The sequence below is a fragment of the Elephantulus edwardii genome, unplaced genomic scaffold, assembly GCF_000299155.1.
Source record: "Elephantulus edwardii isolate Elephantulus edwardi_28Jun2011 unplaced genomic scaffold, EleEdw1.0 scaffold00049, whole genome shotgun sequence".
Lineage (NCBI taxonomy): Eukaryota > Metazoa > Chordata > Mammalia > Macroscelidea > Macroscelididae > Elephantulus > Elephantulus edwardii.
Window position 1 is genome coordinate 13,923,913 of NW_006399799.1, and position 68,725 is coordinate 13,992,637.

The following is a 68,725-nucleotide window of genomic DNA, read 5'->3' on the forward strand; positions in this document are numbered from 1 at the left end:
GTCTTTGCAATCACTTGCTATACATCAGAGATCTGGACAATGATTAGGGATAATAGAAGGAGAATTGATGCCTTTGAGCTGTGGTGCTGGAGAAGAGTATTGAGGGTACCATGGACTGCTAGGAAAACAAACAGGTTTGTCCTGAAGAGGGTGAAGCCGGGCTGCTCCTTAGAGGCAAGGATTCTGAAGCTTCGTCTGACATAATTTGGACATGTTGTAAAGAGGGACCAGTCCTTGGGGAGGGACATCATGCTTGGAAGGGTGGAGGGACAGCGCAGGAGAGGAAGACCCTCGATGAGATGGATTGATTCAGTGACTGGGGTAATGGGAGGAGGTGTCTCAGAGATGGTGAGACTGGCACAGGATAGGGCAGAGTTTAGGGCTGTTGTATATATGGTCATTATGAGTCACAGACAACTCTATGGCACAAACAACAACAATGGAATATTCAGTGTTCTTCTCCAACACCACAATTCAATGGCATCAATTCTTCTGTGAATCCACCATGAGCAGTATAGATAGAAATACATAGAAATTATATATATAAAATGTGTGTGTGTATATATATGTACACATATACATACACACATATATATGTGTGTCTGAATATATACACATAATTTTTATTTGTATGTAAATATATATATTATCAACATTCATGTATGTGTGTGTATGTGGTTTGTTTTTAGTGTTATCTACTGTCAAGTTGGAACTGACTCATAGTTGATCCTCCAGGAGGTTTTCAAAGGTAGAAAATTGTATAGAAAGAACAGTTAGTGGATTCAAATTGTGTGCACTTGGTTTGGCACTGCAATTCCTTATCTTATTGGGTCACCAGAGAGATGCAGAGAGACAGACAGACGGAAAGAAAGAAAGAAACCAACAGACAGACAGAGACAGACACAGAGACAGACTGAGAGTGCTCTGTTTTGGTGGTATATAGTCTATAGAAAGTTGTCCTCTAAACCCAAACAGCAGAGCTGCAGCCCCTCTCCCTACCCCTAGGAGACACCAAAGTCCTACAAACCCCAAATTTCTATTATGCAGTTTTAGCTAGTAAAATTCCCTAACAGGCTAAGATCAAGCCATCTTCTGTGATGGAAGGACTACACAGGCTCACAGTACCAAAAATAAATGGTTGATGTTCAGCCATTTCAGGGGGTGGCATATAACCCAGAACAGATAGTACTCAATCAAGAAGTCAAAGTGGCACTGAGAACATTGAGGAAATACAAAGGCTCTAGGAATTGATGGAATATCATTGAGATGCTTTGAAAAATAGCTATACTACTGGAGGTGCACCTATCTCTACCAAGAAGTTTAGAAGACAGCTACTTGGCAAATTGATTGAAAGAGATCTGTATTTGTATTCATTCCAAAGGAAAGTGATTCATCACAATGCAGATATTAACTAGCAATACCATTACTATCACACGAAAGTAAAATTTTGTTGAAGATAATGGTCGCAGCATTCCATCAACAAGGAGCTACCAGAAATTCAACCCAAGATTCAAAAGAGGGCAGGGGAGATAAAGGATATTTATTACAGATGTCACATGGATCTTAGCTGAAAAAGAATGTAAGAAAGATGTTTGTGTTTTATTGATTATGTAGGAGCCTTTGACTGTTTGGATTATAACCAACTGTGAAGTACGGTGCTCTGTGCTCTAGTCTGTAGGGTATTGCAGGGCTAACTCAAAGCTGGCACCTCTCCGCATGAAAAAGATGAGCAGCACTCTCTGACGTGATTTGCAGCTTCTCAAAATCTGCTGGAAGGTTGTTGCCTGTTAGTTGGGTCAGGCCTGACAGTAAAGAGTTTGAAGGTTATTTTTTTTTGTTATGAAGAAGGAGAATTCAAAAATCTTCACTGTGTTCTTGCAGAACCGGTACTCAGGCTAATAGGCAGTTATTTGAATAGAACAAAGGGATATTGTGTGTTTTAAAATCAGAAAATATATGTGTCAAGGTTCAGCATACTTATGCACTCTGTATGCTGAGCAAATACCCCAAGAAACTGTATTACATGATTGGAGGACTGCTCATTAATAACCTGTGATATGCACTTGGTACACCTTGCTTGCTGAAAGTAAAGAGAAATTAAAGAACTTACTGAGGACAATTAAAGACACAGCTTTCAGTTTGGATTGCATCTCAGTAAGAATGAAGTTGTAAAGGATTTACTTCTATTTGTATCTACAGTCAAAGTGCATGGAAGCAGAAGTTAAGAAAATGATGTGTTGAATAAATCTGCTACAAAAGACCTCTTTAAAATGGTTTGTGGGGGTTTTTTTGTGTGTTTTTTTTTAAGTCAAAGATGTTACGTTGATAACTAAGGTATGCCTGATCCAATCTAGTATTTTCAATTGCCTCATATGCATGCAAACAGGTGGACAGTTAATAGGAAAGACCAAAGAAGAATTGATGTCTTTGAATTATGGTGTTAGATGATAGTATTGAACATACCCTGGTCTGTCAGAAGAATGGAAGAAAAAGAAATCTGTGCTGAGATGTACAGCCAGAATTTCCTTTTCTCCTGTGCTTGGGTCATGTTATCAAAGGAACCAGTCTTTGGAGAAGGACGTCATACTTAGTAAAGTAGAAAGTCAGAGAAAAGACCTCAGCGAGACAGTTGGCACAACAGCTGTCACAATGGGCTCAAACATGGCAATGGCAGCTGAGGGTACAGGACCGGGAGGTGTTTCATTCTGATATACAAGTTCAACAGCAGCTGCAAGAATAGGCTGCGTAAATTGTTGAAAAATCACAACCTAAATCTTAAAAGAAATATGCTTTATCTTTTTTTAAAAAATTATTCTTTAAAGCATTTTGTTGCATTTTAGACAAACATTTTTATGGAGAGGTGGTTTTCCCAGTCAATAGTGCACACGTAATTTTTTTTTTTTAAATTTTCTGTGACATTGATTGTAGTCCCTACAAGTGTCCAGCTACTCCCTGTTTCTTCTCTGGAGTTCTTATTTCCTTTCTTTTATTTATTTATTTTTTTAAATTTTCTACTAGTTTATTTACAAAATTCAAATACATTGTTTTCAAGAACAAATTCTTTCAATTTCCCTCACATCCCCACCCATCAAATTGTAAAACCCGATGATTAATGTCCCCCTTCCCCTGCACATCCTCATCCATCTGCTTCTAACCTCTCCCACTGCACTTGGATACTTATACTCATTCTACAATAATGGTGTTATACAGTATTTGTCCTTGTGGGACTGAGTTAGTTCACTCAACATAATGCTCTCCAGTTCCTCCCAAGTTAGATTATCATTTACAAAATCATTGCTCCTGCGTGCTGCATAGTATTCCATTGTGTGAGTATACCTTAATTTCTCAATCCATTAGTTTGTTGTTGGACATTTGGGCTTATTTCCTTTCATCTGATTTTCCTGTTCCTCTCACTCTTCTCATCTTTGGTTTCTCATCAAATGTTGTCCTTTTGATCTCATAGAGTTGATGGTTCTGAGGAGCTCATTCCTCACAGATGGTGGTGTTTGTCTTTGTAGTCCCATCATTCATGCAACTAGAAGGTGGCCTCTGAGAGTGTCTTCAGTTTCAAGTTGGAAAATTTTCTCAGAGCAATACCAGTAATTCTAGTTTCCTCCCTTTTAATTTTGTTCTATGCTTTTTGCAAAACCAAATGCGTGACCATTCCAATCAAGACCTTGTATTGTGATCTTGTTCAAAGCCATTGTTAATAATGTTAAGTGGGCACCATCTAGTTCTTCTGGTCTCCGGTTAGAGGAGGCTATTCTTCACATGTTCCATTAATCTTCTGAACAAATTGCTTCTTTGAGTTTTCATTTTCCTTTGTCCTCCTATGATCTAGGCAGAAAGAAATCAATAGTTGCTTCTTAGATGACTTTTACAAGCTTTTTAGACCACAAATGTTCTCAACAGACTAAGGCATTATCTTTGTTAACCTATTTTTGCCAACTGGCCAAGATGTGCCCTGACGTTATAGCCCTTAGCCTTCATATCCAGTAGTTGTTTCCCAGCCTTCTTGAGTCATTTTTGTTAAGTGGTTAAATTGCATATTTGCCAGCTGAGTGACAATAAACACCTAGGAACTGCTAGATGTCCGGAATTACTTTTTAATATAAAATGTTTTCCCCATTACAAATGTAATTTATGCTTAATCTAAAAATTCAACACTACAGAAAAATAAAACATAAGAAGTGAGAGCTCTACCTTTTAAATTCTTTTCCCTATAAGTGATCACCATTAACAATTTAGAAGTTCATCTTCAAGATTTCTGTATGAATGCAATGGTGGATAGTTTCTTTGAACTATAGTAATGCATATTTACTCTTTTACCATCTTTGTATGAGCTTTTCCTCTTATCTATAGACATCCATTTGCTTTAAGGGAGGACTAGAAGTAATAGAACAGTAATAGCAAGAAGAATAAAGGATTATGCTTAGCTTTTGACTTCTAAAATAGGACCTCAAAGTGATAGCAAGAGCTGTGATGCAGGAGAAGAGTATTGAACATACCATGGACTGCCAAGAGAATAAATAGATCTGTATTGGAGAAGGTGAAACCAAATTTTCCCTTGGAGGCCAGGATTTTGAAGCTCCATCTCACATACTTCGGGCACATGGTCAAGAGGGACTGGTTCTTGGAGAAGAGCATCATGCTTGGAAGGATGGGGGGACAGCACAGGAAAGGAGGACCCCAGATGAGACAGCTTGACATAGGTAACTAGGGTAGTGGGAGTAGGTATGTCAGGGTCAGTAAGACTGGTTCAGGATATGGCAGGGTTCAGAGTTACTGTACGCATAGGGTTGCTATGAGTCAAAGGTGTCTTATTGACACATAACAACAATTGTCTTAAAGACTTGTTTTATGGAGTGACATACTGGTTAGAATGATTTGACCTACATGTATCATGTAAATACATGTAAGTACAACAAAAAATAGACATATTGGCTCAGGTAACTAGATGTGTAGAGGTCATATGATGGGGTTCAGGCAGATGTAATTCAGCAACTGTAGTCGCATCTTTTTGTAAATCAATTGGCTTTGCTCTAATCTGTAAGACAGTTTTACCAATGACCTGGCATCTCCCAAACCTCCAAATGGCTATATTACATATTTGCTATCATGACACTTGAATGAAGGAAAAGAGCAACTCTTTTAAAGCAAGGAAGCACCTTTTACAGAAGCTCTCAGCAAGTCTCTCTTTTGCATCTTGGCTTGGTCACCTGCCCAGTCCTGTAACAAGGGATGTGTCCTGTACTGATACTTTAACTTGAGATCCCAGACCAATTACCAGGATGGGATTCTAAAGCAGGGTGGGATTCCATTACATTGCCCCTGGGCTTGAGATTTGGGTCACTTTTTCTTGATATGGGTTATGTGAAGGCAGATTGAATTCAATGATTAAAACGATTGTATTTTCAGGAGGCAGAAACAGAGAATAATAAAATGGATGGCAGATCATGCCTTTTCCTACAAGCAGGGGTGGGAATGGGGTGGGGAGTGGGGGTGGGGGTGGAGGGGACAACAAATTACCCCACCAGATTTCTCTTTTTCTCAGGCTTTCCTATAGCTATCAAGAACAAATTTTGGATGACTTTGCAGAGTTTATTTTATGTTGCAGGCAGAGAGCATTTAAGGTGTGACATAAGGGAAGCTACTTAGAAAGCTGGATAATGACTAAGGGTGATAGAAGAACTGATGCTTTTGAGTTGTAGTGCTGGAGAAGAGTCTTTAACATACTGTGGACCATCAAGAAAACAAATAGGTCTGTCTTGGAGAGGGTAAAACCAAGTTTCTCCTTGGAGGCTAAGATTTTAAAGCTCTGTCTTACATACTTTGGGCATGTGGCCAGGAGGGACCCCCCAATCCCTGGAGAAAGACATCATGCTCGAAAGGGTAGAGGGACAGTGCAGGAGAGGAAGACCCCAGATGAAATGGATTGATACAGTTACTAGGGCAATGGGGGTGGGTGTGTCAGAGTCACTGAGACTGGCTCAGGACAGGACAGACTTCAGAGCTGCTGTACATAGGGTCGCTGTGAGTCACAGGTGACTTGAGGACACCTAACAAAATCAACAACTACCCAGTTTTGGAGGAATCAGACAGTTCACTTTTCCGAGAAACCACAACGGATTTGGAGAAATAGATTTTATGAAAGGGCAATAGTGTGGCTGTAAAAAGTACAAGGGCCATGTGGGTACAGCCTTATCTGACCTTTACCAACTTCACAAAGGGGAACTGTCCCCATCAACAGTATCAGCAACATGAAGCCAATTCCCATGAGGTCAGACATGTTCCTCACACTTCCACACCTCTTTCTACTGATCAAAACACCAAACTTAAGGCTTTACTGTGTCCAAAATCTGATATCTCAAAGGCCACAGAGATCCATATTGAGGAAGTCAAAGATTCTAATTTAGGTTAATATCAGATACAGTCAGAACAGCTTCTGAAATATACTCATAGGCAACCTAGCCTTGAATTATGTGGGGCTTTAGGCCAGTGTTACAAAGTTCTCAATCCTGCCTATACAGTCTCTCTACCTGCCCCTCTCCCCCCCGTCTTCAATACACTTGAACAAAAGTCTCTTACCTCTGGTCATGTGGTGTATCATCCTAAGGTCTGATCTATCTCATGCCAGGTCTCTTTTTTTTCCATCATGGCTGCTATGGCTCTTGTTCCCATAGACCCTCATCTCACTGGTCCAAGAGTCTCTGGTCCTGAGGGAAGAGTAACATTCCCTTGTTTGCTTATTTCCCGTGGTGTAGTCTCTCCAATTCTACTGATGGATGCTCTCAATTTAATGGAAAGACTAGCCAATCCCCTTGTAGATAGGGTTGTTGTTGTTGATTGTTGTTGAGTTGAGGTTGACTCATAGCGACTCTATGAACAAAAGACCTAATGCCTTTCCATAGCTATCGTTGTTTCTCCAAGTTCATAGAGTTTCCAGAGGATGCCAGTCCTGCTTCCCAACCTGTTTTACAACTGGGAGCTCTACCAAACACTGTCCACAATGGGAAACCATTATGGTATTTGATATCCCCATGGACAAGGTTCAGCATTACAGCAAACCCAGGTTACCTCATACAGTTTGCACATTGACAAAGAGTGATGTGCAAAGTGGAAGAATATTCCTCCAGATATAACAGCACTAGTCTCAGTTAGTAGTGATTAAGTGTTGTCGATTTAAATATGACTCAGAGTAGGCTTTGCACAAAAGTCCTGAATTCTGTTCTATAATTAACATAATTTCTGTAAATTTATAAGAGAGTTTGTAGAGTGTCCAGAGTCATCTAGTTTAGGAAGTGGATGCCACTCCCGCTTCCCAACATTAATCAATCTGGAAGCTCACCCAAACATTGCACATAATGGGTAACCATTATGGTATTCGACACACCCTAGCACATCCTCTTCACATATTCCTGCCCACCCACATGGCCAAGTAAGTTAATGGATAGAGAAGTCCTTTTGAATAAACCCCCCAAACCACAGAGGTGAAGAGCCTGAGCAACTCAGCTCCCTAACCCTTTTTCTGAGCTCTAGTCTATAGAGGGCTTGTGGAGAAAATAGAAATACCAGATGGGAGCTTCTTCCCCACTTTACTACTAGAATTCAGGGAGAAGTTGTCTTCAGGTATGCTCAGTCCTTACCCCTAGTTTAATAGGAAAGAATAGCATGGAGTTGTTACTAGTTTCCTTGGGCTGACATAAAGAAATTTACCACAAACAAAGGACTTTGTAACAACAGAAATTTAGTTTCTCACATTTCTGGAAGCCAGACATCTGAATCAATGAATCTGAGGGGATAAATATCCCCCCCAAAGGCTTGGGGGACAATCCATTCTTTTCCTGATCCAGCTTCTAGTGGCTGTTGGAATTCCTTGTGACTGCATCCTTCCAGTCTCAGAATACATCTTTACTTGGCCTTCTCAATTTCTGGTATTCTTCTTGGTCTCTCTCAACTTTCTGTTTTTCTCTTATAAGGATACTGGCCATTATGTTTCACCCAGATAATCAATAGTGAATTTATCTCAAGATCTTTAACTTCATTATTTATATCTTTAAAGGTTTCTTTTCCAAATTACATTTATATGTCCTTGGGGTTAGGTCATGGAAACACCTTTTGGGAGTTCATTATCAGTTCTCCTTGGAGGCAGGATGGTAAAGTTTCATCTTACATACTTTGGTCATGTTGCTAGGAGAGGCTATTCCTTGAAAAGGGATATCATGCTTGGAAATGTGGAGGGTCAGTGAAGGAAAGGAAGGTCCCCATCCCAATGAGATAGATTGACAGAGTGACTGCAGCAATAGTTTCAAGGGCATTAGGGATGGTGAGGATGGCACATGATAGAACAGGATTCAAATCTGTTGCTCATAAGGTTGTTATGAGTCATACTCCACCCCATGACACCTAACAAAAACAACAATCCTCCTCACTGGAGGTGAGTATAAATAGAGAGAGAATTTGAAATAATGCCCCAGTCCCTCTTATCTCCTGTGTGGTATGAATGGAATGCTATACTTCCTCAGAGCCTCAGTAGTGAGGAGACAGAGAGTTGTGGGCCACTGTCAGTCAGCACCCTGGACAGGGGCACAAGAGCCTGAAGTCCCAGCCAGACTTCAGGGTATTGACCTAGTCTTTCCCTATAGCAGATCATACCTCTCATGTTCCACTTGCTGCAGAGGTAGCCGCAACAAGGAAAGAAAACAGGTTTGAGGACACCTCCACAGGAGAATAATGTGGATCTTGAAGGAACCCTCCACGAAGTCATGAGGGCACCCCAGCTTCCAGCTATTAGATCTCATCTTGACCAGGAGATCCCTTGAAAGGAAGAAATAGTTCTACTAGGGAGTTGAAATTTGCCTAGATTGAATCTTTCCCCTAAAGAGATTGCTTTCATCTGAAAGGAAGTGAGGTGACTTATCTTTGTCACATTAACCTCACCTCCCAAATATGAGTATGCAGATATAAGCCTACTACAAATTATAGGGTAGACAAGTTTTATTTTTTAAAAATGGACATGTGCTGTACACAGTATTCACTTCCATCATTTCATGCACTAGAGACATATTTAACAGTACCATTTAGAGCTACCTTACTTAAAAATTTACATAATTAATGTAAGCAGATTCTTTGATGGACATTTGGGTTGTTTGTTGAAGTTAATTAGATTAGTGAGTGAATGAGCTGAACAATGTACAAGAATGGCCATTCATGCCTGAGCTGAAAATATGCAGCATGTTCTTTTTTCCTCCTTTAAATCTACAGGCTGTGATCCCAGATTTCAGCAAGTGAGAAAGCTATGAAAGGATCCATGGCTTTCAGGTCAGTAAAATGTACCTTAGTCCTCCCCACCTTCAGAACACTGTGGGAGAGTGAAGCAGAGGGCAGTGTGCCAAGATGTGGTCTTTCCAATGTGAATCACTCTCTGATCTCTCGAACAAAGGCTGCTGGCAGTGTTGCTCCACTTCTCATTAGCCAATTGCCACTTTTCAAGGAACGAAAGCAGGAGATCTATCTTTGCCATCATTCTGATTAGTGTCTAGTTGCAGTGGTCCTTTTAAGAGAGATTTCCCCCATATTTCTGGATGTGTCTGGGATAGGAAGATGAAGAATGGACTGGCGGTGTTCTCACCTTAATTAAAAGTGACAGGAACTCTGATCAAATTTAAGCAGTCCAGGAAATGGGCTGGATTGGGTAGACAGGAATTCCTAGGAGCTTTGGATATAGTTGGATCCTGTGTTTTATTTATATTATTAAGAATCTCTCCGTATTTCAGCTACACCTACACATCTTTGGCTTTTTCTTTTTTCAGGAAATTTTTTCCCAAGTGATGCAAGATGACTACCAGCTACTACAATCTCATTCTAGTAGCTCATAATTTCAAAGGGGGGTGTGTGTGTGTGTGTGTGTGTGTGTGTGTGTGTGTGTGTGTGTGTTCCCAGACAATCTAGTAAAAGTCTCAAGGAAGTTTCCTATTGGCCTGGTTTAGGTCATGTGCTTATCTTTGAGCCAATCACTTGCAGTGTTGAGTGCTCCAGCTGGCCAGGTATACTTCAAAAGCATCTTATTCCTGGGTATGTGAGGTGGCTGCCCTCTCTGGACCACGTGGAGAAAGCAGGACTAATGAGGGAGATGTGGCTTGCCAAAGGCAAGTACTCTGGATTGACAAACAAATATCCACTCCGCCTTGGCTCTGCCAGGCTTTCACCTCTGTCTGTAGAGAAGGTGCTTGTTATTTGGATGCAAAATTAGATATGGCCAGATGCCAAGCCAATAGCTTTGCAGAACAGTCTGACCTTGCTCAGACCTGTCTTAGTTCCCACTTCTCAGTTACTCCTCAAACCAAAACAGTAGTGGGGTGGGGTGGGAGCTAGAACTTTGTCTATCCAAACCCATACCCCCAAGTCAGCCTTTTCCTGACCCTCAGCTTTACCACACACGATCTGTGTTCATTCAGTGTAAACAACTTTGTGAGTAGATACTGGAGGAAAGGCACAGTCTGAACTCAGGTGGCATGAAGCAAATACTAAACAATCTCTTCACAGCATTATAGGACATCCTCCGTAAAAATCAGGTCCAGCCCCTTGGATAGCTTGTGACTCCCCTGAATCCTGCATTGAGCCTCTGGAGAGGGGAACAGCAGCTCTGCTACAGTCATTACAGTCCCTTTGTCCAGTCTGAAGGCCTCTCTGTTGAGAGTTGTAGCTGTTTATCCTGTTTATAGGAGGTGCAGTTGGATTTAGTGGTATTCCTGTGTGCTTGGGGGGAGCTCTGGTGGTCTAATCTGTATGGAACCATGCTGTTAAATCAAAGGCTGTGCCACAGCACTGAAAATGTGTTTCTAGAGGCCAGTGTCTGCAATTCTGAGCTAAGCCTTTTCTGGGAGCCTAGGAAGGCTTGCTGCTAAAGTGCCAGGGAGTTAACACTGCCCATCTCACTAGAAGAGCCCTCAACCAATGACTGATGGCAGTTTGTATATAAAAATTCTCAACTTCCATGCTGCTTTGGGAAGGGGGCAATAACCCTGAGGTGTGTGTTTTACACAGTTTCCAGGAGGAAAGGATGCCCAAGGTGGTAGCTTGCTTGCTAACACATCCATTACTGGCCTCTCTGTCTCACTTTCTCACTTCACTGAGTTTCCTCAGATCTCTTGCTAAATGAACTGTTTGTTCTCAGGGTCTGCTCCTAGGGAAACCCAAATTAGAGATGCTCAACTTCATTAGACATTGAGGAAATGTAAATAGAATGGTACACAAAAGAAGTCACGCACAAAAGAGTGCATACCAGTCAATTTATTTTAAAATTCATTAATAAATTTTTTTAGGCACAAGTGGCATTCATTTCCTAAACAACATGCCTCTAGAAACTCTATTAACTTGGTTACATGACAAAAGTTATAGACAAGCTTCAGACCTTTTGTCCATAGGGTCACTATGCATTGTGCTCGACTCCATGGCAATCAACAGCATCGGTATTTTAAGTGCTGTCAAGCAGCCTCTGACTCACAGCTTCCCTATGTACAACAGAGTGAAACCACGCCTGGTCCTGCACTAGCCTCACAGTCTCTTCAGTGTCTATTGTTCCAGTAGTGGTGTCAGTCCAGCTTGCCGAGGGCCTTCCTCTTTTTGCTGACCCTCTGCTCTTCGAAGTACTATGCCCTCCAGAAACTGGCCCCTTCTTACAGCATGCCCAAAGTGAGGTCAAGTTTCACCATCCTTGCTTCTAAGGAGCACCCTGGCTGCAAGGCTTCCACAACAATTTTGTTGTTGTTCTTTTGGCAGTCCTTGGTATATTCCATATTCTTCACCAACAACACAATTCAAAAGCATTGATTCTCCCTTGGTCTTCCTTATTCATGCCTAACTTTCACTTGAAGATAAAGAAATTGAAAAGATCATGGCTTGGGGCAGGTCTTTTCTTTTTTTAATTATTTTTTAAAATATTTTTTCATTTTTATTCATTGTTTACGTTTTCTTCCCCTCTCTCCCCAAACCACACTCTCCCCCACACTCCCACTGCATCCCTTGTTCCAGATTGTTGTTATTCACATAATGCCTAAATCATATATTCCTTTTGGGCAGTTCTTCCTTTCATCTGTTCTACTGCATTGTTGATTATCTGTCCACTATTTACCCCATTGTCTCTCCAGCTCCACCTTCATCTGTCCTGTTTTAAAATGTATTGTTGGGCAACCCTTTTCTGACTGAGAAATGTCACTCAGCATAATGGGCTGTAGCACCTTACTCTTTAAAGTAATATCCTTGCTCCTTAACACCTTAAAGAAGTCCTTGACAGCAGATTTTGTCCACTGCAGTAGACAATTTGATTTCTTGACTGCTGCTATATGGAAGATTATTATGGATCCATGTCAAATTAAATAATTGACAGCTTCAGTCTTATTTATCATGTTGCTTATTGGTGTGTTTTTCTTTTCTTTATGCAATCTACACTGAAGGCTATAACCTTTACTTTTCATCACTAAGTGTTTCAAGTCCTTTACACTTTCAGCAAGTAAAGTAATTCTATTACAAAGTTCAAAAGTATGATAATTGTACAAAGTATCCAAATCATAAATGTGTAGTTTGGTGATTTTTCACAAATAGAAAGTACCCAGGTACTCTCCACCCACAGCAAGAAACAAAATACAATCCTTAACGCCAAAATTCTCCTGCCTGCTTTCAGTCAATATCCCTCAAAAGAGACTGCTGTTCTGCCTTTTAACAACACTGTGGTGTTAGCCGCATTGATTTGGCATTCAACTCATGACGAGTCCATATCCTGCAGATCAAACTGTTGCCCAGTACTACACCATTCCCAGTGCAGATCTGACCCTTATGATCCAGTGATATTTCATTGGCTGATTTTAGAACTACATTACAAGGCTTTTCTTCTTGGTATGTTTTAGTCTGGAAGCAACGTGCAGGTTTCTGCTGACTGATGGGTGATGGCTATACCTGAAGTGTACTGGCTAGCAAGAGATCCTGGTTCTCCTGATGGAGGATTAGAAGTTTACCACTGAATGACCCGTGCTTCCTACCTGCATTAAAACTATATTTTATAACAATGAAAGAATTTTTCTTTTACTTTTATTTTACTTTTACTTTTCAAATTCGAGGGGAGGGGAGGGCAGGGAGAAAAATGCAACAACGAATGAATGGAAATCCAAAATATCTGTAAATTTTCATTAAAATTAATAATAATAAATAATTAAAAACAACTATATTTTAGTGGACTAGTTATTTATAAGAAACATAAAGGGCAACTGTACATACAGATTTTGCCTGATGGTACGCATGGGAATCAGACCAAGTACATATGTGGAAAGAATTGTTGGAGAAGCTCAATATCAGCTGTGAAAACTAGGCCAGGTGCTGATTGTGGCACAGACTATGAACTACTCATATGCAAGTTCAAATGAAAGTTAAAAAAGGTTAAATCCAGAGGAACCAAAATTTGAACTTGAGTCTATACCACCTGAATTTAAAAACTATCCCGGGAACAGGTTTGAGTCCTTGAACACTAATGAACAAAGACCGGATGATCTGTGGAAGGATACCAAGAATATCATCTAGGAAGAATGCAAAAAGGTCATTACAAAAACACAGGAGAAAGAAAAGGTCAAGACGGATGTCAGAAGAGACTCTGAATATTCTACTAGAGCGCTGAGGAACCAAAGCAAAGGGAAGAAAGCAGGAAGTTAAGGAGCTGAACAGAAGATTTCAAAGGGCAGTTCATGGAGATAAAGCAAAGTATTAGAAATATGCAGATAGCTGAAGTCAGAAAATCAAGAGTCAAACTTGCTCAGCATTTCTTAAGCTGAAAGAATTGAAGAAAAAAAAATCAAGCCTTCAGTTGTAATACTTAAAAGATGTTATGGACAGAATATGAAATGATTCAGGAAGCATTAAAAGAAGATGGAAGAAGTACACAAAGTCACCGTACCAAAAAGAATTGGCTGACACAGGAGAATTTCATGAAACAGCATATGATCAAGAAGCAATGGCGGTGAATGAGGAAGTTCAAGCTGCTCTAAAGGAATGGGCAAAAAACAAGGCCCCAAGAATTGATAGAATGCCAATTGACATGTTTTGATAAACAGATGCTGCCCTGGATGTGCTCACTAGGTTGTGCCAAGAAATCTGGAGGAAAACTATCTGGCAACCTGACTGACTGGAAGAGATCTATCTCTATATATTCCCATAAAAAAATGGTGACTCAATAAGACTGTGGAAACTATCACACAGTATCACTGGTATCACACGCAAACAAAACCCTGCTGTCAAATGAATCTCGGCTGAAAGGCAATGTCTGTCTGTATTTCCTTGACTGTGCAAAGACATTTGACTGTGTGGATCACAACAAGTTGTGGCTAACTCTGAGAATGGGAATCCCAGAACTCTTGATTGTGCTCATGTGAAATCTATACTTTGACGGGGAAGCAGTTGTCAGAACAGAGCAAGGAAACAGTGCATGCATGGTTCAAAACCAGAAAAGGAGTATGTGAGAAATGTGTCCTGTCTCCATACCTTTTCAACCTGTATGTGGAACAGATCATTCAAGAAACGGGGCTTTATGAGGAGGAGGAGGATATTTTTTTTAATCAGGATTGAAGAAAGACTCATCAATGACCTGTAACACAGATGACTCAATCTTGTTTGCTGAAACTGAGAAGGACCTGAAGCATTTGCTATAGAAAGTCAAGGACTGTAGTCTTCAATATGGATTGAAGCTCAATATCAAGAAGACAAAGATTGTCACTACTGGGCCAATTGGCAGCACCGTGATAGATAGAGATTGAAATCGTTAACAGTTTCAATTTGCTTAGCTCCACAATCAACACTCTTGGCACCAGCAGTCAATAAATCAAAAGATGAATTTTACTGGGGAAGTCTGCTGTCAGAGACCTCTCCAAAGTGCCAAAGAGTAATGATGTCAGTTTAGGGACTAAGGTGCACCTGATCCAGGCCGTAGTCTTCACAATTACTTGCTATGCATCAGAGAACTGGAAAATGACTAAGGAGGACAGAAGAAGAATTGATGCCTCAGAGTTGTGGTTCTGGAGAAGAGTATTGAACATATCATGAACTGCCAAGAGAACAAACAGGTTGGAGAGGTGAAAACCAAGTGTCTCCTTGGTGACAAGGATTCTGAAGCTCCATCTCATATACTTTGGGCATGTGGCCACAGAGGGACCATTCCCTGAAGAAGGACATCATGCTTAGAAGGGTGGAGGGACAGCATAGGAGATGGATTGACACAGTAACTAGGATAATGTGGGTAGGTGTGTCAAACTCAGTGAAACTGGCTGAGGATAAGGCAGGAGGCTTCAGAGCTATTAAATATAGGGTCACTATGAGTCACAAGTGACTCAATGGCACATAACAGCAACAACCATGTCTTTCTCTGTGCATTTTATCTGTGGAATCTCACATGCTGTTTTGTGTAGTAATTCAGTGTTCATATTCATTTTATTCTTGCTGGGCTCTTTGGGTAGTTTCCAGTTTGGGCCTATCGTAAATAGGAGTGCTGTGAATGCTCTAGTACGTGTCCTTGGTGACCACATCTGAGTGTTCTTCTGGGCACATAATACCTAGATGTGAGAATGTGGGTGCATTGCTTCTTTTGATTCTATTTTTCACCTTATACCTGTTCTCACACTTCCACCCTCTTTACTGTCCTGACCTCCACTTAGGATATCCAGGGAGGCCTCTGATTCCTTTTGCCAACACCCTTTGTAGTAAAGTCTTTAGACCCTCCCCATACAGCACAAATACCTGGAATGCAAGACAAAGCAGCTCTTCTTTTCCCGCTACATCTCGGTGTTCAGCCTGAGAGCATACACGTGAACGGGTGCAAAGATTGCTTATAAGGATGCCCCACCAGAGTGGTACTTATGAGAGGGGATAATTGAATAAGAGAAACCACAGTCGTGTCCTGGAATACTAGGAAGCCAGTTCCAATGATGTGATGTGATTTGAGGCTCTTGTTTTGAATACAGAAATGGATTATAAAGCAATGTAAAGCCATATGATCTAGTAAGTAAAAAAGAAGAGTATAGAACATACTGTTGATTGTGGTTGTATCTGGGAGATGGGACCATGCATGATTTATTTGTGTTTTTCTAAAATATTCTCTTTTCAGTACATATTATCTAATATTTCTGTTGAAAACAAGTACTACTTTTATAATTGTTATTGTTGTGTGCCATCAAGTTGGAACCGACTCATAGCTCACCCTCTGGTGGGTTTTCAGCAGCAGTCAATCTCTTGAAAGATTACCCATCCTCCTCTGATCGAGCAGCTGGTGGATTCAAACCACATGTCTTTGGTATCTGGCGCAGCTTCTTACCACTATGCCACCAGAGCGCCCTACTTTTATAGTAAGAAAAGAAAGGGGGGGGGAGAATAAAGCACAAGGATATTTTAAGTTGTCTGCCTTTCTGGATTTTACACATTGACAGTAAAATCTAAACTCCTTCCCCACTTATGAGGCCCCAGTCACTGCCTGTACTCCCACAGTTTGCCCTCAAACACTGTGTGCTCCAGACATGTGGGCTTTGTATATTTAAATTCAGAGCAAAGGCTCTGCTTATCTTAATCATCGGTATCTCCTCAGTGCTTAGCACATCCACAGCAAGTATGTATGGAAGGATGAAGAACTGGGATGTAGGGGGGGAGACAGAGGGGACGTGAGAGGATGAGTGCACAGAGAACCCTGGATTGGGCTCAGCAGGCCACGTTTCAGCTTTAAAGCCTCAGTTTCCCTTGTGGCTGGTGCATATTTGCCTACTTGCATACCATGGAGCTCCCAGAGCTTCTTGAAGGTGTAGGTTCAAGTCATGGTCTTTCAGCCTCCTGACCCAGCTCCCAGCAATCTTGGCTGAGGCCCAAGGTATCTAAGGCAGGGCTGATATTGCATGCCCGGCTCCAGCTGCCTGATGCACCTAGGGTAGGAATTAAGGCAGTGGGTCAGAGCAGGGGGAAGGGTGGAAGGGACAGGACACGGCCCAAGACAGAGACTGCGACTGAGGGGTCTCTGGGTGGAGACTGGGCAGCATCCTGAGTACCTGGTCCCCTCAGTATCTGTTTTCCTCTGTGCCTACCTGCTCTTTTCCTTACCTCTGCCATCTTGTTCACCCAGGGTCTTTCTTGGCAGGCTTTTATTAGCAGCCAGGGGGACCTTTGCCAGCTCATTTCACAGCTCAGAGAGGGCTTCTCTGAGGTGCTTTTCTGAGTCATAAAGGTTTTGAGTGTGAGCCCATCTGTCTCTGAAGCCTGTGCTCTCTCTACGTTGTGGGGCACCCTGTATGGGGCTGGCACTGTTTGATTTGGGGAGGGGTAAGGAAGGTCAATCCCGAAGTCAAGCGAAGTGCCTGGATTTCCACCATTAGAACTTTACTCCTTTGAGTTAAATAATACATCCTTCTGGACGTATGTAGGTACAAAGAGCAAACCGTCTACCTGTAAATTGCTCTTGGAGCACGCTCCCCACTATCTCTGGGAGGTCCCCAGCAGGGCTGAGCTTTAATTGCCCATTGGTTTGTCCGTAATGACTTCCTTTCTCATCTCATTTCCTCACCCTCTTGCAAGTGGCTTTTGCTGAGATCATTTTACAAATAAGGCCCTTGCTCTCAAAACTTAGTTCAGGTCTGTCCCTGGGGCACTGGCCCAAGAGAGAGGGGCAGCAGGTGTGGGGGGCTACAAATATGTGGAAAGGGCTACCTGGCAGTATCGAGCTTCCTGAGCCCTCCAAGGTGTGTTGAGATCATTCCAATCACCTCCTCATGATTCAGGCCTCATAGACTTTTCCAAATGGGAAACTGAGGGTCAGAGAGGGGCACTTGAGTTGCTCAGATTCACATCCAGGCCCCAGCAGGGTAACCTCCCTGCTCTGCCTGAAAGGACCCAGGCCAGAGGGGTTGAGCAGGGACCAGCTGAGGGGCCTGAGATTTCACTGCAGGGACCTGCCCTGGGACCTGGCAGGTGAAGGTGTCAGAGGAGCACTTCTGCAGGAGGAGGCGGCGTGGTGGGGTCATGGGTCCTGCGATAATCCTCATCTCCCATCAGCTGCCACGCCCTCTCTTTCCCTGATGCACCTGCAGTCTACACCCGCCCAGCTGCTGTGCACAACCCTGAGTCACAGCTGGGCGAGTTCCCCGCCCGACAGGGTTCCCTGGGATTGCCTGGACTTCCATTAATAAGTGGCTTGGGACCCTGAACAAGCAGTAGGGCCTCCCTGAAACAAGACCTTTGGAACAAAGGCACACAGAGCACCCACACCTCCTGCCCCTGTCAGTTGGGGCCCCAGAAACAGTTCTGAACTAGCATTTGAGGGCAAGGAGTTTATTTGCTAGGTGAAGTTTAGCAAGCACCATTGCAAGGAGTCAGCAAGTGAGATGAAGAAGGAAGACAATACACTCCAGTTAATGAGTTACCAGGTAGTTAATGAGGTTCCACTTCTTCGGAAGCTTCTAGAATATATGCAGAACATCCTCCAGAACTGTCATAACTCAGGCATGAAGAAGCTGAGATGTTTATCTTCAGGAGTCAAGGGCTTCTCCAAAAGAAAACAACAATAATAATGAAAACTCAACCCACTTTCCCTTGGGCCAACTCTAGTTCATGGAGACCCTGTGTGTGTTAAACTGTTCTGCGGGGTTTTCAATGACTGATTTTTCAGAAGTAGATCACCAGGCCTTTGTTCTGAGGTGTCTCTGAATAGACATGAACCTCTCACCTTTTGCTTGGTGGCAAAATGCTGTAACCATTTGTGACATGCAGAGGCTGCTCCAGGTGCCCAAACCTCAAGCATTTAAAGCAGCCTGTGGTGCAGTCACAGACATGGAGGGACTGAGGACCGCGGCAGTGTAGGGGGATTCTAGGCTGAGAAGAGAGAGGCAGGAGCTGCCCCCAGAGTCAGAAGTCCCAGGGTGGCTCATATCCTCTCCCAGAATCAGCTTCCATGTCTATAAAATGGGAATAAAATATTGCTTAGCTCTGAAATAAGTGGTGAGGATCAAACACAATAATAGTTTCCTTGGCCTGGGATGGTGCCTGGCACTGGGGCACTGGGTGGAGACTGATAATGGCGCTTTCCCTTCTTCCTCTTGGGCAAAGGTCAAGTTGACTCAGCTGGTCTGGGACACCCAACAACCTGCTATTTATACCAAACACTACTGCGCAAGCAGACCTCTCCCTCCCTCTTTCTCTTGTTTTTTTCATCTTTGATTTAAAAAAAAAATCAAAGAGTGACCGACATTTAAGTTCTGCCAGGCCCAAGGTGGACCCAGGAATGTCCTACATCTGTGGAATTCATAGTCCAGTTAGAAAGACCATCAAATGTGTGACCAAATGTGACATCAGCACAGAAACATGGGCCTTAACAGGTGGGTAAAAGTTTGTCTTATAAGAAGGGTGAGCTCACACTTGGGGTGTAAAAAGAGGGAGGTGGGCAGAAATTGTTCTGGAGGCAGGAGAGAGGCATTGTGCACGGCAATGGGCAGAGGCTGGAGCTGGTACGTTGAACCTCCTGGCACCAGCAGACCCAGGTAAGTGTGATTACTCTTGCTGTACTAGGGCGCCTGAAGGCTGTGCCCAACTGTTCTGTTGGCTACACTCTCTTGCAGGTCCCCACAGCTTGCAGGTCCCTGGGCATAGGACATGATCTCCAGGGCAGAGGGGTGGGGATGGAGCTAGAGGTCAGCTCTGGAAAGTGTCCAGTGTCTCTGCTCTGGGTTCTCCCTCCCCTCTTCTTCCTGACTCATGTGTACACTTATCCAGATTGCTGCCCCAGATACCTGACAGGTCCCTGAGGTGTGCGTGGGAAATCCTCTGTCTCTTGTATTTTTTCTTCACATGCCATACATATTTTATACCTGTTTGCATCTATATTTGTTTTATAGTAAATAAAATTTGTGATAACATATTGTTGTTGTTATGTGCCATTGAGTCGATTGTGACTCATAGTGACCCTATGTACAAGAGCCCTAAATGCTGCTCTAGCCTGTGCCAACCTCACCATCTCCAACACACTCATTCCCACCACCACAATCACAGAATCGATCCATCTCATCAAGGGTCTTCCTCTCCTGCGCTGGACCTCCAGTCTCCCAAACATGATGCCCCTCTCCAAGGACCAGTCCCTCCTTGCAACATGTCCAAAGTATGTCAGACAAAGCTTCAGAATCCTTGACTCCAAGGAGCATTCCGGCTTCACCTTCTCCAGGACAAACCTGTTTGTTCTCCTAGCAGTCCATGGTATATTCAACACTCTTCTCCAGCACCATAGCTCAAAGGCATCAATTCTCTTTCTATCATCCCTAGTCACTGTCCAACTCTCCGATGCATAGCATGTAATTGCGAAGACTATAGCCAGGATCAGGTGCACCTTAGTCTCCAGCTTGACGTCATTGCACTTCAGTACTCTTGAGAGGTCCCTCACAGCTGACTTTGTCTTTGAAATAATTTATTCACCTCTCCAACAAAAACCTGTGCTGTGGGTGTGCATTAGCCATCATGGAGTTGGCCTCTGATTCATGGTGACTTCACATACAACAGAATGAAAAGAGCTGTTGCCACGACTGTTGGAAGATCAGATTGCTACGACTCGTAGGGTTGTCATCAGCTGATTGCAGAAGGAGATTGCCAAATCTTCCTTCTTAGTCTGAAAACTCTACTAAAAGCTGCTCAGCATCATGGCAGCATGCGAGCCTCTATGCACAGATGATGGGGGCCATGTGTGAGGTGCATGAGCTGCGAGTTAGTCCACGTCCCCACATTGGAACCAACTGTGTCCCCAAATTGACAAATGAGTTAAACAAAATATTCAGAGCTTACACTAACCTCAGTTTGCTTCTTTAGGGGAGAGAGGTCCTGGCCTGAGTAAATAGGGGACAGACTGAGGAAATGTTATGACCTCTGGCCCTGAAGTGGCACCTCCAAGGGGTCTCATCCTTCACATGTGCAAAAGCTCCCTTGTGCATGAACATCTACAGAGAACCACAGCATTCCCATATAGATCTATACCCACAGGCACATTGAATGCACATCTGGATCATCGCTGTGTACACAACTTCCTCAGGCATTCAGACAATTATACTTCTACATGTGCGCTACACATATTCCTACACATATCCAAACATACCAAACATACACACACTATTGAGTGCATTTGTAGGTAATTTCTTATTTACAGACCCACAGGCATATATGAGACCACCTCCACCTCTGTAAGTTTGATGCCACAATCAAATAAAGGCATATACATTCAGAGGAACATAAGCCTCACACAGAGGTACACAGAGACAAGCACAGGGCTGTATGCATATGCAAGTTGTTCAGGAATACTCATGCCATGGAGGTACAGACTTGAATGCTGATAGTCATGCAGAAGTGTGCCAATTGCACATACAGGGAGGCAGTTTCCACATGTTGTTGTTAAGTGTTATCAAGTTGACTATGACTCATAGTGATCCTATGAATAACAGATCTGACCCTTGTCCCATCGTATGCCTCCTTGTGAGCTCTGTCCTGCTCAAGTCCATTGTGGTAGTCATTGTGTCATTATGGCATTTTGTTGAGGATCTCCTCTTTGCCGACCCTCTACCTTTCCCAGTATGATGTCTATCTCCAAAGACTGGATTCTGCTGAAAATATGCCCAAATTAAGTCAGATGAAGTTTTACCATCTTTGTCTCTAAGATGCACTCTGGTTGCTCTACCCTCAAGGCAGATTTGTGTGGTTTTTTTTGTAGTTTATAGCAATACTTTTCACCAATATCACAATTTAAATACTTCAAGTCTTTCTCTGTAATCCTTATTAATTTCCAATTTTCAGATTCACAGGAAGCAATTGGAAATAGCATGGTTTTATATCAGGCACACTTTAGTCTTAAAACTGACACCATTGCTTTTTAGAACTTTGGAGAGATTCTTGACGGCAGATTTTCCCAGTACAACACATATTTTGATTTCTTGACTGGTGTTACCATGAGTATTGATTGTGGATCTATCTTTGGTCCAGTGGTGAGGATTTTTGCTCTCTTCATGTTGACATGTAACCCATATTGAAGGCTGTAGTCTTTGGTCTTCTGTAATAACTTCAAGTCTTCACTTTTTGCAAGCAAGTTTGTGTCGTCTGCATCATACAAGTTGTTGATAAATCTTCCTCCAATCCTGATGCCAAGTTCCTCTTCCTATAGTTTCTCATTATCATTTCTCAAATGATATGCCCAACATACAGATTGAATAGTTACAGAGAAAGGATACAAACCAGATGCACACCTTTCCTGATTTTAAACCATGCTGCGTACCCTTGTTCTGTTTGAAAATCGCTTCTTGGTCTATGTAAAGGCTCACATGAGTACTATTAATTGTTGTGGGATTCTCATCCTTGCCATAACACTTTACATATAGGTATACACTTTGGGACACTGTGTGTGCTAATGACTGTTGTTATTGTTATGTGCCATCGAGTTGCTTGGACTCATAGCAACCCTATGTACAAGAGCTCTAAACGCTCTTCTATCCTGTGCCAACATAGCCATCTCAAACGCACTTATTCCCGCCGCTCCAATCACAGAATCGAAGGTCTTCTTCTCCTTCGCCACCCCTCCACTCTGCCAAACATGATGTCCCTCTCCAAGGGCCAGTCGCTCCTTCCAACATGTCCAAAATATGTCAGACGAAACTTCAGAATCCTTGACTCCAAAGAGCCTTCCGGCTTCACCCTCTCCAGGACAAACCTGTTTGTTCTCCTAGCAGTCCATGGTATATTCAGCACTCTTTTCCAGCACCAAAGCTCAAAGGCATCAATTCTCTTTCTATCAACCCTATTCACTGTGCAACTCTCTGATGCATAGCATGTAATTGCGAAGACTATAGCCTGGATCAGGTGCACCTTAGTCTCCAGCCTGACGTCGTTGCTCTCCAGTACTCTTGAGAGGTCCCTCAGAGCCGACTTTCCCAATGCAATTCATCTCTTGATTTCCTGGCTGCTGTTACCAGGAGTGTTGACTGTGGAACCAAGTAAACTAAAACTGTTAACTATCTCAGTCTCTTCACCATCCATACTGATGCTGCCAATTGGCCCAGTGGTGAGAATCTTTGTTTTCTTGACGTTGAACTTCAGTCCATATAGGAGGCTGTAGTCGTTGATCTTCTGCAGCAAGTGCTTCAGTTCCTCCTCAGTTTCAGCAAGCAGGGTTGTGTCATCTGTATAACGCAGGTTGTTGATGATTCTTCCACCAATCTGATGCCACATTCCTCTTTGTATAGCCCAGCGTCTTGGATGATCTGTTTTGCACACAGATTGAAAATGTATGGAGACAGAATACATCCCTGATGAACCCCCTTCTTGATTTTGAACCATGTAGTGTCTCCTTGCTCTGTTCTGACAACTGCCTCTTGATCCAAGTATAAGTTTCACATTAGCACAATCAAATGTTCTGGGATTCCCATTCTCCTCAGAGTCAGCCACAACTTGTTGTGATCCACACAGCCAAAAGCCTTTGCATAGTCAATGAAGCACAGATAGACATTCTTCTGGTATTCTCTGCTTTCTGCCAAGATCCATCTAACATTAGCTATAATATCCCTAGTACCATGACCTCTTCTAAATCCAGCCTGCACATCTGGCAGTTCTCTGTTGACATATTTTTCTAAACGTTTTTGGATAATTTTCAGCAGAATCTTGCTTGCATGTGATATTAATGATATTGTTCGATAATTTCCACACTCTGTTGGGTCACCTTTCTTTGGAATGGGAACAAATATGGATGCTAATGACTAGTGTATTTATAAAAAGTACCAGTTATCACTGAGTCAACTCAAGGCAACACCATGTATGTCAGAGTAGAACTCTGTTCCTAGAGGGTTGGGGTGGGTTTTTTTTTTTTTTAAGTTTAAATGTATTTATTTCTTTTACATTTTCATTTGTTCCACTCTCCCTTGCTTTTCATCTCTAACAACCCTCCAAGATCAATTCTTTGTTAAATTGTTTCTTAGCATTTTATATTAGTGGTCTTATACCATTATTTGTCCTTTTGTGACTGACTTCTATCACTCAGCATACTTTGTTCTAGTTTTGTCCATGTTGGGCAGTATTTCACATATTTTTTTTTTAAAGTTTTGTATAGTCACTTATTTATTTATTTACTCCAAATATCTTTTCTTTCTTTTTAATACTGGTTTATTTACAAAGTTTAAATACATTGTTTTCCATGCCAGATCTTTTCCATTTCCTTCACCTTCCCTCCATCAAATTATATGACCCTAGTCAACACTCTTGGCACCAGCAGTCAGGAAATCAAAAAGCGTATCGTGATGGGAAAGCCTGCTGTTAGGGACCTCTCTAAAATACTCAGGAACAACGGTGTCTCTCTGGAGACTAAGGTGCACCTGATACAGGCCATGGTATTTGCAATCGCTTGTTATGCATCAGAGAGTTGGACAATGACTAGGGAGGACAGAAGGAGAGTGGATGCTTTTGAGCTGTGGTGCTGGAGAAGAGTACTGAATGTACCATGGACTGCCAGGAAAACAAACAGATTCATCTTGGAGAGGATTAAACCAAGCTACTCCTTGGAGGCAAGGATTCTGGGGCTTCATCTGACATACTTTGGACATGTTGCCAGGAGGGACGGGTCCTTGGAGAGGGACATCATGCTTGGGAGGGTGGAGGGACAGCGCAGGAGGGGAAGACCCTCTATGAGATGGATTGATTCGGTGACTGGGGTAATCGGGATGGGTGTGTCAGAGGCGGTGCGGTTGGCGCAGGATAGAGCAGGGTTTAGGGCTGTTGTGCATAGGGTCGCTATGAGTCGAAAACGACTCGACGGCACATAACAAGAACAACAACATGATTAACCCCCCTCACCCATCCTCACTCCTTTGCATCCACCCTCCTCCTGCCTTGGATCTTCATACTAATTCTATAATAATGGTTTTAGAAAATGTTTGTCCTTAATGAGACTGAGTTAGTTCACTCAGCATAATGCCCTTCAGTCCCTCCCAAGTTAGGTAGTAATTTTGGGTTAGGTAGTAAAATCTGATGGCCTACTGGTAAGGAGCAGTGTTATCAGCCTGAAAGCACAGAGTTCAAATCCACCAGCTTCTCCATAGGAGAAATATGAGCAATAACCTCCAAGTTATGTAGTAACTTACCAAGTAAATTCTCCTGCGTGCTGCATAGTATTCCACTGTGTGAATGCGCCATAATTTCGCAATCCATTCGATTCTATTTCATGTATTCTTGATTGTTGTTTAGTGGTGCATAATACTACATGTTTATTGAATAAACCATATACTGATAAAATAACAACAACAACAACAAAATCTGTCTTGGAGGAATTTCAACCAATCAACAAGTGCTCCTTAAAGGCAAGAATGGTGACATTTCATCCTATGTACATGTTATCAGGAGAGGCCAGTCCTAGGAAAAAGACACTCAGCATGGCAGAAACTGTGAGGATGGCACAGGAGAGAGTAAGATTTTGCTTTGTTGTTCATAGGGTTGCTGTGAGTCGTAGCCAACTTGACGACACCTAACAACAACAGTACTTCATAGTGTGAGTGTTTCTTTAGCCATTTATTTGCTGTGGGCACTTTGGTAGCTTCCAGCTCTTTGTTATTATCAAATATGCCATCCCCTTTTCCTTATGAATCAGGGTGAAGTCTCTCTCAGGGAGGAGTGATAGGGAATGGCAAAGGACACACCGACAAAGGAGATTAATCAGAACTGACTTTGACAAGCACTGTGGCAATTGGACAATTAAAACACACATTCGGATGGCGGGGAAGAAGAACAAACTGGGGAGGAGGGTGGAGAGAATGGTGCGGCAATGAAGGAGTGAAAGCCCAGAATCCCTGTGAATGATCATTGAAACTAATAAAATTTAATAATAAAAAAATAGTGTTGCAGTAAACATGGGCTTAGGTACATCAGTTTGTGTTGCATGTCTCATCTGTTTGGAATATATTCCTAGTAGTAAGCAGGAGTGGCATCCATTTCCTAAACTACATGTCTCCAGAAACTATATGAACTTTGAGAAATGAGAGCTTTCAGGTCTTTCGTTCATAGGGTCAGTATGAGTCGTGTTCGAGTCGATGGAAATCAACAACACAACAATGGTAAGATTGTTGGATCAAATACTTTATGTATTCCCAACTTTTTAAGTAATTGCCAAGCTCACTTTCATAGTGGTTGTACCATTTTACCTTCCCACCAGCAGTATACGAGCATTCCAATCTCTCCACACCCTCGTCAGCATTTGTTGTTTAATGTCTTATTTAAACACTGATATTTTTGCTAGGATGAGATAATATCCTACTGTTTTTATATTCAGCTCTCTAATAGCATTTCTTCATATAATGGTTGTGAGCATTTCTTCATGTGATGGTTGGCCATCTGAATGCCTTCTTTGGTGAAGTGTCTGTCCATTTGTTGTAGTTTTCTATAAATTTGAGAGATGAGGGCTTTTCCCCAGATGCATCATTGTCAAATATTTTGTCCCAAATCTGTAAATTCCATTTTGCTCTTTTATTTATTTCTTTTTTTAAAAAATTGTGATTTTAATGAAGCCGTACAGAGGTTAGATTTTCATTCATTCATTCATTCATTTTGCCCATTTTCTTACCTCCCCCACCCTTCTCCCTCCCTCAATCTCCACTTCAATGCATCTGTTGCTCAAGATTGTTGTCATATAATAATACTATATACTATATGCTATACACTATACACTATACACTATACACTATACGCTATACGCTATACGCTATACGCTATACGCTATACGCTATACGCTATACGCTATACGCTATACGCTATACGCTATATACTATATACTATATACTATATACTATATACTATATATATAATGTCTAATCATGCATTCCTCTCTGACAGTTCTTCCCTCATTTGTTCCAATGCAGGGTTCATTATCTAGCTATTCTTATCCTATTCTCCCAACCCTCCATGTTAGGCCTATTATATAACAGTGATATTACGTAGTATTTGTTCTTTTGTGACTGAGACTGCATAATGTCTTCCTGGATCACCCATGTTGTATAGTGTTTATTCATTATTTTTCAATGCTGACTAATATCCCACTGTACAAAAATACCAGTTTTTCATATCCATTTGTTTGGCAGGAACTTGGGCTGCTGCCATCTCTTTTCTGTGTGAATAATGACATTCCTACCTGCAGAGAATAAGAGTTCCAATCTTTCTATAACTTCACCAGAATTTGTTGTTTGCTGCTCTGTTGAACTTTGCTACTGTTGTTGGGATGGGATGATATCTCATAGTTGATTTGATTTGCAGCTCTCTGGTAGCTAGAGATTTTGAACATTTCTTCATGTGTTTGTTTACCATCTGAATTTCTTCTTTGGTGGAGTGTCTATTATATCTTGTGCCTGTTTTGCAATTGGGTTGTTAACCTTTTTCTTGTTGAGGCACTGGAGTTGAATTGTTTTTAACATGTTGTTGTTATGTGCCGTCAAGTCATTTGCAACTCATAGTGACCCTATGTACAACAGCCCTAAACCTTGCTCTATCCTGTGCCAATCGCACTGCCTCTGACACACCCATCCCAATTCCCCCAGCCACTGAATCAATCCATCTCATAGAGTTCCCCTCTTGCGCCATCCTTCCACCCTCCCAAGCATGATGTCCCTCTCCAAGTACCTGTCCCTCCTTGCAACATGTCCAAAGTATGTCAGACGAAGCACCAGAATCCTTGCCTCCAAGGAGTAGCTTGGTTTAACCCTCTCCAGGATGAATCTATTTGTTTTCTTGGCAGTCCATAGTACATTCAATACTCTTCTCCAGCACCACAGCTCAAAGGCATCAATTCTCCTTTCCTCCCTAGTCATTGTCCAACTCTCTGATGCATAACAAGTGATTGCAAAGACCATGGCTTGTATCACCTAGTCTCCAGAGAGACACCGTTGCTCTTGAGTACTTTAGAGAGGTCTCTAACAGCAGACTTTCCCATCGCAACATGTTTTTTAATTTTCTGGTTGCTGGTGCCAAGAGTGTTGACCGTGAAGCCGAGCAAACTGAAGCTGTGAACAATCTCAATCTCTTCGCCATCCATCCTGATGCTACCAATTGGTCCAGTGGTGAGAATCTTTGTCTTCTTGACGTTGAGCCTCAATCCATACTGAAGGTTGCAGTCCTTGACCCTGTAGTTTTCTATAAATTTTAGATATGAGTCCCTTATAAGATATATCATTACCAAATATTTCTCTCAGTCTGTGGACTTCTTTTTTACCATAGTGGAGAAATTTTTTGATGTGCATAGGGATTTTGTTTTTAGAATGTCCTAGTCATCTATTTTATTCTCTCCTGGTTGTAGGGCTTTTCATGAAGTTTGATAGTCTGTTTATACCATAGATTAGGGCTTCTAGAGCTGTTGCTAGTTTTTCTCTGGTGAATTTTATAGTCATTTTGCTGTTTTTAGAGGAGTCTTTTGATGCACATAAGGATTTCATTTTTAGGAAGTCAAAATTTTCTCGTTTGTCCTCTGTTAACTGTGTATCAATTATATTTGATAGTTTATTTAAGTCATAGCTTAGAGTTCCTAAGTTTGCCCTTTTTTTTCTTTGATAATTTTATAATTGTGGGCTTTACAACCAAGATCATTGATCCATGTCTAGTTACTCTTTGTATACAGTGTAAAGTATAGGTCTTGTTTCAATTTTCTGCAGATAGACAACCAGTTTTACCAAGACCATTTGTTAAAGAAATTGTCTTTTCCCTCACTTAATGTATGTCATCTTTTTATCTATGATAAGTTGTCCATAGAGAGATGGATTTATTTCTTCTGGGTCCTCAATGTTCTTCTATTAGTTAGCATTGCTGTCATTGTACCATACCATGCTGGGGTTTTTTTTTTTCTTTTAATTTTTATTTTATATTGGTTTGCTTGCAAAGTTTGTATACATTGTGTTCCACATTATTCTTCATTCACGTTGTGTCTCATACTGACATTCCCATTCATTATATTTTATAAAATTAATCACCATTAGACCATGCCCACCATTACCCTGTCTTTTCAGGTCTCAACTGCATCTTTCTCATTTCCTTTACTCACCATGCACCAAGTTGTGCAACTCTGTGATTTCATCCCTACCCATCTACACCCTTCTGCTCTCATACCTTCCTCCCTTGGATCCCAATACATGTTCTACTAGTTTTCCTTCTATTTTACCATGGAAATTTGAATACCACGGATGAATAGGAGATTTTGAAACCATAAAGTGTGAGGATTCCTACTCTGTTTTTTGTCTTCAGTGTCTCATTGACTGTTGTTAAGTATCTTTGAGTCAACTACAACTCATAATGATCCTATAAACAGTGGATCTGAACCCTGTCCTGTCCTGTGCCAATCTCATCATCTCTGACATACTCAAGTCCACTGTTACAGTCACTGTATCACTCTATCTCATAGAAGATCTTTCTTTCCTTTGCTGATCTTCCACCTTTGCAAGCAAGCATTATGTCCAAGGACTCACCACGCCTGAAGTCGGTGATTGCATTATTCACATCTTTTATAAACGGTGTTGGTATCTGGATAGGGATTGCTTTGTATTTATAGATTGCTCTTGGTGATAGCATTTTCATAATGTTATATATTTTGACCCAAGAATATGATATATTTTCCATTTCTGTAGAGCTCTTTGTGTTTCTTGTGACAATGTTTTATTTTCTTTAATTTTTTTAATTTTCTTTTTTAAAGGCTTTTGTATCTATGGTTAGATATTTCAAAAATATTTCATCTTTTGGATAATTCTTATAAATGGTGTTGTTTTCTTTATTTCCCTCTCAGAGTTCTCTTTGTGCCTATAGAGAAGTTAAACTTATTTTTTGTATATTAATCTTACATCTTGCCACTTTACTGAATTGAGCAATTAGGTCTAATAAATTGGATTATAGCATCTGTGAATAGAGATAATTTTACTTTCTTTTAGCCAATTTGAATGAATTTTCTTTTCTTTTCTTACCTTATTACTCTGGCTAGGCTTTCCAATATAATAATATTGAATAGGAGTGGTGATAAAGGGCAAGCTTGTCTAGTTTCCATTTGCCTTCAATTCCTCTCCATTTTCCACTGGCTGATTTTTCAGAAGTTGGTCAGCAGGCCTTTTTCATGAATGAATAATTAGAGGCTGACAAAACCCAGAAGGGATGTGAGGGTGAAGGCACTCCCACTCAATGGTAGCAGGAGAGTATATTGGAACCACATTTTTTGCCAAATGTTTAAAACATGCATGTCCTCTGACTTACTGATTCCATTTCTTATGTATAGAAATGTTTAGACATTAGGGACCTCTGGTGGCCTAGTGGCAAGAAGCTGCACAGCAATCCCAGAGGTACGTGGTTCAAATCCACCAGATGCTCTGCTGGAGAAGGAGGGGCAATCTCCTGCTGTACCAGTCAGATCCAATTCGATGGTACACAAACACAAAATAATAAAACAAAATTAAAACAAAGAAATGCTTAGACATGTGGACATAGAGCAAGGTTTTCGTAACAGCATTCTTTTACAAATAACAAGTAGAGTCATCCAAATGACATCCATAGGCAAGAGGTTAACTAAACAATGGCCTATCTGTGCCACAGAAACTGTGGTTGTTAGATGATATTGACAGTCCCATGTGTCTGGACTCACAGAAATATCACTTGACAGAGGAATGCTGCTCCTTCATAGGGTTTTCTAGGTCTTTACAGGAAACAGATCACTAGGTCTTTCTCCCAAGGAATCAGTGGAGACTTTAAGCTGACAATCTTTAGGTTAGCTGCCAATCACTTAATTATTGCACCACTAGGGCCCCACCCACATATACCACTGAGCTGATAAGACCAAAGTGGTGCCCCATGTGCTGGTCTGGAACAAGGTCTTGGGGTAATAAAGCAGGCCACAGTATAGTGAGATTCAGATCTTCGTGTATAATTAAGCAACTCTAAACACTTTATCGTAAAGTGTACAGTTATACCTTGGAAATACTGAGTGTTCAGTGAAAACTATCTCAGTAAGACAAATATAAAAATAAAATAAGTCTCATCAAGTTTTGGATTTCTTAGTACATATAAAAGTTATGTTGATACTATACTATGTTGTTGTTATATGCCATCAAGTCTGAACTGAGTCATAGCTGATCCTTCAGCCAGTTTTCAGAGACTGTAAATTCCCCAGGAGGAGATTGCTCATCTTCCTCTCATGGAGCAGTTGGTGGATTCTAACTGCCTGCCTTTGGATTGACAGTGCAACTTGTTACCCACTGGGTAACCAGACCCTCAATGAGATGCATTGATATAGTGACTACGTCAGTGGGCTTGAGCATGACAGAAACTGTGAGGCTAGTTCAGAACAGGACAAAGTTCAGTCTGCTGTTCACAGGGTCACTAGGAGCCATAGTCGAGTCAGTGGCAGCTAATAACAACATACAACATAACAACAGCCTACAACATATTGTACGCTACACTATCCTATATATTAACAAGGAGCCTTAGTGGTGTAGTTCATAATGTATGGCGTTTGCTAATCAACAGGTCAGCAGTTTGAATCCACCAGTTGATGTGAGGAAGAAAGATGAGCAGTTAGTTTCCTTCCATAAAGATTTACAGCCTCAGAAACCTAATGGAAGATTGCTGTGAGTCATACTGACTCTATGGGAATGGTTTTGGTTGGTTTGGTATAGTAATTTAAATGTACAATAACAACAACAAGCAACTCATTTGCCAGTGAGCTTGATCCAGACTCATAGCTGACCCTCCAGTGGGTTTAGGGGGCTGTACATTGCACAGAAAATTACCTCTCTCTCAAGAAGTAGCTGGTGAATTTGAACCATCTGCCTTTGGGTTGGCAGGGCAACTCCTTACACACTAAGCCACCAGAACTTCCTAAACTAAGAAGTGTATGAGAACACTATGAAAACATTTTAAATATTACAAATACCAAAAAGTGACACACAGACATGAAGTGAGTGTCTGCTGTTGGGGAAAATGGTACTGATATACTTACTTCAATAAGGTTGCCAAAACCCCTTCTGTTTATATATATATAAAAAATTAAACACACTCTCTATGAAGCAAAATAAAGAGAAGCAAATCAAGTTGAGATATGCCTGAATATCTGAATCCGCAGAAACTGGACCCAAAAGGCCACATATTGTATGATTCCACATTTATGGGAAATGTCAGAAATTGACAAATCCATAGAAACAGAAGTAGATTTGGTTTCTAGGCACTAGGGGGAGTGGAGGATAGAGGGTGATTCATGGGGTTTCTTTCTGAGATGATAAAAATGTGCTAGAATTATCTCATGGGTGGGTGGTTGCACTTACCAGCTACTCCATGGCTGAAAGATGGGATAGTCTGCTTCCATATTTTAAAAAAAAATCCTCAGGGGAGCTCTGGTGGCCTAGTGGCAAGAAGCGGCATTGCAATCCCAGAGGCGCATGGTTCGAATCCACCAGATGCTCTGCTGGGGAAGGAGGGACAATCTCCTCTTGTACCTACCAGTCAGATCTGATTTGACGGTACATGCACACACACAAATAATAAAATAAAAAAAAATTAAAAAAAATCCTCAAGTCTATTCTGATTTATAGTGACCTTCCATCAGGCTTCTGAGGCTGTAAATCTTTGTGATAGGAATTTGCCTTTCTCCTGTGGAGCATTTGGTAGATTTGAACCACTGACCTTTCTGTTAGCAGTATAACACATAATGCACTACACAAACAGCTGTTGCTCAAATTTGGGAATATACTCCAACACTGAACTGTATAGTCAGAATGACATATCAATAAAATATGTAATAAACATATTAGAATAAATATAAAGATTCATTCAGGTATACCACATAGTAGTATTTTATTGGTGTAAATGGGCCAACATAAATAAAGATCTTGTTGTTACTGTTAGATGCTGCTGAGGTGATTTTAGGATGACCCATGTATGCAGAATAGCACTGTTCCATTCAGTACTCAAGTAACTGACATTTCAGTAGAGGATTGCCAGGCTTGTCTTCCAAGGTGCCTCAGGAGTAACAAACACATTGTGATAAAGCCTTGGGATGGCACAGGGAGCTCTGGAGACTTCATCTATAGAGAGCTTAGCTGCTAACTTAAAGCTTGAGCTTCTCTGTTCATTCAAGTTTGCCAAGTGGTTCCAGGGAAGAAAGATGGGCAGTCTCCTCCCATGCAATTTATAGCCTTAGAAATGCACTGTAGAGTCAGCTATGAGTGGGCTTTGACGTGATGGCAATGAGGCTTTTTGGTTTTTTGTGGTGATAAAGTTATGAATGCTGTAGTGCTTAGGTGTCATCAAATTCGTTCTGACTCCTAGAGACCCTATTCACAACAGAACGAAACACTGTCTGGTCCGCTACAACACTCAGAACTGTTGCTGTGTTTGAGCCAATGCTGTGACCACACTGCAGGCCATCTCATTGAAGGTCTAGCTTTATTTTTTCCTGATCTCTAGTTTATCAAGCAGGGACCACTCTCTTCTCATTGACATGAGATGAAGTCTTCACCATCCTTGCATCTAGGGTGCATTCTGTGTACTTTTTCCAAAACAGATTTCTTTTCTGTCAGTATGTGATGTATTTACAATTCTTCACCGACACTGTAATTCTAAGACAGGACTTTCTAATTCACCGCCCAGATTTCACAGACTTGTGGAGTGACTAAAATACCATGGCTTGGGTCAAGTGCGCCTTAGTTCTCCAAGTGACAGCTTTGCTTTTTAGACTTTCAAGAGACCTTTTGCAGCAGATTTTCCTAATACACTATGCTTGAATTTTTGACCACTGCTTCTGCAGGGGCTGATTGTACATCCAAGTAAAATGAAATCCTTTACAATTTAAATCTTCTCTGTTTGTCATGATGTTGCTTATTGGTCCAACTGTGTTTTATTTATATTTTAAAAGATGACATATTAAAGGCTGTCCTCTTTGACCTTTATAAGTATGTGCTTCAAGTTCTCTTTGTTTTCAGCAAGCAAGACTATGTCATCACACATTGCACGTGTCAATGACTCTTCCCTCCAATATTGACGTTCCATTCTTCTTCACAGAGTCTAGCTTCTTGGAATATTTGCTCAGCATACAGATTGAATAGGTTTGGTCAAAGGATGCAACTCTTGTACACGCCTTCCCTGCTTCTAAATCATGCCATTCCTTCTTGTTCTGTTCAGATGCCTACGTCTTCATCCATTCACAGACCGTGCATAAGCACTTAAGCATGTTCTAGAATTCCCATTCTTCTTAATGTTATCTCTAATTTCTTCTGAGCAACACAATTGAATGCCTTTTTCATAATTGGTAAAACAGGTGTTATCTTTCTGATGTCCTCTGTTTTCAGCTACCCTCATCCAACATCGGCAATGATGTCTTCCATTACATGTCCTTTTCTGGATTTCACTTGAATTTCTCGTAACTCCCTCTCAACCATTTTTAAATTACCTTTAGTGAAATTTCGCTTGTGTGTGATGTTGATGACATTGTTTGAGAATGTCTTCATTTTATTAGATTTATTTTCTTCTTTATTTCATGAATATTATTTATTTATACTGTAAATAAAATCTTGTTTTAAAAATGTCAAAGACATGAAGAAAAAGAAAGTGCATAGGACAATGCCTGACACATATTAAGTACTGTTAGCACCAGTCATCGTTCATGAACTCCAGGTTGATCCTGTAAATTTGACTTTTCATACCCATTTGGCAGATGAGGAAACTGAGGCTTAGAGAGAGAATTCAGCATGGCTGACTGCCTTCTTTCATGTCTGCTGATAGGACGTCTTGGATTTAGGCTCATTTAGATCCATCCTGAGTCTTGTCTCTTTCTAGCTATAGGACCTGGTTCAGCTCATCCCCATACCACTCTGAGCCTCAATTGTCCCACTTGTGAAATGAGGGTAATAAGCTTTTTGAAAATGTTTTCTGTGCTTGCATGTGAGGTCTAGCTAATGGAGTTGTCACTGTTCCACTATGAACACCAGGCAGCAAAATAGGGATCAAATGGGTGGAGATAATCTTGAGAAGAAGGGACTCTGCCTACAATCTGACTTGCCTGAGCATGACTTAAGGCCAAGGAGAAACCCCTGGGAAACCAGAGGCCAAGTACGGCCTTTCTTCTGCAGGGCCTTACTCCAGGGCCCCCGAGAGGGTGGATGTGCGGCCCTTTTCAGCTGACTGGCTTTGAGAGAAGCATCTCACCTCCAAGAACTTCCGTTTCCCCCTCTGAGCCAACCCAACATGTTGGATTCACTCTGGGGGCCTAGACTTCCTTGAGTCCAAGTCACAGCTTGCCTGCTTTTGTTTTCTGATAGCATGACCTTGGGCAGGGAAGGTCACCTCTCTGAGCCTCAGTTTTCTCGTCTATAAAATGGATGTAACAGTTCTCACCTCACCAGTCCTTGGGAGGATTAGATGAGGAGAGGGAGCTGTGTGCCTAGCACAGGCCTGGCATGCTGGAAGCCCTCCAGGCCTGTTGGCTGTTTTTACTATTGTTGTCTTATTAGCTGTGAAGGGGCCAGACTACATGGGTAAGTGAGTGTGCCTAGAGGCAGGGGCTGGCCTCATGAGCCCAAGCCCCCAGTTCCCGGCCTGCAGTCCCCCTCACTCCCTTCAGCTGCCAAGTGATCGACAGGCGAGGCCAGTGGCGTCCTGGCAGGCCTGTCCTGGCAGCTGCTCCCACAAGGCAGGGTGCTCTGAGCTGCAGCAGCAGCAGCAGCAGAGAATTAATTAGGTTGCATTCCTCTTCCAGGGCTCCCGGCGGGCCCGCACACAGCCCCCTTCCATGCTGCCAAGCTGCCGAGGGCTCTTGGCTCAGCTCCCTGGCAGGCCAAGGTGAGGCCCACACTCTGCCCTCCCCTGAGAGAGGCTAGGAGGGCCCTCCTGAGCTGGAAGCGCTGGCTGGACAGGAGGGGCTAATGATAAGCCAGCTGCCCAAGGTCAGCTCCCATCTTGATGCTCTCCTGCTGAGCAAGCATCCCCATCACTCAAGTTCAAATTCCTGTTCCTGGTCTGGCCTCCACCAATCGGGCCAGCTGCCTCTCCTGGGACTCTTCCTGACTGGCCAGACACACCTGGCACCTGTTCCCAGCGTGATGCCCTTTTCTTTCATCTCAGGGTGGACACATCCTGCCCATTCTTCAGCCCCTCCCCACTTCTTCAGCTGAAAGGGCAGCTCCAGAGATGCCCTGCCTCCTACCTCCTGTCCATCACTTACCTTTAGCCATCTTCCTTGCCAGTCTGTTAGACTCTTGAAGGTAGCCAATGTGGTTTAATCCAGAGGCACGGAACTCTAGCGCAAGGCATTTTAGGCACGGCAGTACTGTATCATGCTGCTAGCCAAAAGGCTTGCATTTCATATCTACCAGCCACTCCTTGGGAGAAAGATGGGCCGTCTCCACCTGGAAAGCTTTCTAGCTTTGCAAATCCAGTGAAGGACTGAGACGGGTTGGAGTTGACTTGGCGTCAGTGAGTTATATTCTCCTGGGACCCCCAAGGTGGGGTAGACAGTTAAGGTGTTCTGCTGATAACTGAAGAGTGGGTGGTTTGAGTTCCCCCAGATGTGCTTTGCAAGAAAGGACAGATGACCAACTTCCAAACATGCAGCTATGGAAAACTCTGCGGAACATAGTTCTACTCTGATACGCAGAGTCCGTATGACATGGAATCAAGCTGATGGCAAATGGTGGTGGCACGTTCTTATGGAAGCTGCTTCTTGGGAGGTTCTAGAGGAAGATAAAGTAACCCAACTGTTGGGGAAGTCACGGCTCCTGCCTGTCTGCCTTCTCCAGCCTGTCTCTTCTCCCGTCCTTCTTCCTCCCCTCCGCACATTCTCTGCAAGGAGCCGAGTAAAACCCCCATCCCTGCCCCCTAGAGCTTTTCAACTATGCTGTTCCTTCTCCCTGGATTGTTCTCCACTTTCCTCCTTTTCTTGACTGAGTCCTATACATTATCAGAAAAATATAATAGTCGAGAACCTAGAGTTTAAATCACAGATCAGCCACTAAATGGTGGTTGTTTCCTCTATAAAATGGAAATAAAAAGGTAACACCTGCTGTATAAGATTGCTGGAAGGAATCAAGGAGTAAACATGCCATGTGCTTAGCAAGTGCTCAGTAAGTATTAAGTTTTATTTGTATTATAGCGTGCAGCTATCTGTTTTCTTGAATGGCTTTCCTACTGGCCTGTAAGGGCAGGACCTGTGTCTGTCTTGCTTCTAGGAGTTTTCCCAGGGGTGATTATTCGTAATTATTGAATGAATCAATGACCACATTCCAATGATTTATTGCCCTGATAGACAAATGACTTCTCTGAACTGAAACCCCAGCTTGCTGGTCTCTGTTTTAGTCAGAGGAGAGAGAGTGAGAGAGAGAAAGAGAGCTATCACACCCTGGGTTTCATTCCTGAGGCTGGGTGCAGGAGTGGAGGAGGGGGTGGGGGGAGAGAGACAGACCAGAGCTAGACAGGGTTTCACCAGCCTGGGTAAGCCTCCAGCTTGCACTGCCCTGGACACAGTACATCACCACGCTGAGCTTCCCAGTGCTCCCTGAATAAACGGGGCCACCTTGTGCCCCCTTCTGGTCTATCTCTGCCTAGTGTTCCAGTCAAAAGGAACACAGCCTTGACTCCAACAACCTTGCCAAAAATCTGTTGTTTACTGACAAGGTAGAATAATGGGAGATTTTACACTTCTCTCCCCTCAACCGGTGAGACTCATATTTCCTAAAACCTCGATCCTTTCTTTCCAGGGCTCTGTTTGACCTCAGTTACTCCTCACACGTTCCTCTCTGCCTGTCCCCAGGTTCTAACCTACCTTCCACCATCCTTCAGCTGGAGTCCAGCTGGGGAGTTTGTTCTAGGAGCTGCCACAAACTTCAGGGCATCAATGACCCTTTGGCTCTGCAAACTTCATGCTGTGGGGAGAGTCATGGCTGGCTGAAGCCAGAGCAGGGCTCGCAAAAGTACAGCGTCCAAGCCTGAGGCCCCATTGCCCTGGACTTTGGGTCCAAGGAACTAAGGTGTCACTCCCACTTTCACTGCATCTGATACTTCCTCTCTTCCCCTTAATCATTTTCATTGCTTAGTTATCTGGACCATTACTCTCTGAACCATGGCCAGGGCCACTGGAACCTGGGCCAAGGGTAGCAAGCAGCCTGTTTCCAACCAGGTACCCCCAGCGAGGGCCTCCTCATTCCTCTGGCATCCTCACCCCTGTGGTCCTTGCTGTCTCACCCTGATGCATGGTCTCTCAGACCCACAAGGAAGCCTTTCCAGATTTCAAGGTGGTCAGGCCATCTTCAGTGGGATGCTGGGGTTTCCTAGGGAGTGAGATCCCCTGGCACCTGGCTCAGCTAAAATGTGAGAGACCACCTGCTCTGCCCCTGAGCTGGGGCAGGAATTAAGTGCCAGGTGGTCCTTATTGCACCAGCCCTCATCTCCCTGGTTACAGGACAGACAAGTAATTGCCCATGGGGACTTTTTCTCCTTGTCTGTCTCCTCATTAAGGACCCTGAGTGGTGCAAATGCTTTGTACTTAACTGCTAACCCAAATGTTGGCATTTCGAACCCCCCTGTGATACCTCAGAAGAAGAGCCTGGCCATCTGCTTCTGTAAAGATTAAGGCCATGAAAGCACTCTGAAACGGATGGGGTTCAACCCTGGAATGGATGGGGTTCTACCCTGGAACGCATGGGGCTCTAACCTGGAATGGATGGGGGTCTACCCTTGAATACATGGGATTCTACCCTGGAAGAGCTGGAGTTCTACCCTGGAACGCATGGGGCTCTACCCTGGAATGGATGGGGTTCTACCCTGGAATGGATGGGGTTCTACCCTGGAATGGATGGGGTTCAGCCCTGGAATGGATGGGGTTCAGCCCTGGAACGCATGGGGCTCTACCCTGGAACGGATAGAGCTCTACCCTGGAATGGATGGGGTTCAGCCCTGGAAAGGATGAGACTCTACCCTGGAACGGATGGGGTTCAACTCTGGAACAGATGGGACTCTACCCTGGAACGGATGGGGTTCTACCCTGGAACGGATGGGGTTGCCATGAATCAGAATAGATTCAACAGCACCAAGTTTTGTTTTGTTTTGTTTTGTTTTTTGTCTCCTCACTCACTCCCAGCCTGAGCAACATCTAGAGGCATCTTTCTGATCAGCTCTGGTAAGATCTCTCTCCTGCTCACACACCTTCTCTGCCTCCCTATGGCCTGCAAAAGAGCTCCAGGCTCCTTAACCATCCTTCGAGGCCTTTTTGGCCTCATCCCCCACGGCTCTTGCTGCACTCTCCTCCAGTCACAGGGGCCCTCCGTGGGACCCCCTTTGTTATTCCTGTTTCCATATCATTCCTCGGCCTGTTATCTGCAGTTTCATCTCCATTTTCTCTTTATTTCAAGCTTAAACTCATAAAGATCCATTACCACTAAGTCAATTCCAACTCATGACGACTTTGTGTGTTAGAGACCAGAACTGCTCCACAGGGTTTCCTTTGTGCTAATTGTTATGGAAGCAGATTGCCAGGCCTTTCTTTCATGATGCCAGTGATTGGATTTGAACCAGCAACTTCTAGGTTAGAAGATGAATGTAAACTATTTGCATCACCCAGAGACATTTATTGGGTCTTACTCATCTTTTAAAAAATTTGTTTACTTTACTTCTCCTTTGGGGTCATAAGAGTAACCTCAGTTTTTCAAGAAGATTTTCTTTGACCCACCGACCCCAATCCCACTCGCTGGGCAAACCCTTGTGTTGTACCTGTTTAGAGCTCATACCAATCCTATGAGATCTATTCGCTCAGTCAGTACTGACTCACAGCTGCCCCTCCAGAGAGTTTCCAAGGCTGAAAATGGCAAGAAGAGATTGCCCATCTCTCTCGAGGAGGTGCTGATGGATCTGACCGAGCAGAGAGGCACAGGCTTTGGGGGAGCGGCACAGCTTCCTGTGGCCACACCACCAGAGCTCCCTCATCCCGTGAGCTAGATACTGTCAGTTCCTATTTTACAGATGACAAAAACTAAGGCACAGAATGTGAGATTTGTCCAAGGTCACGTTGCTGGCAGTAGTTACACATAAATTCAATCAATAAATATGTACTCTGCACATGCATAGGGGGCTCTGGTGGCCTAGAGGTAATAAACGTGCTGTAATCCCAAAGGCAGGCAGTTCGAATCCACCAGACGCTCTGCGGGAGAAGGATGGGCACACCCCTCCCGTGTGATTTACTGTCTCTGAGCACTTGGTACAGGGTCAGCTATGGGTTGGTCTGACTCAAAGACACACAACAAACAATGCACATTTATACAAGGAACCCAGTAGTCAGAAGACCTGGTTCAAATCCTGATGCCACCACTCATTTGCTGTGCCATCTTAGGCAAGTCAGTTATCTTCTCTGTGCCTCTGTATTCTCATCTGCGAAATGGAGCTAATGAAAGCACTTATGTCATCCACAGGATTACTGTCCAGAGGATAAAATGAGTTAACCTGGGTAAAACGAGGCACCCAGTATGTGCCAACTGTTGTTTTTCTTCCGTGAGAGGGTCAAGTTTGGGCCCGTGGACAAGGCAGGATTAGAGCAGAGTGTAAGTGATTATTTCACAGCCCGCAACTATTTCCTGAGAGCTGGCTTGGGCCACACCTGCCACTCCCAGTGCAGGCCAGCTGTGGGAAAGGGGCATAGCTTGCTGGCAGGGAGGATGGGTAGGAATGAAGGCTGTGGGTCTGTGCAGCAGCCATCGAGAGTGACCTTGATTTTGAGCTGAACTTGGAGCCCAGATGGTCTACTGACCGGATCAGTTAACTCATCTCTAGAGCCCTGGGCTACTGCGATTGGAGAAGAGTGGCAGGGAGTAAGCTGAGAGGATCCTGAAGTCCTGAAGACAGAGACCTGGGGCTGAGTATGGCCCACTGTGTGAGCCTCGAATCCCTCCAAGGATGCCCAGGACCTTTAGCTCTGTCCAGAGATGCTGCAGGGCACCACAGGGAACACCCCCACCTCTGCCAGAGTAGCATGAGAGTCTGGGGGCTTGTGGGAGACCCAAGGCTTCACACAGGTGTCGCACTTTTGGCCCTGAGACTCTGGGGTAGGAGGGAGAGCCATGACCTCCCCGCCTCCACTCCACAGCCCTGGTCACTGACCACAAGACCTCATGCAGCTTCAGAATTTATCAAGTCCACCCTCAGTGCACTGATCTGTTCTGGCCTCACAGCTCCTGGAGTGGCAGGTAGCAGGAGCAGAAGTGGAGCTCAGTGACCTCACATTCCTGCCTCCTTCCAAGTACACTCCTGGGAAAGAGCTGGGTGCGGGGGGTGTCAGTCCTGGAACTCTGATGTCAACGCTGCCAGCAGCTGTCCAGTCACATGGGAAGCAGGAGCCCCGTTAGGAGCCAGACATGCCCTCCAGGCGGGGGGAAGCCTTCTTCTCTCCTTCCTGTGCCCCTTGATCTCCAGCAGCCCCTCCCCGAGAGGGACTCCTGCCTGCCTCCAGCCGAGACGGAATACTAATGTAACATTTCATTGTTTATTACAAACAGAAGTTCGCAAGTAAATAATGAAAAGTCTAAAAAAATACATTAAAATAAATAAGTGAGATTCTCAGAGTTCTTCCAGCAAATAAGTTATGTACAGATGGGCTGAAGCGGAGCAGGCCCTTCTCACCAGGAATTCCAAGGGCTGAGGGTACCAGGATGCTGGGGACAGAGAACTGGAGAGGACAGCTGGGGAGGCAGGGACACCAGTCCTGGGTAGGGGAGAGGGGTGTCCAGTGCAGCCTCCAGGGCTGACTGGGGCACAGGCATCCCCCTGCTCCTGGTCTGTAGGCTGGCAGACTGGATATCCCAAAAGAGTGAAGACTCCAGGTTCACACGCTTCCAGCAGCTCCTGCAGCAGATTGGCGAGCCGGGAGCCAGCACCAGGAGGCGTCTCTGTCGTCGGGGGCTGAGGGCTTTCCTGGGCAGCGTGAGGGCACTGAGCTGCCTGGAGGGTACCTCCCTCACCAGTACGAGGAGCCAGAGCTTGTGCCAATCCCAATGAATCAGTCCAGCTGGTTGGCACGAAGGTCTAGTGGCCAGAAAAATAGGCAGAGGGTCTCCCACCAGGCCTGGGCTGCCCCTCTTGTCTCCATAAGAGTTTCTTTCTCAGTGATCCTCCAACACTCAGCGCTATCTCTTCTTCCACGGGGGTGTAGGTTTGGGCTCTTTCGTTCTCTTCTGCTGCCACTTGGCAAAGCGGATCTTGGCAACAGAAATGTCCCTAGAAATCAAGAAGAATCAACTCAGCATCTCAGGAGATGGGGCCTTGGCAAGAGCTACCAGTGGGGGTGAGGGGTGGTGGAGACTCGGATCTGCACCTGGCCCTGGGATCCCTGCTGCTCTGGGATCAGAAGGTGAAGATGGCCGACCCAGCAGGCAAAGTCTGCAGAGGAGTGACCAGACCAGAGACGATCTAGAAGCTTCCTTGGGAAAGCTGAAGCTCAGTGGCACCAAATGCCTGAACAACTGGATGGCCAAGAACGGCGTGCTGTATCCAGGATCCGCCTTCCACTCTCCACACCTTTGCTCATGCTGTTCTCTCCTGCCTGCACACCTGTCCTCTCATTCACACACTGTGTACTAAAATTCTACCCACGCCTAGAGGTCCAGCTCAGGACTGCTCTGTTTGGCCTGGACAGACGTGGGTCCCAGGTCGCCCGGAGACCCTGGCCTCCTCTGAGTAGCCACATCCTGGCTCAAAGAACCAGAGCCGCAGTCTGGGAGCCAGGAGGCTCGTTTCTGTTTCCAACTGTGGAAATTCAGTGTCTTAACCTCTTTGTGCCCTGTCTTGGTCTAGAAAATAAAAGCGGGGAGTTCGCGCGATCTGACGAGTTCAAGGTCACAAAGCAGGCTCCGCACACTGTGGAGTGTGCACTCGTTTAGTCTTAGCCTGATTTTCCTATTCTAAGGCAATTCCCAAATACATGCTGGGCCCTACCATCTCCCCATCCTGCCTTTTCCTCTATTTTCCTGCTTCGTCTAAGAGATGGGAGACTCTGATGGGTGGAGAGAGACTGGCACTACCAGCCTTGAGGAGGCATCAGTAGTAGCAGCAGGAATAGTGGGCAACTTCAGATCTCCCTCTGGGTACCAGCCAAACACTATTTGTCACACTTTATACCCATCAGTGCTTTGAGGCCTTACATTATCCCTAAGACGGACAGTGCTTTAGTCCCTATTGCAGGAACAGGAAACTGAGGCCAAGAGAAGTTAAATGTCCAAGGTCATAAAGCTTGTTTGGGGAAAGACTGGTATTCAAATCAGGTAGTCCTGGCTCCACAGGTTGCTCCTTGAACCTCAACATTAAATTTTGGTCCAGATGCCAGGCCCTCAAGTCAGTTTGATGGAGCAGACATTCATGCACACCTGCTGTGCACCACACCTGGAGCTGAGTCACGCTGATGCCACCAGGGAGGAGATGCAGTCTGGGACATCTGGTCTCTCCCGACCCCAGCACCCAGAATGTGGGAGACTTGAAGGAACAGTGGTGAGTTCCACAGTCCTGAACTCTCAAGCACCCTCATTCTCTAAGAAGGTCCACTTCCAGGCCCAGTGGTCACTGAAAGCCTAGTGATTAAGAGCACAGAGCTGGGGTCAGATGCTGCAAACTGCTGTGTGACCTTGGGCAAGTGGTGTCACATCTCTGGGCTTCAGTTCTCTTGGCTGTTTAGTGGAGATTCAATCTTGCTTCATATGGTGGCCCACATGGAGAGCAAAAGAAAGGGGCAAAGCAAACAGAAAGCACTCAATCAGCGCAGGGGCCTCTCACCTCAGCCGCAGGAGGAGCTCTCTTGTGGAGGCCTCAGGTCTTGTGAGCCCTGCACTTGCTGGGATGGGACCCACTGCCGGGGACTGCCGGAGGTTCAACCCTAAGTGAATGGCATTACGGCATGAGTGAGGGGCGAGGGGCTCTGAGGCCTTGCAGCACCTGGCTGCAGGCCCAGCCCCCACCCCACCCCACCTGCCCTCAGGAGCAGATCCATTTCCAGCCCGGTGCACCTGGCATCTTTCCTTTCTGAGGAGGGGAGGGGACTGAGGAAAATTGAGCTACCGGGAATGTGCGCTTAGCCTTAGCCAGAGGCAGCTGAGTGGCTGGTCTTCCCAGAATCTGGCCACCTGCAGCAGAGCACAGCCGTGGGGAGGGGGAAACTGAGGCAGGGGTGGAGCCCCAGTGAGAGCCTCAGAGGAGGAGTTTCTCGTAAACTATTATGGGAACTAGAGCTTGGGAATGGGAAGTCAGTTCCTGCTTTCCTCAGATGCTCCAAGCGGAGGAGAGAAGGGACAAAAATCTCATTCCTTTCACAGATGGCAAAACGGAGACCCAGGCAGTAAGGTAAAAGCTCCCGCAGCTCAGAAACTCCCTGGGGGATGGTACAAGGCCTTCTAATTCCAGGTGACATTTCTCCCCTGGGACTCAAGTCAGAATCCAAAGCCCAGTGGACTTGTCTGACACAGTGAGGCAAAGACGCACCTCCACTTAAGGTTTAGCTGTGGGGCCTGACAGGACAAGTGGGGCTTGAGCTGCCTCAGCTAGTACCAGGGGAGACGGAATGCTTTCAGAGGCCCTGTGCTGGGCAGAGGGAGGGACCTGCAGTGACTGATTCCCTGCAGAAAGGGCTGCTATCCACAGACCTGGGTGGCCGCTGGCCTCCGAGGGTTATACAGGTGTGACTACCACTCTGCTCCTCTGCTGAGTTTCCTGGACACCCTGTTTCCCTGGAAGGGCTCAGGCCAGCAGCCTCCCAGCCCCTGCAGGCTGGGTGCACACTTACCAGGTCTTCGATGGCAGAAGGTGGCACAGGCGGGGTCGCTGGCACTGGTGCACTCACAGCGCCTTGGCAGGGAGCGGCGCCGGCGTCTTGGCGGATTTCCCAGGCCGTAAGGAGCTGTCTGTCTGTGGGCGTGCAGCCAGCAAGGTAGTGTGGGGTGGAGAGAGGAAAAGAAAAAGAAAGAGAAAGAGGATTAGATAAAGCACAGCTATTGGTGCACAGAATTGTCCACACTGCACCTGGAAAAGCCACCATGCTATCAGGGTGGCCATGAAAGGTTGTCGGTCCCTGGTTTCAAGAAGTTCTACCACAGCAAATCATAGAATCCCTCAAAGGTGATGAGGAGCCTTGGACAGGACCCCTCTTTTCTGTGGATCCCTGCCCTCAGATTTTGTTCAGTATGGGGAGGAAAGAGGACGGGAACTGTGGTCCCACCCTCAGCTGGGGGTTGAGGAGTTTCCCTGATCCTGGCCCCTTCCTGACAGAAAGTGAGCTGAAGGAGCAAGACTGGTCCCCCTGGAGGAAGGGAGGAAAGAGTCCATTTCACAGAAGTATGAGCTGCCCCTGCCTGTTGACCCGGGCGCCTGCAGGGGTAACAAGTGCGCAGTGGGACTCTGACTTTAAAATGTTGCACATGTGTTAGGGAAAGTGTACAGAGTCAGGATTAAGTGGCACTGATCTCAGATTGAAAGTCTGGCCAAGGTGGGCAGGGGCCAACTGGACCAGCATCTGGATAGGTCACAGAGCTAATTTTAGGCAATGTGGTTGGAGCTGTAATGACTGGGAGGCAGACCCAGCACGCAGGGACTGGCAGGCTTCCCGCCCTCAGTGAGTGTTTGGATGCGGATTAGCTCCACACACGCTTACGTGCAAGGCTTCTCTTGCCTTTTGCAATTTGGAGACGGAATTTAAAAAAAAAGCCAACACAAACACACACAGAAACTGCAACTTGAGGTATGCAGTGGCCCGGAGGCAGCTCTGTGCTGAGAACAGACAGCGCGGGGCCCCCACCCCAGTTCCACTAGGTGACACGGGGCTGGCTTCTCATCTGTCATTGGCAGACACTGGCAGTGCCTGCCTCATAGGTTGGCTGAGGTGGGGGAGGGCTCCTGCAATGATAACGCACGTGCAGAGCTTGCACAGCCTGGCACAGCCAAGACAGGGGCATGTCATCCGTCAAATTATTCTTGGAAGACAGAGGCAGTGTGGCAGAGTGGGTGTGAGCTCTGGCATCTACAGACGGATGGTGCCCTCATTTTGCTGTCACTAACTCTGTCCCGTGGAATCTTGGGGAGGGCATCTAACTCTCTGATCTTAGTGTGCTGGTCTGGAAGCGCGCCCGACCCTTTCCAGACAGGCTGTTAAGAGAATTCCTTGGAGACAGGCCTCCATAGTGCCCTCGCTGACCCTCCGTAGCGATGAAAACAATTGCGAACTATTGACATTTCGCCCAACGCCCCCGTCGGGAGGCTCAGAAGAGCTCCCCTGTGCCCGAGCACCTCACTTGTCAACAGCCCCCACCCCGGCTCCCCCGCCCCTGGCAGCTCTGCCTGGCTCCCCTTGGCAGCTCACCCTGGAGTGTTCACCCAAATGATGTCCAGGTGGCAGAAGTAGACACACTCCTTGTCAAGCCAGGAGCTGCAGGAGCACCGCCGAGGCCGCAGGTGGGCGCCCCAGGCGCGGGCCGAAGGGGCCTGTTGCTCAGTGGCTGCAGCGGTTTGACCCTTGCCTGCACGCACAGGATGAAGAGAGAAGCGGAGAGGTGGGTCAGGCGCTGGGGACAGCCAGGGCAAGGGGACTCGAAGGGCCCCTCCTCTTGCATAATCGAGGAAGTTGGCACTACTGCCGCTTAGGAACACCGCGCCAGCCCGGGGAAGCCCCAAGAGCCCCGTGGGACGGGCCATCCTGCCAGGTGCTCTGTGCCTCTGCACTTGGCAGAACCCAGCGGCCGCCACTGCGCTACAGCCCCACACGTCCCCCGCTGGCTCGGGCACCAGAGCACTGGGGCGGGGGAGACCCGTTGGGGCTGCAGTGGGGGGCCAAGCCAGGGCGGCTCACCTTCGTGCAGGGCCAGGAGCAGGGCTAGAACGACGGAGCACCAGGCGGTGGGCACGGCGACCATGGCAGTGGCGGAGGGAGCGCTGGCTGGACGGCCGGAGCAGGGAGCGCCTGTTGCCAGCGTCCTGCTGCTGAGCGGAGCCGAGCCTGGAGCTCTCTGCCTTGGTGCCCGGTGCTGCGCCTTATAATACCAGGTTGCGGGCCCCGCCCCTGTTGGTGTAGCCCTGCCCTGCTTTACCGGCGGGCAGGGCGCCAGGGACACCGCCTCCTCCTCCCACCCCCGGGCGCTCAGCCCGCGCCCAGGGAAGGGGTCGGGAAGGAGGGGGAATGCTCCCATTCCTGGCTCCTCCCTCTGAGCCTGGAGCACCTCCTGATGCAATCCCTCTGAGCTTCCCAATTCATCCCTAAGGTGACCTAAAACTTCCAGAACTCTGTGGCCGTGCAGGGCTGGGAGCTTAGAAGGCAGACGGCGGCGTCTCAGGAGCAGTATCCTCCCAGCCCATTGGAAGAGACCCTGCCAAGTGCCCTACTCTAGAGGCATCAAGCTGAGGATGCCCTTTCTCTAGTGTGGGAAGTGGAGGCCTCCTTAGTTAGGGCTGGGTGGTCTTGGGCACCCTCTCTGGGCAGGGCCTTTTCCTCACTGAAGGACCTCACTTGCCAGCCTGGACCTGCCTCATTCACAGCTCACCAAGGCACGATTGTGCTGTCTCCCCTGCATTCACATGGCCTCCAGGCAGGAGTCCTGTAACCTTCTAGAAGCTGTTCAGCAATGCAGCTATGGCCAAGAAAGAACCTTCTCCCATGTCCTGCTTCCCCATTTGCAAAGTGAGGGCAAAATGGGACTTTTTAACCTGTCTGCCTCGTAGATTACTTCGAGACTAAGGAGCTTTTTCCAGAAAGAAGACCCCCAAACCCTTCTGTGCACACAGAGTGACCCTTGAATTCCCGAGTTGGACACGTGGATGTGACACTGACTACTTTCTGCAGAAAGTGTGTGTAAGGGTACTTCCTGGGATAGTTGCTCTCCATTCCCACCAGGCCTGTATCATCTCAGGGATCCCGTCCTCAAACACACAGGAAAGGCACTCTCATTCCTCGGAATTGCTAGCCTGGCTGTGATGCCTGACTGAGTCATGATGTTCTAGCTTATCTGCCTGACCGTGGGGACAGAAGTCTAGGACCACACACTCAGGCCTGCCTGGCACACAGTAGGAGCCCAGGAGCATCCTCTGAGGGAGGGCGGGAGGGAGGTGGGGATGAAGGAACAAACATGTGCCTTCCAACTGTGCAAATCAAGTGCTTGGGAACCCAGGTTACCCAATCCTTAGTTTCTGTATGTAGCATTCTGTAGCTCTAGAGTTCCCAGCTATTTATGAGGAAAGCAGACCAGAAATGGCACTTTTGCATCTTCCTAGGAAAGCTCTTCTGACCCCAGCTGCTCTGTGGCAGAAAGAGGACAATCTATCTCCTCTGGTGCAAATTACTGCCTCCAAAAACCTGCCAGAGGGTCAGCTAAGGGTCAGTTCCAACTTGATGGTACACAACAACAGCAACAACAAGGTGTGTCCAGAGAGTTCTGGTGGCCTGGTGGTAAGAAGCTGCCCTTGCCATGCCAAAGGCACACAGTTTGAATCCTGCTCCGCGGGAGAAGGATGAGCACTCTCCTCCTGTGCCATTTACTGCCTCTGAAAACCCGCTGGAGGGTCAGCAACAGCTCACAGCAGCAACAGTAAGGTGTGTTCAGATTACGTGTGTGGTGAGCACGCACATGTCTGCATGAGACTCTGGAAAAGTCCACCAAAACTAGTGGGGAGAGACACCTGTCAGTGTTATCCTGGGTGTCAGGTGGGGTCAGGCCACAGTGGGAGCAGGAAATCACTTCCTGACCACCTACTATGTGCTCAGGGCACTTCCAATTTCCCTCCCTAAAGCCCACGAGATAACTATTGACATCTGAATATTCGTTCTGCTATTGCCCTAGAGGAAATAGAGGCCCCACAAGACTAGAGCCACCCGCACTGGCATTAGAACCTCGAGAGTGTCTCCAGTGCACCCCAGGGGACTCCCCTTGCAGTGCTCACTGCATTCCTTTGCATGGTGCCTCTCTAAGAATTTAGAAGGGCATTTCTGGAATGAGGTGAGCAATACTCCCTGTCCTCTCTGTTAGCCTCGGAGAGCATACAAATACAGAATTAAGCATTGTGGGGGAGGTGGACAGAGAATTCAAGCTACTGAACTGTGGAGAGAAGAAAGAAGAAAAAGCAGGTCAGCTGGGAGAAGGAGGGAGTATGGTGAGGAAGAAAACAAACAGGGAGGCAGATAAAGACAGGTAGGGAGAGAGAGGGCGAACAAGGAAGCAGCGTGTAGCGAGGAAGAAATAACTCGGATTTGAGAAAGTAAAAGAGAAGGACCAGAGGGAGTCAGAGCGAAGGTTCTAACATGTCTAATCTTTACACAAATGCAAAAATGCCAGCTCAGGACAATAGAGAACTAGAGGCTTCGAGTCTGGGAAACATAATAGAAGAATTAAACAGACCTGGGGACAGGCTCCCTCCCTGGTGTGAAAGGGGGATGACGACAGGGGCAGGGGCCTCCGCTGGCCTCGCGGGGTCAGGCAGTGAGCTGGGAGCTGCCAGCTCTGGTTTCCTGCTGCCCTGCTCTGGGCTCGGGCTGGGCACGCAGGGTTCCTGTGAAATGGAGAGGCCTGAGCCAGGAACCTGAGCAAGTCCAGCTCTTAGGGGATGAAATCATTCCGGGAACAGCGCTACTCCACTGGCTAGAGTTGGTTTCCAGGTAGGAAAATTAAGCTGAGTTAAAAATAGCTGGTCCAAGCCCCTTCCTCCTTCCTAACTCAGGCTGCACCATCTTCTGGGTCTGACAGGTATGCCTGCCTTGGGTGGATTATGCAGTGAATGTGGTAAGCAGGGGCTTACCCATGCTTCCTTATTAACCTCTAGCGAATACTCTGAATTGTGGTAAAATTGCTTACTATGGGTTAATAACTAAGTGAGTCCATACTTACTTATTTTCTACATACTCCATCACTGGCAAGGATTGGACATTTGAAAAGTGGCTTCGATTCTGAAAAGTGCTATGGGTTTGAACAGAGACATGCCAACCATACACTTAGAAGCAGAATCTCTGACTCAGTGAAAAAAAAAATGTGAAATTGTTCACTACAGAATAGTAAGTAAGCGTGAGGGAGCTTACACTTACCTCGTGTAGGTAATCTGATATTGTTCTTGGCTGACCTGACCCCATCAGCCGCCCTGCTGCCCTCAACCCCAATCTGGCCCTGCTGCCTGCCTGGGTTTATAAAGACTACTGGGAGATGGTCCGTTTGGGAAGGACAGTCAGGCAAGAGGCAACTGGCAGGTAGACAGGGCAGGGGGCAAGGATAGCCATCTCCCGCTCACCCACACCCTACAGGTCCCTCTATGCTTCCTGTGCTACTAAGAGTAAGTGCAGTCCCCCTGAGCCATGTCCAGCTGCAGTGGGCACTGCCTGGGGTGGGGGATGCACGGTTATTGTTGACTCACAGGGACCCTATGAACAGCAGACTTGAACCCCGTCCCATCCTGTGCCATCCTCATCATCTCTTACACACTTGAGCACATTACGTCAATTCACCTCATTGGAGGTCTTCCCCTTTTTGCACTAACCCTCCCCCTTTTCAAGCACGATGCATGAAAGATGCTTGGAGTGAGGACTAAATGTCCAACAAGCGAGAGTGAGGACAGATGGCAGGTATCCCAAACAAGGACCTAGACTGGGAGGCCTTGTCCTGGTGTTGCTATCCATGCTCCATAAGCTTGGGAAGGCCCTGCCCCTTCTCTGGCCTCAATTTCCCAGCCTTCCCATGACAGTGAGGGGGCTGTCTTAGCCCATGGCATCAGAATCAACTTGATCTGAGTTAGAAATTGCCCTAAATGTCAGCTCTGCAGACTCCATGGCTCATCCCTCTGCTGTCTCACCTCTGGGTAATTAGTAATTTCCTAGTGGTCTCTCGATCCAATCAGGTTCCACCAAGCTCTGCTTACAGCCCCTTAGAATGAGACACAGTGTCTTGGTGGCAGGCATACACCAAGCATATGACTTAGCTGGGTGAGCAGTTGGGAAGAGGGGCTTGCTTGCAATGAAGGGGACACTGGGGAAATCTGAGCCCTGAAGTCCTGAGAGTTTAGTGACTTGGGGAAGTTCAGACATTTCTATCACTAATTGTCCCCAAGGCTGCAAGTTGAGGCTGCCCTGACTTGCCTGAGTCAATCAACCTCTTTCTGGTGGGTGGTCTGGCCTCCTGCCATTGGCCATAATTTATGCTGGGCCAGCAGAGCCTGCCACCACCCACACCACTGTCCCCACACTGGGTCCCTGCAAGGCCAGCCTCAGCCATGCAGCACTGGCTCCTCTGATCTCCACGGCTTCTCGTGAAGGGACTCCCTCTTGCTAGTTCTCCTCCCTCTGCCTCAACCCATTTGGAAAGATTTATATCTCCCACATAAGCTGTACTTTTAAAAGAATAATTCCTGTGCCTTCTTTTTTTATTACTCTAAGAGTAATCAGAACAGGGTCATCGAGGCCCAAGAACTGCAGGAATTTCAGTCAAAAGCAAATAGTGTTCAGTCAAAGTACCCTTGTCAAGAGGCCATGTGGGTCCTGCTGGATTTTTTGAAATAAGAAAACCAAGCCAGAGACTCAGCATCCCAGGCAAGAAATCTCTGGGTTCAAAGTTTTCAGTTATTCCCAAAGTGCTAGAGCTCAGTCTTCCGCTTAGCCTTTTTAGGATGTGGGATAAGGCCACATTTATTGAACAGAACACAGCGAGATGTTTTTGTCTCACCAGACAAAGCCTATGCCTTTCTCTAATGAGGGATGTCTGCCAGAGACATCTTAAAAATGCTCTGATAATGATGAGATGATTTTTAAGACAAAAGTGAAAGATGGACAGACCATTGGCCTTTACCCAGATAAGGAAACTAATATGGAAAAGGGAGGAGTGGCCTCCTAGCGGTCACCTCACCAGGCCTGCCATCAAAATCCTGGGACCCCTGGACTCTTTGCTCTGTGAGGCTTAAGCCCCTGCATTTGGGTGTGGGGGGGTAGGAGCCCCAAACTTCTCTATCCCACCACCATCACCAGCCAAGACATGCAGCTGGTATTTTTTGAGTCACACCCACTCTGTTGCCTAGAACCCATGTTTTTCGAAGGCGCACCCAGTGCCCCACCAGGAGGCCGCCTTTTCCCTCTGGGAAGGGGTGAGCCACCAGGAGGCTGGGCCATGCAACAGTACAGTATTTCGTTCTAGAATTAGGTGTCAGCTAAAAATAAGTGTCTCATCAGGGTAACTTGGTGCCCAGCAGGCAGACGAAGGCTGGGGTTCCCGCTGTGATTTCACGTTGGCATTCCTGAGCAGAGGTGTGCCTGGGATACCTCCTTGCCTAAAGGTCTGGCTTTCCCACCCAGCTCCTGGGAATCCTGAGCCATGAATGACCTAGGAGGGGCATAACTGGGCCCTGGCAGGCAGAAAGGCGGTCAGGACAAAAGTCGCTGCCTGGGGCTGACTCAGGGTGTGGGGGTGAGTCAGGGGCCAGCCTCTCATGGAACCTCTGAGACTTAGTGGATGCAGCTGCTAGGTTCAAAGTCCTGTAATTTTGGGCTCAAATCTCCCCTTGTCCCCTGATGGACAGAGGCCTGGCTGTGTGCCGGGCTAGAGATATACAAGCAGTTTAGCCTGCCTGAGGTCTGCTTCTGTTGCTTACAAGCCATGTGGCCGAGGTCATGTCAATGTCGGATGCTGCACTTACCAAAGGCATTAATGAAGCAAGATCTCACCTCATAGTTGTTGCAGGCTTCGTGGCAGAGCCATAGAGAAACTGGGCTTCCAGCAGAGCAGTGAAGATGCCCCTGTCCAGACAGGTGGCTTCCAGCCTGGGAAGAGAGGGACAGAAAGTAACTGACTTGGGCCACCCGGGTGATTTACAGGTGAGCTGCTTTCCAGATCTGAGTGCCAGGGTCACCATTTATGAAATGGAGTGGCTCTGAGGGAACTGTCAACTATGGGATCAGCTGCGGACTAGACAGACCCACAGAAAGGTTAGCTCTGGAGCGTCAGGCCCCAGGAGCCATTCCTGATGCTACTCCAGTATCAGCGGAAGTACAGTCTGCTCGCCACCATTCGCTGGGCCTAGGTGCTTGGCAAGGGAACAATGCAAAAATCGAAAAAGGAATGTGTCAGGGTCGTATTCTCTCTCCATACCTATTTCATCTGTATGCTGAGCAAATTATTCAAGAAGCTGTACTCTGTGAAGAAGAATGTAGCATCAAGATTGACGGAAGACTTCACAATAACCTGTGTTATGCAGATGACACAACCTTACTCGCTGAAAGTGAGGAGGAAGCGTTTGTTTCAGAAGATCAAGGAACACAGCCTTCAATATGGACTGTATCTCAACATCAAGAAAACAAAGATTCTTAATACTGGATCGATAAGCAACATTATCATAGGTGGAGAAAAGATTGAAACTGTCAACAACTTCATCTTACTTGGATCAACAATTAACACCCTTGGCACCATGAGTCAGGAAATAAGATGTATTGCACTGGGAAAGTCTGCTGTTAGGAATCGCTTCAAATTATTGAGGAATAATAATATCACTTTGAGGACTAAGGTGCATCTGATTCAGGCCCTTGTCTTTTCAATCAACTGCTATGCATCTGAGAGCTGGACAACGAAAGATGAGAGAAGAAGATGAAGACTTGAAGGCTTTGAGCTGTGGTGTTGGAGATGAATATTGAACATTACATGGACGGCCAAAAGATCAAACAAATATGTCCTGGAGATAGTGCAGCCAGAGTGCTCTTTGGGTGTAAAGATGATGAGACTTGGCCTCACATACTTTAGGCATGTTGCTCGGAGAGGCTATTACTTGGAGAAGGACATGATGCTCAGAAAGGCTGAAGGTCAACAAAGGAGAGGAAGATCCTCAACCAGGTGGATTGACGCTGTGACTGCTGCAAAGGTCTCTTGTGTGTCACGGAGTGTGAGGATGGCCCAAGATAGGACAGGGTTTAGACCTGTTTATAGGGTCGCCATGGGTCATACTTGACTCGATGGCATCTAACAATAACAACTGTTTCATGAGCACTTACCATGTACCAGACACTGCTGAGAACCTACCACATGTATTATCACATTTAATCATCACTGTAGGAGGCTATGCTTAATACTATTCTCTCTTTGCCAATGAAGAGCCGGGAGCTCAGAGAGGTGAAGTGACTTTCTCAAGGTCACACAGCCATCTGAACCTGGGTGCCTGCCTCATCGCCTGCGCTCTTCACTACGACTGTTCTGGCACATGTGATACCATATCCAGTGATTCAGCATGTTATTATTACTTTCATTTCTCATATGGGGAAACTGACACAATTGATCCAACGTTAGCCATCTAGAAAAGGAGAAACTGACATTTCAACCCAGGGCAGTCTGAGATTCTGGCCGGAGCTCCCAGCTGCAGTGCTGGGTTTTCCTGTCAGGTCCTGAGCCCTCAGCACCTGAGTTGGAGAATGGTGGAAGTCCCTCCCAGCCCTCAGCCTGGCTTTTGGGACTTTAGCACTGGGGCGCCTGGGAACTTATGGAGAGGGATAGGCTGTTTACACACCAAGATGAGCAGTGCGCTGGGTGGTGAGGTGAATGGTGACTCAGGCAGGCAGGCAACAGGGGCAGCCCAGGCCAGGCCTGGTCATTTCTAGGGTCCCCCTGAGAAAGAGGTTTGGGTCATACACAGACTGAGTCACCACAGCGAGATGGGACAGGAAGCTGGGATGGCCCAATGACCTCACGCTTTCATCCAGGCCTGGCAAGGAGCCTTGGGCCCAGTCGGGCAGGACGACATGCACTCTCCCTGGCTGCCCACAGCCAGTGGGTGTCTGTGAGGCCAGAGGGCCTCCCCTCAGACTCCTTGAGGCCAACTGTTGCTGGAATCCCAAACCCTGTCAGAATAGGGAGACAGCTGGTAAAGTAATTTGGTAGGGTAAGCTGAGTGTGAATTTACTACATAGGTTATACAAATGGGACAGGCAACTGTAGGTCTCTGAGTTCTGGCTTCCTCTTCTGTGCTGTGGATGCACATTCTGACCCCAAGAAGAGAAGATTCTTGTCCAGGCTTGGCACACTGTTGGGTGGGACTGGCCATCACTACTCAGGAAGCCACAGGAAAGGAAATGAGGAGGCCAGAACAGACTGGGCCTGACCATTCTGGCTACAGCTCCACGTGTGGAGTCCCATCTATGGGCTGAATGTCTTGGACAAGGTCTCTGCATTGCTGGGCTTCAGCTTCCTCACGTGTCAGGTGGAAAATCCTAACGTGGCCTCTCTGGAGGAGATGATGAAGGCTTTGACTGTATCAGGTGATAGGAGTAGTCATCAGGATCCATTTCTCTGAGGGAGGCCTGGATGTGGTGGGTGAACTTATCTTGCCTGCCTGGAACATTTTTCTGGGAGACTTCTGAGGTCACCACCTGCCCCCCACTCAGCACTCCCGAACGCCTGCTCCTAGAGGGTAGGGATTATCTGAGGTCACACAGCAGCTAGCTGAAAGGATCCACCATCCAAGCGGAGGGGGCCTTTATCTCCACTGATAAGCAGCCTGGAGTAGGCCGTGAAGGCCCTGTGGCCTCGGATTTGGGTGCAAACGGGGGTGGGGAGAAGCGGGGTTTGCTCAGTCTAACCATAAAGCAACCGCTTCCCTGGCACCTCCTCAACCTGAGTCAGTAGGGGCTGCGGCTGCCTCTGAGTTCATCTTCTGCCACCCGCCTGCCGCCCAGCCTTGGAACCTAGGCCGCGGGCACAAGGGAGGGCCGTAATAATGACCTGGTGATAATGACACTCTGTGGGGAGTTGTGCCCACGTGCCAAGCACTCTCCCTGTCTTCATTCATTTGATCTTCCCAATAACTCTGGGAAGTGGGAGGGCAGGGTCTAGAAGTGAGGTCAGAGAGGCCATGTAAACAGTTTAAGGTCACACAGCCAGGGAGAAGAAGAGAAGGGTCTTCTGACTCCACAGCCATGCTTTCTGCCACAACACAGCAAAAATTCACTGAGTGCTGCTGTGTCACGCCTGGGCATGGGTCTGTGGGACCTCGGTCTGTGAGTGTCTGGCCCATCTGGAGTTTGGACAAGAGGTCTGGGATAGAAAACTGGGAACAAACAGGGTCTGAGGATGAAGGCTCTGAGTCAAAAAGACAGTGCTTGACTTCTCAGAAAAGAGCAACAGACAAGGAGCCGCAACACTGCAGATGAACTAGTACCTGTCTCCACTGCCCTGGAGGACCAGGACAGCTTCCTGGAAGAGGAGGTATAGGATCCAGGTATAGAGAAAGCATTCCGAGCAGCGGGTATGCACAGGTAAAGGCCAGGAGTCCTGAAAGAACATGGAGTAATCAAGGAGCCAGAGTGAACAGCTTGAAGAAATTAGTGGTGAGAAGTTGAGAGCCACAGGGCTCTCAGACTACAGGGCCTTGAATGCCAGGCAGAAACTGATCTTTTTCCTGAAGTTAAAATGGAGTCAGTAGGAAAAGTTGGAGTTGAGAATTGAGGCCCAAACCAAGTTCCTCCCCAACCACTCCTGACTGAGAAAGGTGCAGTCCTTGGCTTTCTCCGAGCTTTCAGAAGAGCCTCAGCTGGGTGACATCACAGCTTGGGGAAGAACTTTCCAATGAGTCTAAGACGGCATCTGAGAATAAAGCCATTTGTTGGCTGTGTCATAACTGCAAACCCTGGGCAGGCTGCTGAACCCAATACCCCATAGTTCAAAGCTTCAACCTTTAAGCCCAGGTTGCAATGGAGAAAGAGGCCAGGCATGGCCAAGTGATGATAAGTAAGAACTCCTCCCTCCCTCATTTTCCTCTTCTGAGAGCAGGGAATTGAAGTGTTCTCAGACTCCTAATTGTCAGAGGGAGACATGGCCCAGTATATTCAGCCTGACTGGGGACCCCAGGATTAGTCCCCCCTCTGGACTTCGGGGATTATCCTGCAATGACTTCAATCGTTAAAGACAAAGTTTCTTATGCCCAACCTCTCTTTCCCCCTACCAGTTTTACTTAGGTCCTCACTTGTAATTTCCCCAACAACCCCTGGAGGGCGCCATTCCGTGGATACCCACTTTACAGGTGAGCAACTGGCTGGATGCTTTAGAGGTAAAGTGAAGGTCAAGTGGAACATCTCAGGGCTCCACTGACACGGATCTCAATACAATTGGGGAGTGAAGAAAAGAAACCAATGTGTCTCAGACTTTGCATTCCACGCTGCACATTTTACTGGGTACAGGATACCTGCAGATCGCGGAACTCACAGTTGGAGGCCAAATCCGAGTTTGCCACCCACTAGTACATGACCTGAAGCAAGTTGGTTTACCTCGTCATGCCTCAATTTCCCTCTCTGTAAAATAGGATAATAATAGTACTTTCCTCATCAGGTTGATGTAAAAATTAGATGAAATTATCCCCAACAAGTGCTTAGAAATCTGCCCTGCACGCACAAAAGTCTGTTTTCCTCTATTTTAAGAAGACATTTTCCTTCATTTGACATCGGGGGAAACTGAGACCCCTTAAAGAGCAGTTTTCTCTCAAGGATTCACCCAGCCTGCCCGCCTGCGCCCCTCTCCCGTGACGCTCGCAGCTCTCCCCGACCCTGTCACCCATCGCGGGGCCGCGGGACCCACTTTGTCCGCGCTCATGCCTGTTTTGGGAAATCCTCCGGCTTGGGGCCGAGCGTACGCGGCTCCTGCGCGCGTGGAGCCCGGGAGCAGGCGGCGGAGCCCCGGGCAGCCGCGCTCGGGCCCGCCCTCTCCTTCCGACCAATTTTGGGCAAAGCGGCGGCGGCGGCGGCAGCGCGCTACGTGCCGGCCGTGAGTCAGCGCGCAGGAATGCGCAGGACGCTTTGTTCCCCGCTCTGCGGAGGAACGTGCTGGGGCCCGGGCGCGGCGGGGCCTGACATCACCGAGCGGCCCGGGCGGCCACGTGCGCCCCCCGCAGACACCGCCGGGCCGCTGGGGCCTCAGTTCCTCCTTCTGGGGAATAGATACCCCCTAGACGGCCTCCTGCCAGGGCGGAACTCCTGGGGTCTCAAGCCTTCTTCCTGAACCTTTGTGGCTCTGGCTCCTGCACTGTCCTGGCAGCTCTTTTCCTCTGTGCGGAAGGACCACGGGGTCAGCTGGACAAAGACCTCTCGGGAGTGGAAGGCAACTGCCCTGCAAGGGGCACTGGGTAGAATTTAAACCTCAAATGACCACAAGATCCTCAGCCTGCCCTGGGAAACCCAGGCTTGGGTCTGTCTAGGTGACATGTGTGTGAGGTGACAGTGGCTGTCCAGCTCTTCCCAGTGTCCTGTGCTGTGTCAGGAGGCATCAAGTGCAGTGACTTCAAGAAGTGTGGGAATCATACATCGCTACCCTGAGGGCCTTTTGCATGACAGGCTGTTCTCTGGGTCTTGCTAAATGTGAGCACATCCTAATGTTCAGAGCCACCCTACGTGGTGGGCACTTTGGAACTGTGGAAACTGAGACTCCAAGAGGGACAATCATCTGCTCTAGGTCTCATAATGCCTGGGGGGGGGGAGTGTGTGTGGACAGGTACCTAGAGTGATCTTACTGGGCCCTCCTTCTTTCAGAATAATGTAAGCCCTCTGCGTGCTCAGGCCACAGGGTGGTGTTGACACTGACGGTCCTGGTCCTGGTGTCGGGAGCTTGAAGTCCAGAGACCACTTCAGGATGTCCTGAAGAGCAGCAGGCAGCTGGTGTCAAACTCCTGGGCTGGGATCCCGACTTGTCTTCCTGTCCTATGTGGCTTTGGGCATATCACTTGCTGCTTGGGTTCTTCCCTGAGGCCTCTGGATCTCATTTTCTTTTCTCAGCTTCCTAGGGGCAGGAATTAAGTGGTCCAGGCCGTGAATGTGACCTGGAGACAAGACCTGGGGTCACAGATTGAGCCCGGGGACAGAGTTTTCCATGCATCATCGCTTCCTGATTTTTCTCATCCAGAGGCTTCTGAGAACAGAACCCAGCCCCTCAGAGTCAAACACACAGACAAGGCTGGAGCACAGGGTTCTCAGTGGGCCTGGAGCCTTTCCCAGCAAGTCGCCAACCTCAACCCCAGCTGCAGAGACTATTTGGATTGCTTAGGTCAGTCTGTCTGGAACTCTGACTTCTGTCCCTCCTAAGCCCTATGTCCTGTGGAGATGACCTCTCCCACACCAGGGCTGATCTAACTTAGTATCCCTGCTTTCTCGGTATCCATACGTGGTTGCCATTGAAGGGCCTTGAGAGAAAAGACTGAGGCCCCCAATTATCTTGTCACTCTGCTTCCTAGCCTGAATGGCAATCTTACCCAGAGGCAGCACAACTACAATCTAGGGAAGGCCTGTTTTTTTGTGGCAGTGTCTTTCAATCTGCCTCCAGTGCCTGGGCTTTAATTGTAACCTGCATGAAATGTGCACAGAGGCAGGAAACCCTGCAGCACAGTGGAGGGAAGTGCTGGGCTCTGGAGTTACAAGGTGCAGGGGCTGTGGCCATTCTACCTTTCTGCACCTTGGACTCCTCATCTGTGAATGGAGACTTTTAATGCAAATGTCTTAGCACATGGTGGTTGTTGGGTCAGCTCAAGCCCTCTTGAATTCCAGTGACTTCCTCCTGGTTTCCACCTTCTCCCCTTGACTTGAGTCATCGACAGCATGCTCCTATTGCTGTCTTTACTCATGGCCCCTAGTTACCAGGGACATACTTGGTATGACCCTCATAGCTTGATTGGGCCACTGGAGCCCTGTCTTGGGACATGCAACTAGACTGAGCTTCTATGCCTTTAGTAGGGGCTGAGGGCCACTGAGGCCCTGTGACCTCCAAGTCTCAGAGACTTCGAGGACACAGGGTGATGGGAGAGGCTGCAGCAAGAGAGTGTCTGCACGTGCCCCCCCACCCTGCACAGTTCCTGGCACCTGAGGGCCCCACCTCAGCCTGGCACGCCTGCTCGGATTCCTGCCTGTGTGGTTTCCCCTAGGCCTCTCCCTCACGTCCGCTGGCAGAGCATCCTCAGCCGTCTGCATTCCTCTGCTGTGGGACAGCCACCACAGGGCCCTGCCTGGCCAGGACACCCCAAGTGTGGGAGCGTGCGTGCTGTTTAGGCTGTGCAGGGAAACACCTGTGGACACCTGTCTTTCTGTGACCATACACGGTGTGCATTGTGTGCACGCCTGTACACCTGTGTGTCCTTTCGGGCATGGGGGTGTGTGTGCCCAGGCTGGAGGGCACAAGGGGACATGGACCTATGTGGATGTGCACAGGTGCATCAAGGAGTGCAGAGGGGCTGCTGTGCACGAGTGGACATATGGATCCCTAGGGGCCTGCAGACCAGAGGCCTGGAGTGCCTGCACACGCACGTCTCTCATAGGCGAGTGCTCCTGAATGCACGAAGCTTGTGTATGTACTCACTGTGGAGCTGCGGGAAGTCATAGAAGGGGGGCAGTGTGAGATCAAGGGTGGAGAGATAGCTGGATGAGTTCCATATTTTCTCCTATTGAACCTGTGTGTCAGGAGCTGGCGGATGCAAGCAGTTTATAGTTGCTGCCAACCTAAAGACTGGCAATTTGAACTTACTCAGACGTGCTTCGGAAGAAAAGCCTGGCAATCAACTTCCCAGATATCACAAAGCGAGAAAATCCTGTGGAGTTCTTCTGCTCGGCACCCATGAGCCACTGCAAGTTGGCACAAACCGGGTGACAATGGGGTTTTGTTGCTGTTATTTATCAATCCCAGGAGGGAGAAAGGTAGAGGGTATGCTCTCATCATTTGACCCTCAGAGAGGGCCAGTCACTTGCTCTAGGCCACACAGCTCATATGCCACGGAGTCAAGGTTCAAGTCCGTGTCTGTCTGTCTGACTCTGGAAGGGCAGGAAGGACGAGGAACTGCTGTAGTGGTATGAGGACAACAGGGACTTGCCCATTTCGTGGGCTGCCCCTGCTAAAAAACCCCAAAGCAAACCAAAAAATCCCCAAATCTTCATTCCTGCTGAGCCAGTTCCAATTCATACTGACAGCAGAATTGACCCATAGGGTTTCTGAAACTGTAAATTGTTCGGTTGTTTCATCTTTCTTCTGCAGAGTGGCTGGTGGGTTCAAACTGCCAAACTTTTGGTTAACTCACGGCCAACCAATGCTTAACTCACTGTGCCACTGAAGAGGGTTCCTTGAAACGCAGGAGGCTCTGAACCACCCATAGGGGCCACTTTTATGGATGTCACCTGTTTGGTGTTTTTTTAATTTATTTTTATTTTCTACTAGCTTATTTATAAAATTCAAATACATTGTTTTTAAGAACAAATTCTTTCAATTACCCTCACCCTCCCATCAAATTGTACAACCCTATGATTAGTCCCCCCTCCCCCTGCACATCCACATCCTTCTGCTTCCACCTTGTCCCACCCCTCTTGGATCCTTATACTCACTCTACAATATTAACTGAATGTTATTATTAGTTGACGACTCATCGGGTTCCTATCTACAACAAACTAAAACCTTGCCCAATCAGTTGAATAATGAGAGTAAACATGCATATGGCAGTGTTCTGTGCTAGGCCCTGTCAAAATGCATTGTGCATATAACCTCTCTCATCTTCATCCCCCTACGAGGCCAATGTTATCAATTATTCACATTTTAAAGATGAGGAAACTGAGGCTCAGATAGATTTAGTAACTGACAGTCAGAACATGGCAAAGGTGGGCTATGAACCCACGCAGCCTGGCTCCAGAGCCCGTGTGCACAACTCTACACTAGCTGTTCTGGTCAGCTTCTCTTCAGGCATGAGACCTCAGCCTTGCTTTTTCCTGCTAGGAGGGCCTAACTCCATGGAAACACAAAGAAACTGAGGGCTGGGTGCATCAGTGCTCACTTCAAAGATGGGGAAACGGAGTCCGGGTGGGCCTAGGCCTGCAAAGGTGGCTGCTGCTCCTTACTCAGCCCTGGCTTTGCCATCTCCTCACTTGCTGTGTGACCTCAGGCCAGCACCCTACGCTCTCAGGCTGCAGTTCCTGCCCCGCCTCCAGAGCCAGCGGTGAGGAAGGGCTGCCCTGAAGTTCCCAGATGGGGAGTCCTGGCAGAGCAGGCTGGCAGGCAGGTGAAGGTGAGGCTGGGCTTAGAGCTGAGGCCGAGACTCAGGAGCCGGTTTTCCCAGGCTGTGTCTGAGTAATCCTGTGTCTATATTTATCTCCTCCTTTCTTGGGTGAGCAAACATAGCCCAATGCCAACCCCCCCTGCCGGCACGTTTCCCTCACCTGCCGGGTGGCCCTGGAGCGTTCTACAGGCTTGGCCCAAGCTTAGCCTGGCCCACGTAGGACAGACACGGATGCTCAAACCCAGTGGCTTCTGTGACGAATCTAATAGTTGGTGATAGCTCCAAACATGGTAGGCAGCTGTGAGGAAGCCAGGAAACAGTCCATCGAGGTCTGAGAAGGTCCTGTTCACCCAGGATTGAAGGGTCCTTCTGTCTCAGCTTAAGCTTTTCAGCACCAAACATTTCATATGTTGTTGTTATGTGCTATCAAGTCACGTTTTTGTTGTTAAGTTCTGTCAAGTCGCCTGTGACTCATAGCAACTCTATATACAACTACTCTGAAGCCTGCCTTGTCCTGAGCCAGTCTCACTGACTCCAACACACCTACCCCCCATTTCCCTAGTTACTGTATCAATCCATCTCATCTGGGGTCTTTCCTTCCTATGGGGTCCCTTCGCCCTTCTGATCATGATGTCTTTCTCCAAGGATCGATCGGTATGTGATGTGGAGCTTCAAAATCCTAGCTTCCAAGGAGAAACTTGGTTTCACCCTCTCCAAGACACTTACTTGTTTTCTTGGTGGTCCATGGTATGCTCAAGATTCTTCTCCAGCACCACAACTCAAAGGCATCTATTCTTCTTCTGTCATCCTTAGTCATTGTCCAGCTCTCTGATGCATAGTAAGTAATTGCCAAGACCATGGGCAGGGTCAGGCACATCTGAGTCTCTAGACTGACATCATTGCTTCTCAGTACTCTGAAAAGGTCCCTAACAGCAGATTTACCTAAAAGTGACCCTATATACAACAGCTCTGAATCCTACTATTTCCTGAACCAACCTTATTTTCTCTGACACACCTACCCCTACTATCCCAGTCACTGAGTCAATCCATCTCATCGAGGGTCTTCCTCTCCTAAGCTGTCCCTCCACCGTTCCCAAACATGATGTCCCTCTCCAAGGACTGGTCCTTCCTTGCAACATGCCCAAAGTATGTCAGATGGAGCTTCAGAATCCTTGCCTCCAAAGCGTAGCCTGGTTTTACTCTCTCTAGGACAAACCTATTTGTTCTCCCAGCAGTCCATGGTATATTCAACCTTCTTCTCCAGCACCACATTTCATCACTAAGATATTAACTGAAAGGTTGGCAGTTCAAATCCACCAGCTGCTCTTGGAAAGAAAGATGAGGCAGTCTATCTGCTTCTATTAAGATTCTAAAAGACCTCGCTGCCCTCAAGTCAGAATCAATTAATAGCTGAGCCTCTGTTGGTTTTTGAGGCTGTCAATAGCCTGGGAGGAGATTGCCCATCTTTCTTTTGAGGGGGACTAGGGAATTTGAACCAGCAGAGAGGTGCGACCTCTGGGTATCAGCACATCTTCCTGCTGACTAGGCCACCAGAGCTCCCTATCTATTAAGATTGTTGTTGTTGTTGTTGTTATGTGCCATTGAGTCCGAAACATCTCATAGCTGACCCGCTAGCACATTTTTGCTCTTGCATGCCATCAAGTCAGAACCAACACATAGCTAACTCTCTAGCCAATTTTCAGAGACAGTAAATCACACAGAAGATTGTCCTTCCTTCTTGTGCAGAGCAACTGGTAGATTCGAACCATTTGCCTTTGGGGTTGCAGTGCAGCTTCTTATTACTAGGCCACCAGACCTCCCTAACCATTAGAATTACCCCTAGGAAACCTGACACAGGGTCTCCATGAGTCAGAATTGTGGCAGGGGGTTTTAGGCTTTCTTCTAAGGTAAAAAATCTGTTTGGTCCAAATGCTCACAATACAGGATGCAGAGTCAGAACGCTCTAGGTGTGAATCTTGCACTCTCCTTTAGAGCTAGTAACCCTTTTGTGACTCAGTATCCCTGTTTGCAAAGTCCAGCCCATAATTCTTACCTTCTTGGGATTTTGTGATATTAATTTAGTGGCATCATAGAAGATAATGTGGCTGAGCAGTTGTATGGGATGGACTTTCCAGAAGAGGCCAAAAGAACTGACAAGAGCACAAGCTGATAGTCCTTGGAGCAAGTGCAACCAGAGTGCTTCTTGGAGGCAAGGATGACAAAGCAGTGTCTCACGTACTTGGACTTGTTGCTAGGAGAGGTTATTCCTTGGAGAAGGACATCATGCTTAGAAAGGAGAGTCTGCAAAAGAGAGGAAAACCCTCAATGAGATTCACTGACACAGGGATTGCAGCAATGGGGACAAGCGTGCCAGAGATTGTGAGGTTGGCACAGGATAGGACAAGGGTCAGATCTGTTGTTCATAAGGTCCTATGAGTTGTACTCAACTTGACAACACCTAATGACAACAAAAACAACAACCACCTTCTTTCACTGGCCCAGACCCTCAGCCGTGACCCAGGGCACTTATAAGGTGCACAAGGGACCTATATGTGGTTCTTTCATGCATAAACACTCCTGTGGACATTCTTAGTTCTGAGTGGTGCAGGCAGGCTTCCACTCGGGATGGGTTAACATAGATGTTGCGCAGGCCTGAGAGAGGCACCAGGCGGGAGACTCACCCAGCCCACTTCCATTGAGCCAGAACCGACTCATAGCTGACCTTCCTTTGCATTTCCGAGCTTGTAAATCACGCAGGTGAAGATTACCCATCTTTTTCTCATGGAGCCGCTGATGGCTTTGAACTGCAGGAGTGGTGCAGCTTTTGGTATCTCAGTGCCCCTTTTGGTATTGCAGTGCAGCTCCCGGTGGACGAGGCCATCAACGTTCCCTCCAGGTGGCTAGGAACCAAATGCTCACTTTGCTTAGACCCTTCCTGGAAGTAAAGGGTCAGCTAAACCAAAGGGATGATGGGAACCGGAAAGTCTTGTCAAGATGTGGCTGAGCCTAGAAGAGGCCTGGGGCTGCAGAGCCTGGGCCCCAGCTGAGATCCCCATGACCAGCCGGGTCCCTGTCCTTACTCTGGCCTCTGCCCGGCTCCCCACCTCCCTGACCTTGGGGAGCCCTGGACCTGGTGCACGTGCGCTGCAGCCTTGCCTGCTCCCAGGCTGGATTAGGCAGAGTCCGAGGACGTGCCGGGCTGGCAGGCGCAGGGGTGGGGTGAGTGCCGGCGCGGAGGCTGCCTGATGCCGGCTCTCGGCACTGGGCTGCGGCAAGGCCTTGTATGGCTCTGGCAGGCTGGCTGAGCCGGCAGCACCCATTGGCTGGGCTGACACTCCCAGTCGTGGCTGCCTGGGCCCCAAACCACGGTAACCAGAGCCGCCAGGAGCTGGTGGATTAGCATGTCCGCCCGCCCGCCTGCCCGCCATCAAGGCTGCTCTTTTCCTTTCCTAAAAAGGCAGAGCTGGATGGTTGGGAGGAGAGTCAGGCACATGAACTTGGGGTAAAAGTGGGGTGGGCTGGGTGTACAGGTGGCTGTGCTGAGGGTTCGGGAACCCTGGTGCTGGCATCAGGCCAAGCTCTTCCCGGCTCCGCACATCTATTTTCTCATCTGTGAAAGGGGCAGTTGGCAGCAGGACCGCCAGTAAATGTCTGAAGCCTGACTGGAGATGCCTTTGCTGGGGTCCCCCAACAGAACTAGGGTCTAAGGCAGCTAAGTAGCAAAGGGACCCAGGGACTCTTTCCATACAAGTCTAATCTTTTCCCAAATGTGGGCTCTGCTTTCACATTCTAACCATGGCACCTGCCACTCTGTGACCTAAGGGAGTCAGCATCGTCTCTCCAAGCCTCAGTTTCCCTCCTCTGTAATAGGAGATGGGACAAGGCCATGGCTCCCAGAGTCCAGGCAGGTGTTCCTCACCTCTTCTCACACTCTGGTAAGGCTCTCTGCTCAGGCTCAGCCCAGGCTGGTGTGGATGTCGGAGGCTGTCCTTCCTGGAGTGGCCTGGCCCCAGGAGTCTCCTGAACAGAGTATGGGTTCCAGGTTCTGAGTCCTGGGGATGAGGCTATGACCTGAGTCCTGCAGACACAGCCTGGCCTGGGTGTGCACCCAGATGGAGCTTGGCTTGGCCTTCAACAGCGGGGGACACCAATGAAAGCCTTTCTGAGGGCCAGTCAAGGGTAGCAAGGTTCAGTGACTGGCCACTTGCTCAGGGTGGCATCCTAGCCTCTACCCTTCATCTGTAAAATGCAGGTGTGTACCCTTGTCCTGCCCCACTGTGAGAGGAGAGTGCTTTGTGAGAGTGAAAATAAGTGGCCTGTGGTCAGTGAGAGCAGGCATGATGGATGCATCATGGGTCCAATGGGATAAGGTAGTGGCTGGTCCTCACAAAACTTCACATGTACCTTCCAGCTACTGGACTCCAAGCCCTGGTGTCTGCTGGTTAGTCCTTGTGGCTGCAGCACAAGGGCACTAGATGGCTACCAACAGTACTGCTGAAAATCGGGCAGGTGTGCGTGAGATGCCCTGTGCCCAGGTCTGCCTTCCCTGGGCAGCAGCTGAGCAGCCTGAGACCCAAGGCCCCCCTAGAGCCAGGGTACAGGGAGAACTCTGGGCTCCCTGAAGGGTCACTTTGGAGCCAACTTAGGATTCTAGTCTTCACCAACTGCTTGTGCACCTTTGCCTGGTGAGGGGCTCTTGGGAGACTCTCTTTTGCTCCTTGGGCCAAGGAGAAACTATATACACACCAGTTCCACAGGACACATCATTTCCGTTCGGGACACATTATCACTAAACTTAGGAGACTCTGGTCACAGCATAAGAAACTGTTACCAGCTGATGAATCTGGAATCACAGAAACCAAGGAAGCTCTAGATATAAGCTATCAGATCAAGGCCTAGACAATGGGAGATAGATGTTGGAGTGGGTAGAAGTGGAGGGTATCTTGATGGATGGTGGAGCAAAGAAATAAGTGGGTCAGGGCACTTATGTCAAGGGCAGGGGCAACATCGAAACGAATAGTTAATTGCACAATAAGGGATATATTTTCACTTTTTCTGTTAAATGTTTATCTGTTGGATACTTCTCTAAACCTGAACATTCAGAAGGACTGGCCATCCACTTCCAAAATAGCAGTCCTCTGAAAACCCTATGTACAGTTCAAAATTGGGAAGGGCGTACACCAGGGATGTGTCCTGTCTCCATCCCTTTCAACCTGTATGCAGAACAGATCATCCGGGAGGCTGGGCTCTATGAGGAGAAATGCAGCATCAGGATTGGTGGAAGATCTATCAACAAACTGCATCATGCAGATGACACAACCCTGCTTGCTGAAACTGAGGAGGACATGAAGCGCTTGCTGCTGAGGGTCAGGGACTGCAGCCTTCAATGTGGATTGAGGCTCAATGTCAAGAAGACAAAGATTCTCACCACTGGACCAATTGGCAGCATCAGGATGGATGGTGAAGAGATTGAGATTGTTCACAGCTTTGGTCAGCTTGGCTCCACAATCAACACTCTTTGGCACCAGCAGCCAGGAAATTAAAAGATATAATGTGATGGGAAAGTCTGCTGTTAGGGACCTCTCTAAAGTACTGAAGAGCAACAGTGTGTCTCTGGAGACTACGGTTTATCTGGTACAGGCCATGGTCTTTGCAATCACTTGTTATGTGTCAGAGAGCTGGACAATGACCAGGGAGGATAGAAGGAGAATTGATGCTTTTGAGCTTTGGTGTTAGAGAAGAGTGCTGAGGGTACTATGGACAGGTAAGAAAACAGATTCATCCCGGAGAGGGTTAAACCGTGCTGCTCCTTGGAGGCAAGGATTCTGAAACTTCGTCTGACATACTTTGGTCATGTTGTAAGGAGGGATTGGTCCTTGGAGAGGGACGTCATGCTTGGGAGGGTGGAGGGCAGGCGCAGGAGGGGAAGGCCCTCTGGGAGGCGGATTGATTCGGTGACTGGGGCAATTGGGATGAGTGTCGGAGACAGTGCGATTGGCACAGGACAGAGCAGAGTTTAGTGCTGTTGTACATAGGGTCGCTATGAGTCGCAAGTGACTCGACGGAACATAACAACAACCACCACCACAAGTTGTTATACAGGTAAGAAAAGCAAAAATTCCATTGCCGTTAAGTCAATTCTGACTCATGACAACTTTATATGTTGCAGAGTAGATGTGCTCTGTAGGACTTTGTGGACCACAATCTTGATGAAAGCAAGTCACCAGGTCTTTCTTCTACAGCACCACTTGAGTGTGTTCAAACCACCGACCTTTAGGTTCCTTGTTGTTGTGTGCCACGAAGTTGGAACTGACCCATAGCTGACCTGCCAGTGGGTTTTTAGAGGCAGTAATCGCACGGGAGGAGCGGTAATCTCTCATCTTTCTCCTGAGGAGTCGCTGGTGGATTCGAACCACATGCCTTCAGAATGGCAGTACAGATTCTTTAATAAAAAAAAAATTATTGTTATTTTAATGAAAGCTTACAGAAAATTTGGATTTCCTCTCATTGTTCCACATTTTCCTTCCTACCCTCCCCCCAGTTCGCTTTTCTCTTTAAAAAACTCATTCATTGTTGTGCAACTTCCTCCCCCCCCCCCCCCTCAGTTCACTTTGCTAAGCACCTCTTATTCTGGACTGTTGTCATGCAAATAATGCCTAAACACTTATTCCTTTTAAGCAATTCTTTCCCTCTT

The 68,725-nt window shown here is 46.7% G+C and overlaps 1 protein-coding gene across 1 annotated transcript; it reads right to left on the bottom strand.

Moving 5' to 3' along the window:
• Positions 1-42,179: 42,179 nt before the first annotated feature.
• EDN2 (endothelin 2) lies at positions 42,180-46,940 on the bottom strand. Its single transcript, XM_006886601.1, has 6 exons — positions 46,877-46,940; positions 46,391-46,547; positions 44,822-44,943; positions 44,011-44,064; positions 43,819-43,918; positions 42,180-42,270 (listed from the first exon to the last, which is right to left on the bottom strand). The coding sequence occupies exons 1-6, from the start codon at positions 46,938-46,940 to the stop codon at positions 42,180-42,182; spliced, it is 588 nt and encodes a 195-aa protein (XP_006886663.1).
• Positions 46,941-68,725: the final 21,785 nt, after the last annotated feature.

Coding starts and splice junctions, on each gene's coding strand:
- EDN2 (XM_006886601.1), bottom strand. CDS start 46,940: ATGGTCGCCGTGCCCACCGCCTGGTGCTCCGTCGTTCTAGCCCTGCTC. Junction 46,548..46,876: donor GCTCCTGGCCCTGCACGAAG/GTGAGCCGCCCT, acceptor CTGTGCGTGCAG/GCAAGGGTCAAACCGCTGCA. Junction 44,065..44,821: donor CTTCTGCCATCGAAGACCTG/GTAAGTGTGCAC, acceptor TCCCCTCCTCAG/AAAGGAAAGATGCCAGGTGC.